This window comes from Dermochelys coriacea, chromosome 3 (genome assembly GCF_009764565.3).
Source record: "Dermochelys coriacea isolate rDerCor1 chromosome 3, rDerCor1.pri.v4, whole genome shotgun sequence".
NCBI classification, from domain to species: Eukaryota; Metazoa; Chordata; order Testudines; family Dermochelyidae; genus Dermochelys; species Dermochelys coriacea.
Window position 1 is genome coordinate 150643001 of NC_050070.1, and position 59224 is coordinate 150702224.

General features: G+C 54.4%; 1 protein-coding gene across 7 annotated transcripts; it reads left to right on the forward strand.

Annotated features, from left to right (window-relative positions):
- The first annotated feature begins 7580 nt into the window (after positions 1-7580).
- LOC119853909 (spectrin beta chain, non-erythrocytic 5-like) lies at positions 7581-58311 on the forward strand. Of its 7 annotated transcripts, XM_038397554.2 has the most exons (35): positions 7590-7737; positions 8329-8397; positions 9869-11262; positions 15373-15480; positions 21025-21186; positions 22229-22360; positions 22606-22797; positions 23420-23503; positions 24667-24785; positions 24955-25069; positions 25979-26065; positions 26565-26680; positions 27661-27808; positions 28525-28634; positions 29034-29124; positions 29272-29421; positions 29792-29929; positions 30593-30849; positions 31269-31392; positions 31749-31943; positions 32877-33032; positions 34232-34452; positions 36504-36681; positions 37198-37356; positions 38074-38466; positions 38985-39104; positions 41263-43125; positions 47561-47641; positions 48632-48718; positions 49926-50017; positions 50387-50472; positions 53860-53926; positions 54405-54577; positions 55741-55884; positions 57621-58311. In XM_038397554.2, the coding sequence occupies exons 3-35, from the start codon at positions 10843-10845 to the stop codon at positions 57836-57838; spliced, it is 6786 nt and encodes a 2261-aa protein (XP_038253482.1). In that variant the 5' UTR covers positions 7590-7737; positions 8329-8397; positions 9869-10842; the 3' UTR covers positions 57839-58311. The 7 variants fall into 7 exon arrangements, with proteins under 7 accessions (XP_043367514.1, XP_038253482.1, XP_038253484.1 ...); XM_043511579.1 differs by lacking the exon at positions 38985-39104 and having other exon boundaries at positions 7581-7737; XM_038397556.2 differs by lacking the exon at positions 15373-15480.
- Positions 58312-59224: the final 913 nt, after the last annotated feature.

Consider the following 59224-nt stretch of genomic DNA (forward strand, 5'->3'; position numbering starts at 1 on the left):
GTTCTCTTAGGGTTTGGGATTCTTTCCTGTAGTTGGGGTTACAGCTGTCTTGCCCCAGCCACCCTGACTCCCAAAGGAAGCTGCTCCCAGCAGCGGACATAGGAACGGGCACTTTTCTCTGAGGACAGCCATCTGCTCTGATGGACAAAGGGACGTTCTCTCCAGACCTGTTGATGTGTCACTGCACAGGCATTCCCATCAGATCAGCCACAACATGTGCTGTTATATGGAGTGAGAGGCTCAGACTTCCATCTCTCGCTGGAGCGCTGCAGATTCACACCAGGGCCCTCCCTGCCCTGTCCTAGCACCTTCCATCTGAGGCTCTCAAGGCACTTTGAAAACTTTGAAAAGTGAATTCTGCCTCCCACTCTCCGGGAGGCAGAGAAGTATCGTTCTCCCTATGGTACAGATGGGGAAACCGAGGCACAGAGTTTCAGTGACTTGCTCAAGGTCACACAGAGAGTCAGTGACAAAGCTGGGAACAGAACCCAGGACAGGAGTCCTAACCTGTAGCCCCTCTGCTCTAACCAGTAGATACCACTCCTCTACCAAAACGGGAACCCTGGAGTCCTGATTCCTACTCTTCTGCTCCATCCTCTAGCTCACGGGTAGGCAACCTATGGCACGCATGCCGAAAGCAGCACACGAGCTGATTTTCAGTGGCACGCACACTGCCCGGGTCCTGGCCACCGGTCCAGGGGGCTCTGCATTTTAATTTAATTTTAAATGAAGCGTCTTAAACATTTTCAAAACCTTATTGACTTTACATACAACAATAGTTTAGTTATATATTACAGACTTATAGAAAGAGACCTTCTAAAAACATTAAAATGTATTACTGGCACGCGAAACCTTAAATTAGAGTGAATCAATGAAGGCTCAGCACACCACTTCTGAAAAGTTGCCGACCCCTGCTCTAGCTCATGCTCCCTTCTTCATCACATTCGTATGCACTTGGGTGAATTTACCGCTCTGAATCGGAAAGGTCTGAACACCAGCCATGCCAAACCCTGAGAAACAGCAAGAGCCCCAGGCCCTAAATACACCCCAAAGTGCATGTGTAGGGAGATGCGGGACACCTGACACCTACACTCCTGCTACTCAGAATCCTCCACACATGACACTCAGACTGGCTGCAGTGGGGACAACTGTGCTGGGACCCATGGAGGATCCTGAGCTCAGGAAGGGAATTAACTGCAGGGGCAGCTGGTGGAACTCCAGCCTGTTTTCATGCCAAAGCCCCTAGTTCTAAAGAAGGAGGGGGAAGAAATACAGGCAGTGGCTGGTGCAGAAAGAGCATTGTACCTCTGATAAGGATCCCTGCCTTTCACGCAGCCTATGGCCCCTGCACTCCAGCATAGGTAGGGTCAATGTAACCCTGGGCAGGGATAGATCCACGGAGTGGCAGTGAGCACAGCACATCCCAGTAGGAGGCACTCACAACACCTAAGGCAGTGCCAAACCCTCCCCCAGCAGGGACAACCTGGGGCAGCCTGTGCTTTTTGGTCTGTGCACGGAGAAGGGGTCATTCTTAGGCTGCACAGCCCTATTCTCCGGAGGTGAGGAAGGGGAGATGTCATCAAGCCGTGCAACTGGTTGGACACAGAGAGAAGGTGAGGGAGCAATATAGATGTACGGAGTCAAATGCCAGGCCCATTAGGGTGGGGGTGTAGTCTAAGGGTTAGAGCAGGACCCTGGGAGTCAGGGCTCCATTCCCAGCATGGCTGAGGCAGGAGGCAAGGGAGTTGTGTTCTGGTCCCAGCTCTGTCAATGGCTCACTGTGTGACCTTGAGCAATGCCCTTCCTCGTTGTTTTCCCCCTTGTAAAAGGAGGGTAATGATCCTGACCTCCCTGATAGGGGAAGGGGGCTTGGAGGGTGGCTTGGCAAATGTTTGACTGCTCCGGATCCTTGGAGCAAAGCAGCTATAATCAGGCAACGCATTATTGGCATTATTACTAGTCCCAGCAGCTCGGCAAACAAACCCTGCCCCACTTCATCTGATCTCTGGTATTTGGCAAGCCCCTTTCACAGGGGTCTCTGAGCAACCTGGGCCTTCCACTGGAGCAAGGTACAAGCAAGTTATTTCTGCTGGTCCCTGCCCTTGTTACCTTTCGGGCTTGACACTCATAGCCTGACAATAAACAGGTTTCTACAAATTGTATTTGTGAAAGACCCTTTGTTCCACAGGGCCTCTCCCGCTCTGTGTATATCTCTATAGGTTGGGTAACCTGCATACACAATACAACTAGGAATGTACTGAAATATTTTTGCTCTTGGCTGGAGTCTCTCATTCTCCCATCATGACGTGGAAACCCTCAGCACAGCCATGCAGGGTATTAGTTCACTCCCGCTCAGGCAGGACTTGCAGTGTGCTTTGGCACAGGGAGGTGCAGGCTCTCTGGCAATCTGGCTGCTTCCATCCACGCAACACCTTGCATGGATTGGCATTGACAATCTTTTGCTCCTTCTGTAAGCAGTCCACCTTGGTCTGACACTAATCGATGAAGCTGCAAAAGTCCTCTGTGTGATAGGGGAATATTCTTACCCACATTGTACGGATGGGGAAACTGAGGCACAGAGGGGAAAGTGACTTGTTCAAGGTCAGCACTTTAAGTCAGTAATAGAACCCAGGAGTCCTGACTCCCAGGCAAGTGCTGTAATCACTGCCTCTCCCATACAAGGTGAAAATCTCCCAGCTGGGAGAGTATAAACCCTAAATGGCTTCATCTGCTGCATGTTCTGGGCTGAAGGTTGCTCCCACTACACTCACGCAACCCTGCTGACACCTGTGGGGAGGAGCGGTGGCGGTGGGAAAACACTAGCATTAGGGTGTACCACATGGCATGCCGGAGGGCAGCTGTGCGCCTTTGTATGTCAGCGCATGCGCTCTGTGTGTGTGTGAGAGAGAGAGTGAGCGAGTTCATTCCGGGCCTAGGACACAGGAAGCCTGGCAGGCCCAGGACGTCTAGTGGGCAAGTTCCAGGAGGGTTACATCACTGCTGACCCTTGCAGCTCTCATGCCTATGACAGAGCTGTTGAGTGACTGTTTCTGCTTTAGGAGCAGAATGTCTCCATGCTAGGGCTGGGCCAGCCCCTTCATCCCAGTGTTCATCTCTAGCTCCCCGTGAGAAAGCTGCAGGGCTGGGAAAGGTCATGGCAGCTGAGCTCACTGCAGTGGCTTTCCGCTGGGATGGTCTGGGCAATGGATGGGCCGTGTCAGGATGGGGCCGGAAAGAAAGGCGAGGCATGCTTCCGGTCTCAGTGCCCCCCCCCGGCAGCGTTGTGAAATGAGCTGACAAGCTCCAATCTTTACACTGCCCATTCGCACCTACTTCGTGACCCCCCAGTCCAGTGCCTTCCCAGGCTCTGAGTATGTTAGCCCCACCCTGAGCACCTGGGCAGGCACCATGTGGCTCAGGACAGAGAGGAAGAGGGAGCCAGGGCATTCTTTCAGTGGAGACAAGTGGGGTGGGCTTGTCTGGGAGAGGGAGGCAATCTCGGTACTCTTGGCTAAATGGGGCTGTCCCCCAGGAGGAGTTGGGGAGATGGCAGGGCTCAGCTGAGGGGATGAAGGTAAACACGATCCTAGGCACAATGGGCGGAGGGACAGAGAAACAAGTGCTGGGAGTAAATAAGGCCCTAGTGAGACTCCACCTGGAATGCTGTGGGAGGACTGGGTCCACCCCACCAAGGAGGATTACTCTGGAGAAGGGGCAGAGGAGGGCACCAAAGCTGATGCTGGCTCTGAAGGGTTTGGAGGAAAGGTTGGGGGGCAGCAGTTTGGGATTCTGCCTGGAGAGGAGATGATTCTTCAGGGAGATTTGAGGTTTGCACAGTTCTCAAAGGGATCAAGTGAGTCGATTGAGAGAAACCATCCCCCAGGGGAGGGGATGTGATCTGAATCTGTCCAGTCACTGCCTCAAAGGGGAATGAGCAGACTGGGCAAGTTAGCAGGGTAAGCAGTTGGAACAGGGTGTATGAAAGAGTGTGAGGCAGCTTGATCTGCATCTTGGACAGGAAGGACTGAATGGGGCAATGGAAGGTGGGATTCTGGTAAATGTGAAGAGTGGGAATGAACAGGCGCTAGTTAGGGGCTAGAAAGGGGGGATCTAGTGCCAGAGAGAATGCCACTGGGACACAGGGCTCTTTTCACCAGGCTCTATGGCTCCTGCTTTATTGTTCTCATCACCCCATGTGCAAATCTGTATGTATGTGTCAGTACGAAAGCTCAGCAACTATGGGGCTAGGACTTCTCAGAGCTTCTCCCTCAATCCCTATATAGGTGTTTAGCTAGAACCTGGCCCTTAGATTAATAGATTCCAAGCAGGGGTGCTGGAGCAATTTTTATAGTGGGGGTGCTGAGAGCCATTGAACCAAACTGCAAATCCTGTATATGATGGAAACTACTGTATATGAAGGAAGCCAGGGGGTGCAGCAGCACCCCTAGTTCCAGCACCAATGATTCCAAGGCCAGAAGGGACCATTGTGATCATCTGGCCTGACCTCCGCTATAACACATAGAACTACCCCCAAAATCATTCCCAGAGCTGATCTTTAAGAGAAACATCCAATCTTGATTTAAAAATTGCCAGTGATGGGGAATCCATCCAATGGCTAATTACTCTCAGTGTCAAAAAATTTACATCTTACTTCCAGTCTGAATTTGTCTAGCTTCAGGGTCCAGCCGTTGGATTGTGTTATAGCTTTCTCTGCTAGATTGAAGAGCCCAGTATTAACTATTTATTCCACATGTAGATGCTTATAGATTGTGATCGAGTCACTCCCTAACCTTCTCTTTGCTAAACTAAATGGAGTAAGCTTGTGGAGGCTATCACTATATGGCATGTTTTGTAATTCTTTCATCATTCTCATGACTCTTCTCTGAACCCTCTCCAATTTATCAACATCCTTCTTGAACTGTAGGCATGAGAACAGGATGCAGTATTCAAGCAGTGGTTGCACAAGTGCCAAATACAGAGGTAAAATAACCTCTCTACACCTATTCAAGATTCCTGTTTATGCATCCCAGGATTGCATTAGCTCTTTGGCACCAGCATCCCATTGGGAGCGCCTGTTTACCTAATTATCCACCATGATCCCCCAATCTTTTTCAGAGTCACTGGATAGAGCAGAGAGTCCTCCATCCTGTATGACCTACATTCTTTGTTCCCAGATGTATACATTTACATTTAACCATATTAAAATGCATATTGTTTGTTTGCGCTCAGTTTACCAAGTGATCTTGATCACTTTGTATCAGTGACCTGTCCTCTGCACTAATTACCACTGCCCCAATTTTTGTGTCATCTGCAAACATTATCAGTGATGATTTTATGTTTTCTTCCAGGTTATCGATAAAGACGTTAAATAGCATAGGACCAAGAACTGATCCCTGCAGGACTTGACTGGAAACAGACTTGCTTGATGATGATTCCCTGTTTACAGTTACATTTGATGACCTGCCAGTTTTTAATCCATTTAATATGTGCCATGCTAATTTTATATCATGATAGTTTTTTAATTAACATGCTATGCGGCACCAAGTCAAACACTTTACACAAGTCTATGTCTATTATGTCAGCACTATTACCTTTATCAACCAAACTTTTAATCTCAGCAAAAAAAGATATCAACTTAGTGTGACAGGATCCATTTTTCATAAACCCATTTTGATTTGCTTTAATTACATTACCCTCATTAAGGTTGTTATTAATAGAGCCCCATATCAGCCACTCCATTATCTTGCTTGGGGTCAATGTAAGGCTGACAGATCTGTAATTACTCAGGTCATCCCTGTGTACCATTTTAAAAAATTGGCACATTAGCTTTCTTTCAGTCTTCTAGAACTTCCCCAGTGCTCCAAGACTTATTGAAAATCAACGTTAACAGTCCAGCAAGCTCCTTGGTCAGTTCTTTGAAAATCTCGGACGCAAGTTATCCAGCTGATTTAAAAATGTACAACTTTAATAGCTTCTGTTTAACATCCTCCAGAGATACAAGTGGAATGGAAAGAGTGTTGTCATCACCATATGATGAAACTGCATTACCTGTTTTTCCTCAATCATTGAACAGAAATATTTATTGAATACCTGTGCCTTTTCTGCATTATTTTTGATATATCTACCATTTCCATCTAGCAATGGACCCATACCATTGCCAAGATTCTTTTTGCTCCTAATATATTTAAAAACCGTCTTCTTGTTGTCCTTAAGTCTGCCGGCCATAGAGTTCTCCTTGTATCCCTTGGCTTCCCTTATCAATTTTATACAGTTCCTAACTTCTGATTTATATTCATTATATTGTGGCTTTTGGGGCATCTAGTAAGGTGTTCTTAAATGATTCCCAATTATTATTCATGTTTTGGAAACAGCAAGAAAGAAAACATCTCATGTTTCCACATAGCAATTTGCATGAGTGCAATAGTGTTCCTAACTGACACTAGAATGTAAGTGGCATCAGTACCCAAAAGTACAATCTACATGGCACCAATACCCATTGCTAGCATCCAAGTGGATGGAAATTGCTCAGGATCGCAGGTCCTGTGGCACATTTTGCATGAATGGGCAGGTCTGCAGAGGAACTACATTTGGAACATAGGTTCTGATCCTCAGCTTGGTCCTTCACTCCCCTGATTGATGGCAGCATGGAGACTGAGGACCTTGAATGCTTAAAAAGGACCCAATCTGGTCAGTGCTTAGAACAGGGTTGTTGGGCTGTAGCTCTCTTGGGCCAGAGTGAAAGGTTGGATTTTTGAGGGGTAGGGTAATAAAAAAGGGAGAATGGGAGAGCACAGAGCAAGGCCCCTTTCCTCCCAAAGTATAAATATCTCCACTAATGGACAGCCAGCGGGAACCAAAATAAAGTAGGTAGCACTGGCTAAGGTTCCCAGAGTCTTCATGCAGGACACCCTTAGGGTACAGCAGCACTCACAAACAGCTGCCAGGTGGCCTTAGAAACTATAGTTACTGCATCCTGAAAGGCCAGCCTCATAGCCTCTGGAGCCCCCAATGACACTAGATTACAGCGCCTCTTATAGGCTGTGGTCAACTTGCTCCTAACATCTCTAAAGATTACTTCTGCTGCTGAGTCCTCCATTCACTCTGAGAGCTCCCTATGGAGCAGTCCTGAATGCCACTGGCTATGTCCCCCCATTCCCCATGCCCACTTTCTCCTAGGCTGAAGCACAAGTGCCTGTGTTGTTTGAATGTATTTCTCTCCGCAGGGAAAGCAGCAGCCAGTGAGGAGTAGGGTGTGGGTGACAAGGCAGCAGTTGCTGTGGGGGATTGGCTGTATTTTTAACTCATCCGCCTGTTTGAGGTTTCAATGGGGCCTTGTATTGAAACAGAACCCGGCGCTGCTGCTGCTGCTGCCAAATTGTGTTATTGTGCAGGACAGATGTTGTTATTGCAATCCCCTCCTTCAGCCCCCAGCACTAACCGCTTTGCATGTGCCGGGAGCCAGCACAACCATCCCGACAGATGGGGTCACGGGGTCGAGCACTATCACTTACACCAAGCATGTGCCTTCCCCCCCCCCCACCCCGAAGGGAGAGTTTAAAGGGGCAGCTGGTGAGGAGGGGAATTTTTGTTGTTTCTCATTGCTGGGGACATTATTTCTGTTTGTGCTAGAGACAGGTCAGGTTGTCAGGGGGAGCTGAGGCGGTGAAGACTCTTCTTTGGGGAAAGATCCAGGGCCGTTCCCTGAGCAATCCCGGAGAAGGAAGGATCCCAACAACTGTAAGAGCCACATGGGTTATATGGGTCCTCTCTTAGGGCTGATTTCCATTTGGAATCTCAATGCTTGGGCCCCAGAGCTCAGGGGTGCATCCCAAGCCAGGGCTGATTTATAGGGGCACCTTTCTCCCTCAGGAGAGCATTTGGCACCCTTGTTCCAAGGGACACTGAGAAGCTGCAGGCTAGGACTGTTTGCTTGGGGGGTGGGGTCACGTTTCTCTGCTACAATAACCTCGCCCTGGTCTAACCATGAAGAGGTGCTGTTTGGAGCTGGACATTTTCATTGCTCTGAGAAGAGGGATGTGTGCAAGCAGACTGAGAGTGCCAGAGAGGAGAAGGACAAAGAGGGGACAGGAGACAGTCAAGATCAAGAGTGCTGGCAATGAGCTATTAAAGAAGCCATTGCTCTGTATAAAATTCAACCCTTGGACTGAATCCTTCTCTGGGTTACTCCACAGGCTGCGATAGGGCTACTCAAGAAGCAAAGTGTTTGCTGGAGCAGGCCCCAAATCTGCCCATGGGGCACAGACCATGCCTCCTTGTCTGCATAAAAGGAGGATTATTTTACCATGAGTATTTTTCTTGTCTTCCTAGATTTTTCCCAGGTACAGGCCATCTCGAGAGTGAGAGCTGCTTAAGGGGAAAACTGTTGCTGAGCTTGCGGTAAGAAGGCTGAGTGTAATATACACAGTACAAAGAAGAGCTAGGGTTAGCTGAGCTCCTCTTGCTGGTGGTGTAGGGTTGGATCCTTCAGCTTCTCTTGGGCAGGCACTACCATGTATCCCGATTCATAAATATAGAGGGTGCTTTACTAAGCTGGCATGTTCCCTGCTATGCATAACAGATAGCGAGACTTGCTCTAGGCTGTGCACCTCCAATATGCAGCGTTCAGTCACAGGTGACCACTTTTAAAGGCAGCCTCAGGAAGGGTGGTCCAGAGGCTGGGATACTGGCCAAGGACTAAGGAGACATAGGTTCAGTTCCCACAGACTTCCTGTGTGATCTTCAACCTTAGTCTCTCTGTCCCCCATTTATAATGTGGGGATGATAGCTCTGCCTCACAGGGTGTTGTGAGGATCAATACACTAAAGGTTGTGAAGCGCTCAAATGCTATGGTGCTGGAGGCCATAGAAATATATCAGATGGCTGGACAAAGATCCATTCCTACTAGGTAGCTTTTCCTAGTCCCCTGGGACAGATTTCCCTTGTGCGTTGTATTAGAAAATCTATTGTCACCTCCGCCACTATGCTGCATGCTGTGGCCACGGGGGATGTCACCGGGGCAGCAGGAACAGCACTCCCCTTCCTCTTGCTGTCAGAGCCCAGGCACCTACCACTGGACCTAGAGATGTCCCATGAGCGGCTGGCAGTATGGGGCCTATGACTCACAGCAGAACAGTTCCCAGTCCACCCCCTAGATCCGGCTCACGCTGGCACTCAGGGGTTCGCTACCCTGTTGTATAGCACAGGCCCCTGACCAGCGCATCCCCTCTGATCCTCGCGGACACCTGCGCCCCTGCAGGGGTGAGGCTGAGAGCCCCGCTGGCGTGCTGCCGCCAAGGAGCCAGGCCCAGACGGCGGGGGAAGGCGCCCGGCCGGGCCTGGGCCTGCAGAGCGGACGGGAGCCCGAGGGCTGGCCCGGCAGCGCCGTGTTCCCCGTTGCCATGGCGCCGGAGAAGTTTCCTTGCCGAGGGCCGCTCCGCCGCCCATCCCGGTGGAATTCCATTGCATCATCGCCTCCGGCGCGCGGTTGCCTGGGCAACGCCGGGCACAGGCGGAGGTGATGTGTGGCCCCCGCCCCGGGCCGCGCGCTGCGCCAGGGGGCAGCAGAGAGCAGCGGGGCAGGGCGGCGCGCGGGCCGCAGCTGGGATCCCGGCCCCTGCCGCGCGGCGGGCTGCTGGGCTGGGCAGCGCCCCGGGGAGCGGGGCTGGAAGTGAGCGCGGGAGCCGCATGACCTCATGCTCAGGAACTGCCTGCCGGACCGGCTGGGCCCGCGCGGGGGAGAGGGAGCCGGGCCGACGGATGCCGCGGGCAGGGCTGGAGAGGCGTGAGCCCCGCGGGCCTGGACCCCCGCAGCGGGCGGGATGCACCGCCCGCCCGGGCTGCTGAGCCCACCGTGCGTCTGCCCCCGCAGAGCCCGGCCCGGCGCCCTGAGCGCAGCATGCCCGCCCCGCTGCTCCTGCTGCCGCTGCTGCGCACCCTCCTCGCCCGCCTGCTGCTCCTGGCTCGCAAGCGCCTCCTGCCGCTGCTCCGGCGCCTGGCGGCCCGCCTGGGCTCTCGGGAGTCCCGCGAGGCGGTGCTCACCTGCCTGCTCTGCATCCTCAACCTGCGCAAGAAGGCGGACGACTGAGACTTCGAGCCTCCCCTGGCGCTGGGGGGACAGCGCCGTGCACCCAGCCAGGGAGGGGGAGCGCAGCCTGCCAGCAGAGGAGAGCACTCTGCGTCTGCTCTGTCCAGTCCAGGGGAGGACACGGAGCCCACGGAGGGGGGAGGAGAGACCCCAGCAGCCAACCTGGGAGTGGGGGAAGGTCTCTCAACACCCTGTGGGAGCCAGGCCAGTCCCCTGGGAGCAGACTCATCACTCCCCATCTCAGCTGTGCAGAGCTGCCCTGTTTCCAGCCTTTTCCTGGGAGGATCATTTTCGTCATCTTGGTCTGAAGATGGGATCGATTCCCCCCCTCACCTCCCTTCTACTCTCCTGCTCTCCTGCTCCTGTTTTCTGACAGCCCCTCTGGAAGGGGATCCCTCCCCTTGGCCCCCCCCAAGGGGTGTGCTATGGTTATTTTGTGACTTTTGCCCTTTGGAACGGTTGGAAGCCCCACATTCTGGGCCATTTCAAAGGAGGCTGGACAGAGGCCTGGGGAGTGATCTGGCCCAGGGCCCTGGGGGGACGGACTAGACGGCACCAACTGGGGCTTCTCCATCTCTGTTTCTGGAGGCGGAGTTCAGCTGAAATCCTGTGTCGTTTCCTTGCCTCGAGGTTTGCAGGCTGCTGGCTAGATCCTTCTCTGCCTCGCCTCTCCTTTGGCAGCCGTGGGTGGGGAGTTCAGGGTTGTGATATTCCCCACAATCTCCTGGGGGCTCCACAAGGCCGATGTTTGGGGGAGCATGTCCGGCAGCACGGCGAGGAAGATCCAGCCCTTCACCATCAGCACCAAGCTCTCCCTGCCCAAGTGCACAGTGGACTTCCCTGGGGACTCCTGCCCTGACACCATGGCTGGCCTGGATAACCATGCCCTGCACCAGAATCTCAATGAGTGTGTCCCCCTGTACTTGGCTCGGGCCCAGTCCAGCCCTGTGCCCACTGGAGGCGGGTTCCAGAGCACCAGCCCAACTGAGGAGGGCATTACCGACGAGGACCAGCTCAACCGCAACTCTCTAGCCCGCTCCATTAAGAAGATCACACTATCTAACTGGCATGGGGAGCGTGGCCCAGGCAAGGAAGGGGTGCCTGGGGTCCCGGTCCAGACCAGCTGTGAGAGGAATCACAACAACAACAACAGCAGACCAGGGAAGGCTCAGTTCAAGGTAAGGACTCTTTGTACCCTGGCCCCAGGACCCTGCATAGACACAGTCCTTTGCTGTTTTCTGTTGTTCTACATTCTGCCTCTCTGTTACAGCAGGGCTAGATCTGCCCCCCCCCACCCCCAATCCTCAACTATGGGAATCTCCATGTCTGCTGCTCTCTTTCCTTCCCAGTGAGAGGAGATAGCACAGGCAATGTATGGAGGGAGACAAACATGGGAAGGACGTCCCTTCTTGTAAAGGGCCGCTGGGAGCTCGGTTGCTTCTCTGTTTGTTTGAAGACCAGCAGGAGAACCAACCACATGGCAATATTGAGGCAATATTACCCCCACCCGCAGGGAAAAGAAACCCGTACTGAGGGTGAGGGGGAGTTTGGAGACAAGAAGCTGAGCATGCCTTTGGGAATACATCTGAATTCAAGAGCTCTTGAGGGCTCCTCTCTGATTCACAGCGGTAGCCCCCACACCTCTCCTTTGGGGACCTCACAGCAATTTTAGGGTGGGGGGGGAGTATCATTATCCCCCTTTTACAGATGGGGAAGCTGAGGCTCAGAGGGGAAGGTCTCTTCCAGGGACCACACATTATGTCAGAGTCAGGAACAGAACCTAGGAGTCCTGACAGCCAGTCACCTGTGCTCTAGCCACTCTAACACACGCCTCTTCTAATCGCTTGATGCTTGAGCTCAGAAGACCCCCTTGGTGGCCTAAGGCTGGTATTGGGAGAAAGCAGCAGAGATCTCAAACAGAAACTCCCCATGATTTAACCCCAAAACGGCTGCTTTCACCGTGGGGCAAGACTGGGAAGAGAGCAGAGAACGTGATTGCCAAACCTCTGAGCTTCAGTGCCGGTAAAGGCCAGACAGCTTCACGCAAGCCTCTGGTGTGCTCAGCACACAGGCAGATCATTGCTAGGCAGCTTGACTGAGGAGACCCCAGCTTGGGCAATGAAAGGGGGATTCTCATAGATCCTTTGCCTTAGCTTTTTTTGGGTGGGGAGGGGACATGTAATAATTGCTTTTTCCCCCATGTTATTTGGGACTCGGGAGATTGAGTGAGTGGGTCAGCCCCAACAGAAGGGGGCTGGAAGGGAGGGGAGGCCTGCAAAATAGGGCCTTGTAAGAGAGGGAAGGACAGAGGGCTGACAGGGAGTCAGGACATGCTAGAAGGAGTACAGTGTGCTGGAGTGGAAGCTGGGTTAGAAGAGAAGGAACTATGATATTCAGACAGGGTGAGAGTGGGGCTGGAAGAGAGAGAGAACAACATGTTAGTACACATTCATTCTTGTCCTGCAGTCCCCCCTGCTATCCCAGCCCTGGGCTCCCCATACACAGCTCTGTCCATGCCCCTTACTACAGTCCTGACCTGTAGCCCCTCCTCCCTGCTATTCCAGTCCTGGGCTCCCCACACACAGCTCTGCTGATGCGCCTCACTCCTGTCCTGCAGCCCCCCTGCTATTCCCCCTCCTGGACTTCCGACACACAACGCCCTTTGATCCTGAATTGTAGCCCCCCCCCCTTCCTCTCCCCGCTATTCCAGCCCTCATGAGTGCAAACTGGTATGCCAAATTAACATTGTGGTTTGTGATGCAGAGAAGCATCTTCTGGACAGTAAACTGAGGCCACTAAGCTCATTTTACTTGTGAGTGAAATCAGGATTGATGTCCAGGTTCTCAGTGGTGACCCACTAACACATTACCTCACTGCACTATCTCATTAGACCCCAAGGAAGAGTCCTCTAAGATGACCCTGAATCCTCAGCCAAGAACATGTGTGTGCATGCACACGCATGTCTCCCTGGCATTGAGCCCTATGGGGGTCTGTGCTGATTCATCCTCTGAGTGGCTCTGGGCAGTGAAAGTCCCAGCCAGCCAGGAGCACCAGCCTGTCATTTGCAGCCTCCAATCTCCAAAGCAAGGCGAGGCCTAGCTTAGTTCTTCATTTCACGTGCACTCTGGAGCTGTCTGCTGTAGGGGCTGGGGCTGGGAAAGGGCGCAGCAGTTTGGCAGGAAGGATGAGGTCATCTCATGCTGAGAGCCCTGTTTTCCTGAAGCTGCTGGATTGTGAGGCACAGTGTGTATAAAGTGCCTGTGTCACCTGCAGGCTTACTTCCCATTGCTGAGCGCTGGGTGGGGAAGGGCCGAACAGGCCACAATGGGCATGGTGACAGGACGGCCCATGAGTTGTTCCCAGGATACTGTGCCTGGCACAGGTTTCAGAGTAGCAGCCGTGTTAGTCTGTATTCGCAAAAAGAAAAGGAGTACTTGTGGCACCTTAGAGACTAACAAATTTATTAGAGCATAAGCTTTCGTGAGCTACAAAGCTTATGCTCTAATAGATTTGTTAGTCTCTAAGGTGTCACAAGTACTCCTTTTCTTTTTGTGCCTGGCACAGCAGCAGCCGCTCAGTATCTCTAACCACCTGCCATTCCCCAAACAGGATAGACGATAATGTACATATGTGTCCGTCACCTCTGGCGGGGTTCAGACCTGTGGGTGCTGGCTGGGCAGGGAGAGTCCTGTTCCCTGTGAGATCCCACAGCTGCCAGGATGGTTCTGTCTGGGAGCGTTCAGCTCAGACTCTTCTGCTGTGTCTGATCATTCATTGCCGCCTTATGTCCCCTTTCCTGCTCAGGGTGCGCTGCCTCCTCCAGTGCAGATGAGGCAGATAGTGCTGTCGCAGGGATGCGTGAGCCTGCCAGAAGCAGTACAAGGTGTGCATGTAGCGTAGGTGCCAGGGAAATGGTAGTGCGAGGACTTCCCAGGGTGTGTCAGCTACAGAGATTCCTGGGACGTCTGCAAATCTGCGGGTAGCTGCGTGATATCTGCAGATATCTGAATCTGCGCACGCAGATTTCTGTGGACCATGTTTGCGGATCAGATGCAGATACAGATTTTGTGTCTGCACAGGTCTCTATATATAGCCATCTCGAGAGGGCCAAGCCAGTGCGACTGCAGCAGAGGCTCTAAAGGCTGGGGAGGGGGTGGGTTCAGAGCCCGAGTGGGAATGTCTACACAGCTGTTTTTAGCTCTGTGAGCCTGAGTCTCTAGACTCGCTGCTACGGGGTTTGTTTTGAAGAATAGACATACCCATGGGGTCCAGACCTGCATGCTTCACTCCCATGAGGAGCCTCACTGAAGCCTATTCCTGTGAGGGAAGGTGGTGAGCAAGACTTGGCCTAGAATGGCTTTCGCAGGGAAAGGTATTGTCTATTGGTTAGAGCAGGTGTGACCAGGAATCCTGGGTTCTATTCCCAGCTCTGGCACAGATTTATTGTGTACCCTTGGGCAAGTCTTTTATCTTCCCTGTTTGTAAAACGGGACTAACGATATTGACCCACCTCTGAGGAGGCTGTGTGCAGCGGAGCTAATGTTTGCAGAGTGCTTTGAGCCCTTCAGATGGCAGGAGCTCAGGATGTGGGTAGTGTTATGGTGCTGAGATTCCCGAAGGGACGATATGAAAGATAGGGAGTGATTAGCACATATCCCAAGGACTCTCTGTGCACAGTATGCGAGCCCCTGTTACTGGCTTCTCTTCCAGCTGTTGTCCCCTGTACTATAAAAGCAGAAGTGACTCCGGATGTTAAAGATGACCTGCCTCTCTGCCAGCACAGATGGGAGCTTTGCAAGCATCCAGTATCCTAGCAGTCCTGGGTATAATTCCCAGCCTGCTCTGAAACACAGTCCACACACTGTGCAGAGTCCAACCAACCCCACACCCCTCTTTCTGGCTCTATTAGCAGTAACAAAGTAACAACATACAGATCAGATCAGACCTTCTCCCCAAGCCTGACTGCTCCTAAGGTTTCTTCTCTGGGCCAGCTCAGCCCACAACCCAGATTGTCTCTCCGCAAACAGGTGGGGTGCTGAGCCACCTGCCTCAGAGAGGCAACCAAACCCACTTAACCCTTTCCTAGCAGGATCAACAGCCGCTAACAGGAGGGTGGAGGGGGTTCAGGCAAACACAGGCAGTATGTCACTATGACCTTCAGGGATCTACACCTGAAAGCCCCTATCCAAGGAGCCAAGGCTTTGGCTGCTCGGTGAAGGGGTCTCCAGACCTCTCTTGGTGAGTGGGTGAGACTCAGCCCTTACAGACTGCTTCTTCTCCACCTCTAGGTCTTTCTCAGAAAGGAAGTGGATGTGGAGGAAGAAAAGCAGGAGGCCAGGAGCCCCCATGCTGGTGATTTCTGCTCTCCGGTGGACAAAGGTCCACCCTTCCATATGGTACGTCCCCGGTTCTCTTGATTTATAAGGGTCTCTGTGAGTCTTGTACTGGGGTGGGATATTCTGGGTTGGTTGGGTGCTGTGTGAATGTGGTCTGCAGGGGACATTTCCTGAGCACAAGGGTAACAGGGAAAAGTGAGATCCCTCCTCCCAGGCCTGCAGTTGTGATGAAAAGCCAGTGGAGCAGGGGCTAACGGAGACTCTCATTTAGGGGCCTCATGGCAAACCTGGCCCAGTGGGGCAACATGCTACTTGCCAGCTCAATAGTTTGAGGCTGAATTTTGTGCATGGACCAATCCCTATAACTGAGTGAGCTTGGTCATGTCTGTAAAGCAGGCCCAGCGGGCTCAGCTGTGAGCTGCCTCCATCCAGGGCAGGGCAGGGGGGTGCATCAGATCCTGCTCTGAAAAGTGCGTGACTGGTGCAGACACATCCTGGGCTTCCAGCCATTTGAATGGCCTAGTGTGGGGAAGGCTGTAGCAACAAAGGGAACAGGCTGAGCGTTTTACACAGGAAGGTGAGAGGAGCTGGAGAGTCCAGGGATGGATACCTGAAGGGAAGCAGCATCCCACCCCTCCCTCCTCAGGCCTTCATTTCTCATCGGCCTCCCTGTGCCCTGCTTTTGATCTCCTGGGGAAGCAGTTAGAGTGTTAGCAGAGTCTGTGCTGCCTGTAGCCCTGTCGCTGAGCGTCCGTGCGCACAAGTGTTGCTGCTGCTTATTTAAGCAAGGCTGCATGAAGGTACCATGGGCCTGTGCCCAGGGCCCCGGCTCTTGGAGTCACATGACAGCATCAGAATCTCTCTTTCCAAGGTTTTTTAAAAACTATTTCTCTAGCCCTTGGGGTTGTGCAGAAAAGCTGGAAAAATGTGGCCCACATGTAACGAGTGCAGTGCTATCTGCAAAGAGCCTGAAGCGAGTGCTCTGAGGGGGGTACACTGCCCCACCTGTATCCGGTAACTCCGCTGCTCCAGGTGGTCCCCACTGTCTGATACCATCCCAGCAGAGGACTCTGTGTGTTGGGGAGACCCTCACTCATTGCTAGGGTGGTGTTGCAAATCCCCCCTCCCTCGAGTCCTCTGCTACAGAACCTTAAAAGCTAATAACAACAGCAAAAAATTAAAAGCTAACAACAGCATGTTTTCTCAATACTGAACATTTGTTCCTTGTCCTTGTGCCTCCTATGCCCTGAAGACAAGGAGCAGTGATCCCACCAGCCCAGCCTATGGCTCTGGTACAAGTGACCCAAGTGGGGTTGGGGCAAGGTGCAGAGCTGTGCATGCTCATGGCATGGTGACCCCCATAGGGGGCGTGTCTAGGGCCCTGGATTGCCTTAGTCCAACCCTGATGTAAGGGCAGGTTTGGTAAGAGGGCTGGGTGAGGGTCGCAGGTTTGTTGAAGGAGTCAGTGAGCAGAGTGCCTGCTGGCTTGGTTTGGGGTTGTACGCGGGAGGGGTTTGTCCATGCAATTCGGATCAAGCCTCGTTGTCCAGCTGTTTTATTCTTTCCCCTGGGTCCTGTTGCTGGAGCTCTGAGCTTGAGTCTCCTGTGCACAGTGCAGCTGTCATACCACCCCTGCCTTCTCTTGCCAAAGTGCTGGGGTGGTGGCCAGGATGTCTGGTCCCCCATTCAAACAGAATTCAAGCCCCCAGAGGCTGTTGGAGACTTCCTGGGAGCAGATTGGGGCACCCCACAATCAGGCACAGAGAGGTACAGGAAAGCCCCTTGGCGCTAGCCATATAGCAATAAAGTCCTGGGCCCAATAAGGACCTGGGAAATGGAAGTGTGGCCAGAGTTCTTCAGCCAGCATGTCCCACAGGCTGCGTGGCTGTTGCTGTGCTCTAGGGAGAGGCTGCTGCTGTAACCTGGCTGCGTCCTGGTTTGGCCTTGACCCCTTGGCAGCGGGAGTATGTCCTTCACATGAACCAGTCTCCAGATTTTTCTTACCTTCTGCAGCAGGGCTGTTCCGGGGACCTGGCTCAGCAAGCAGTCACGCTGGGGGTGGGGGAAATCATCCTGTAAGAATACAGCTCTATTGACAAGCCACCCAGCTCACCACCCACAGTGCGGCCTTTTTCCACCTCTCCCCATTCCATGCCAGGTGCTGCACCTTGATCTGCCCCCTCCCAACCTGATCCACCAGGCCCTACATTCCCTCCTCAGGGTGTGCACAGAATCCTCACTATTAAAACCATGGCACATCACACTCTACTGACCAGCCACTGCCTGATCCCTGTCCTTGGGCCTCCTGTGCCTGGACTGTAAGCTCTGTGGGGCATGCCCATAGCTAGTGCAATGCCAGCCTTCTCTGGCTGCTCTGTCTCCCAGGAGAGGCTGGCACTGAGCTCCCTCCATGCAGCAGGACATGAGATCCTCACAACCCCGGCCCTCCGCAGGGGTTTGTGCAGCTGGACCTCGGGCTGAGCTTGGAGAAAGGCCAGTTCCATCGCTGGCTGACCTTAGCTGTCGCCCCCATCGGAGCTGGATCCCGGACAGAACATTCCATCAGTGCAGACCACGAAAGCAAAACCCCAGAGGAAATGCAGAGCTTCTCCCCCTTGATGAGTTACTTCGAATAAGAGTCTCCAGATGCCCCTGGAGTTGCTGTGGGCTGAACTTCTGGGGAACGAAGAATTGCTATGTGGGGAAGGAGGGAGACAGGCGGGAGAATCGCCCTTCTGTTTCAGTTGCTCTCTTGCTTCAGAGCTCTGCTCTTCGCTAAAGGACACTGGATGTTCGGGCGAGGAAAACCCTGTCCCCAGGGCCCTCAGAGTCTGGTGGGGGCAGGCATGGGTGTGGGATCAGGGCACTGTAGCTCCTTCCCCAAGAGGACAGAGCTCCAGAACCATTTCTCTATTGGGTGAATTTTATTCCTTTTAGCAGGAGGCAGCTGAAAGTGAGTGAATCAGGAAATACTCAGAGAGATGGCACTAATCAAACTTCCTCCTGATGCAGGTCTGCTAATGCCTTTCATTGCTGGTCCTCTCCTCCACTATTCCTGTCCTGGACTTCCCTCACACAGCTCTGCCAATGCCCCTCACTCCTGACCCGCAGACCCCTGCTATTTCCAGTCCTTGATCAGAAAGCACAAAATCTGTCACATTGCAAAGTAGTTTAAATATGTGGAGAGAGATCCTTTGGGGGCAGGGGTGATCCCCACTCCTGTCATGCCCATGCTAGAGGGCAGTGGGCTCCCAGGCTGCTCCACTCCATTTTCTGGCTGAGTGCAATTGACACAATGCTGATGGCTCCCTGTGCTCTGTGGGAGGAGTAGAGGGAAACTTCCAAGATAACTCAGTGTGCTTTGATGTTGTGCTTGAGGGCTAGGGGTTGGGGCCAGGATTGAGAAGGAGGAGGAGGAGGCAGCTGGGGGTGGGGGGAGGGCGAGATGCAGAGAAAGTGCAACAAATGTCTGAGCTCCTCACAAAAATATGCAGTTTCACTAAAATCAGCTACTTACTAGAGGACTGAAGAGCAGCACACGTTGTCTCTGTCTCTAAATAGGAAGGAGGGTGATGCTGGGCATTACAGCCCGCCTTATTGCCATCGCATGCGATAAACAATTGAAATGATGATTAAAAGTAGGAATTATAAACCACATATCTAATCATGGGGACTAACCAGCGTGGCTGCTGCCGAGGAGAATCCGATCTATCAGAACTCTTTGAACATGTCAATAAAACAGTGGATAAAGGCAAAGTGATTGACATAATTTATTTGGACTTCCAAAAAGCCTTGGATTAAGTCCCCCACAAGAGGATATTAAGAAAACTATGGAGCCATGGGGTGAGAGGCAAAATATCATCATAGATCGCAGATTGGTGGAGACAGAAAACAGAGAGTCAGAATAACTGGTTGATTTTCAACATGGCGAAGGTTAGCAGTGAGGTGAGCCAAGGCTCCAGACTGAGACCAGTGCTGTTTGACAGATGTATTCATCTGGAAAAGGGAGTGAGTCCTGAAGTGGGAACATTTGCAGCTAGTACAAAAGTATTTAAGTTAGTCAAGTCCAGAGAAGACTGTGAGGAACTTCAGAGGGATCTAACCAAGCTAGGTAAATGGGCAACATGATGGTGGGTGAGAGTGAGTGGTGACAAATACAAAGTAATGCACGTTGGAGGGAATAGTTTGAACTACTCAAACACCTTACAGGGCATAGGTGCTGGAAGTAGGAGTGCGGGAGGTGCTGCTGCACCCCCTGGCTTGAAATAGTTTCCATCATATACAGGGTTTACAGTTTGGTTTGATAGCTGTCAGCCCCCCCCCACTATAAAAATTGTTCTAGAACCCCTGTTACGGGGTTCTAAATTAACTGTGTCAGATCAGGAAAAAGACCTGAGCATCACTGAGGACAGCTCAATAAAGACCTCTGCTCAGTAGGGAGCTGTTGTCCAAAAAGGGAACCAATGTTCAGATGCATGAAGAATGGGATGGAGAATGATACAGAAAATATAAAAATGTCATTGTACAAATATGTATTATGCCCATTCTGCTCATCCATCTCACAAAGAAACTAGCTGAAATAAAGAGGACTCAGAGATGGGCCATAAGATTGATTAGAGACCTGGAAACACTTCAGAGTGAAGAGAGATTGAAAAGATTGGCATTGTTTATTTTAGAGAGGAGATAAATAAGATGGGATGTGATCAAAGGATACACTCTAATGAAATATAGAGAAAGTAGATCAGGCCATTCTGTTCATAACACTAGAATAGGGAGCATCCAGTGAATTTGAAAGGTGGTATGTTTGAAACTAACCAAAGTAAACACTTCTTCATACAGTGAACAATTGGGCTGTGGAACCCATTGCCACCAGATGCCATTGAAGTCCAAAGCCAAGAACTTAGCAGGATTCAACAAAGATTGGAGATTTATCTGGAGAATGAGAATGTCCAGAGATACAACAATAAGGATTTTTAAGAGAGAGAAATTTCTGGAAGGGTTGTGAACGCTTCTGCTTCTAGACATAAGCCAACCTCTAACTAATAGGTCTTTTTACGGGAGCAGGTTCTCTTACAAGTCCCTATTGTAGGGTTTCTTTCACTTTCCTCTGAAGCGTGGGCTACTGGCAACTGTCAGAGACCCTATCTGGATGAAGTTCTGGGCTGATCCAGTAAAGCAATTCGTGTGTAACATAAGGGAGAGGAAATGTATTGAACCAAGAGGAAGCAAATGGAGATGGTTGCATTTTACATTGTCTGTCTATTTAGATTGCAAACTTTTTGCAGCATGGATTGTCCCGAGGACTAGCTGAGTGCAGAGACCCATGTGTGTTATTGATGCCACGACAAATTCTGTTAATGACAAGTGATTTCCGTCTCAGAAAAACACAGGACTAGAAACTCAGCTGGTGTAACTCATTGAAGTCAGTGAGCCAGATCCTCAGCTGGAGTGTCTTGGCACAGTGCTGTTGAAGCCAATGGATAGTATTTAATGTTTGTGGGAACAAACCAGGTTGTCATCCCCTTTCATGCGTGTGTTTGGGTTGGCTCAGGTGTCCACCCCCTGGTGAGTGTACTAAGTCTTTCCTCTCGTTGACTCCCTTAGGTTTCAGGATGCCATGCAGCAGCCCCCTGGAAGGAAAGTGTCAAGAACAAGGAGCCAAGTGGAGTGGCTGGGCTGAAAACTGGCATCCGAAGCAGTGCAGGGAAGGCAAACCTCCCTAACCAGAGCCCTCTCATAGTCCAGTTCAACCGAGAGATTATGCAGGTAGAGTCTGGGGTACCTTGTTCTGGGGATCCCTGGAGGAAGGTCTGGGAGCAGGGAGCTCAGTGGATGTCTGGTTAATGGAGCAATTGCCCAGGATGCTGACCACCACGCTGTGCCTCTCTACTGGGGGTTGTGTGGTGGTCCCTGGGAGGGAGCAGTGACGGTAGGAGAGAGCTCCTTCCTTCCAGCTCCAGTGGAGGAATGAAGCGGGGATGTGTCCATGGCCGGAAGCCTTTCATCTGAGCAGCAGGAGTGTGTGGGGGAGTGAACGCTCAGCTCGGAGCGAAGCCGTTGTTGTGGCATAACGTCATATTTGGCTGCCTTTCTCCAGGCCGCCTGCCCCAGGGAGCGTGGGTCAGCCTGCACAGGGGCCCAGTTTCCTCCCCCCTCAGCAGCAGAGACGGCACAGGAAAAGGGGTCACGAAGAAGGGGTGTCGCTGTCTGCTCTGCAGGGGGATGGGGGGCAGCAGGGGAGAGAGAATGAAAGGAGAACAGACTCCTCGCATGGCGGGTGGAGAGATTGCCTGTGAGGCCTGCCCGCCCGGCTCTGTCCTTTCCACTCAGCCTGCAAAGGGCCTTGGCTGCCAGGCCTGGGGGACGCGGCTCAGCCAGACTGCAGGGCTCTCCAGAGGCAGCCAGAAATTCTGGGCTTTAGCATTTCATTCTCCTTCTCCCAGGGGCTGTGCCCAGAGCCCCATTCCAGGGGACTCACAAGTGCAGTTAGACTGTTCTCGTTCTGACAAATCAGGAGCTCCTGCGCCAGGTCACCCCAGTGGATCCATCTCCCCGGTATCCCCACCTGCACCATCTCAGATCAATGGGACATCTAGCCCAGTATCCCTTGCTGCCTGCTACCCCAGCTCACACCAATGGGCCCATCTCCCTGCCATGCTGGATCGTCAGACCAATGGCCCCATGTATCCCTGTCTGGGATGGGCCCATTTACCAGCTGTCATGCCAGCTCCTGGAAGAAGTTGCTCAGTGCTGTCCCCAGGCCTGTTTCAGTGGCACGCCCAGATCAGAGCTCCTCCCTGTGTTCCAGGCCGAGAGCTGGGTGCGAGGGAAGCTGCGGGACCTGAAGGATGGCTGCAATATTCAGGACTGGGAACGGGTGGCACAGACCCTGCAAAGAGACATGAAGGATTTTGAGAACACGCTGATCAAATTGAACCAGGTATGGTGGGAGCTCCAGGACAGACCCACTCCCATTCTAGCCTCCTCCCCAGCAACCCCCTGGCATCCAGCCTGAATCCTGCTAGGACTGACCCGATTGGGTCTGTGCTGTCCTCTCCAGCACCCAGGCAGTGCCTAGCTATCCCTGTGTCTTTGTCCACCTCCATGCCCAGTCAGCACCACAGCAGGCCAGTGGATTCAAGGCTTAGGTTCTCTGAGCTGCTTCCCTTCCTCTCCTCTCCCCAGATGGGTGAGCAGCTCATGGGCCGGCCCAGTCCCAGTGGGGAGACTGTCAGGAGGCAGCTGCTGGCCCTGAAGGAGCAGTGGCAGCTGCTGAAGCAGACAGCCGGGAATCAGAGCAAAGCGCTGGGTGGGCTGCGGAACCTGCAGGAGTTCAACAGAAGAGCGGAGCGGCTGGAGGCTTGGATCAGGCAGAAGGTATGGGGAGTGGGAGAGCAGGCTGGATGGGACCTCATCAGCCTTCTCCCGGCTACCTGGTGATGCATTAGGAACATGCCCCACCCCCTGCAATGTCCAAGGTGCCCTGCCCCTACAGAGGGGTCTCTGAGCCTTGCCACTGACTCCGCCAAAGGTTTGGCCCTTGAGCAGAGACCTGCCACTTGGAAAGGGCAGGGCAGCAGCCTGGGGCCCAGGATGGGACTGTAGGACGGGGGGAGGTGGGGTCAGGGCCCTAACAGTGAAATGCCACTGGATTAAAAGTGGTATCTCCATATTCTCAGCCTATAGGCAAATTGCATTTGCCATGGAAACCAGGATCTAGCTGCCTCTGTAACGTAGAGGGGAGCTGAGATCACCCATGGACAGGGTGGTGGTGCTCCAGGGCATTTCTCCCAGTTACAGAAGGGGAAACTGAGGCAGGGAGGGGAAGGGACTTGCCCAAGTTCACACAGTGAGCTCGGAGTGGAACCCAGGAATGCTGACTCCCAGTTGCCCTGCCCTCACCCTAGACCTCCTGCTTCAGGTACAATCTTGGGCAGTTTCTCTGTAGATCTCTTGACTTCCTCTGCCCCCTCTATGTTCTAACCCCCATCTGTCCCAGGAAGAGAAGCCTGTGCTGACTGCCCTCCTGCAAGAGAGCATGGACAAGATCCAGCTCACCCGCCACATCCTTGACTTAAAACAGGTGAGTGTCTCTCCCCTTTCCTGACTCGGGCTTGGTCCCTGTCACCCCATTCCCAGGGGATGTCTTGCGTTTCTCAGCTGTAGCTCGGCCCTCAGGGGACGCCTCAGACTTCCCAGCCAGCGGTCCATCTCAGCTCCTCACTGGCTTGGGGTTATAGCCAGAACAATGACTGATTGATCCAGGGTGAGCCAGGAACATCTCAGTAACACCCAGCTATCCTTTGGGGAGGCCTCTCCATGTTCACACTGTTGAGCCTAGCGCCCCCTGGTGCCACAAGCATCAGAATGCTCTTCGAAGCCATGCCCGTCAGCCACAGAGTCCATTGTGCTGGGGGCCCCAGACACAGCTGGGCAGTGACTCCTGCCCAAGTCTCTCAGCAGCCAGTGCTGGAGCATCTGAAATGGAGCTCATAGACTTTAAGGCCTGAAGGGACCATCATGATCACCTAGTCTGAGCTCCTGCACCCTGCAGGCCACAGAACCACTCCCACCCACTCCTGTAACAGACTCATAACCTCTGGGTGAGTTACTAAAGCCCTCAAATCATGGTTTAAAGACTTCAAGTTACAGAGAACCCACCACTTACACTAGTTTAAACCTGGAAGTGACCCATGCCCCCTCCTGCAGAGGAAGGCAAAAAAAATACCATGGTCTCTGCCAATCTGACCCGGAGGAAAATTCCTTCCTGACCCCAAAATGGTGATCAGTTAAACCCTGAGCATGTGGGTAAGACCCCCAACCAGACACCTGGGAAAGAATTCTCTGCAGTAACTCAGAGCCCTCCCCAGCTAGTGTCCCATCACCAGCAATTGAAGATATTTGCTGCTAGCAGTTGCAGATCAGCTACATGCCATTGTAGGCAGTCCCATCATACCATCCCCTCCATAAACTTATCAAGCTCAGCCTTGAAACCAGTTAGGTTTTTTACTCCCATTGCTCCCCTCGGAAGGCGGTTCCAGAACTTTACTCCTCTGATGGGTAGAAAACTTTGCCGAATTTCAACCCTAAACTTGTTGATGGCCAGTTTATATCTATTTGTTCTTGTGTCCAAATTGGCGCTTAACTGGAGCTGGAGCCAGGAGCTGATCTCTCCCGTGGGGACTGGCTCATTGTGCTGGGCCAGGGGAGTTGGTGGGATTTCTCTCTTTCTCTGTCTGAGTGCAGGAGGAGCAGCAATTCCAGGGCCTGCATGAAGAGATGAACAGCCTGGCCCAGAAACTGGAGAAGCACGGCAAGAGTGAGAGCAGGAGCATCTCCGCCCGGCGCAAGCACCTCAATAAAATGTGAGTGGGGAAGAGTCACAGCCGCCTGGGGGCTGCAGAGCCAGGCAGGCTGGACACAGGGAGGTCTTGGCCTCTGAGTCGTGTGACTGTGGGAATGGCTGAGGAGGCCGGGGGAGGCTGCACTGGGTAGCACGATCTGCAATAACCTCCTCCGGCTTTCTCCGCCCAGGTGGCTGCGGCTCCAGGGGACCCTGAAGGAACAGCATGAGACCTTGCAGCTGGCCCTGGAGGTAGCTGCCTTCCTCCAGCAAGCGGACACGCTCCTCAGAGCCATCCACGCCAAGGTACCGCTGAGGGCTCAGAGCGGGATCAGCTCCGGCCCCATCGATGGTTTGAGGGGCGCAGGGTGCCAGGATGGGAAGTTCTCATGCCGGGCTGTAGGGACCTCCCAAGCAAGGGCAGTTTGGAGAAGAGCCCACTCCTCTCTCAGCCCCTGACACCTGGGTTAGCACAGGGCTGGGGAGCGTGTGGAAGGAGTATTCTCCCCACCAGGGGGCCAGGGAGAAAACCCTTGCTTTGCTCTACAGCCGCGCCCCACCTGGTTGGCTTGATGAGCTGTTTTTGCTCCTCCATGGCCAGCAGCTTGGCGGCAGCAGCACAGAATATCAAGGGAGCTAAGTAGGGAGAGGGGGACCCCCCATGCTGCGTGGAGGAAAAGAGCTTGGCTCTCCTGGCCTGTCAGAGTGTGAGCTACCCCACTGCCTGTGCCCCATCCCTATCAGGCACTTGGAACTGAGCTGAAGTGAGGACTCTCCCCAGCACCAGGTTGTGAGCGGAGCCCAACGTGAGAAGGAGGCTATGGGAGGGCCTGATGGGGGAGTATCACACTCTGCCTCTTCTTCCCTGGGCCCTGTCTTTACTCCCAGGAAATGATGGACATTCCCTACCATCTCTGGGAAGGTGACATTCTGGGGACTCCCTGCTCTAGGGCTGAGTTACCAGCTCCCCTGCCTGCTCTGGAGTGCCCGCCCCCCTCAGCCAGACCCTGAGTTACATCATTGCTGGTGCTGCAAGGGGTGATGGCCCCTGTCACCTGGGGAGCAGGACTGGAGGAGGGGATTCCTGTGTGACATGGGGTGGGCGATAGGATCACTCAGAGGGGATCCAAATGGCACAGAGGCGCTGCAGAGAGCAGGGCCCTGTCCCCACCTTCCCCTAAGGAGTACAATGGGTGCTGCTGCTGCTTCTTGCAGTGGAGGAATCTCTGTGGCGTGGGGAAGCAGGGGGACTCTGAGCCCGGCCGGGACCGAGACGTCAGGGATATTGCCAGCCAGGTCATGGTAAGTGTTGGCATTGTGCTGTCCCACACTCATTTGAAATGTCTCACCTGAGAGGCAAGGCATACTGCATGTGCCCTGACAGGACATCTACCCCCACCACCCGGCTTGGACAAGGACGTTACAGCCCCCACAGGGTGTGGCAGGGGCAGAATGGCCTGGAGTCAAACCTTCATCTGGCTGAACTGCCAGCATTAAGAGGTTTGGCATATGTCATGGCCTGAATCCTTTGTAACAGGGGTGGCTGCATCCAGAGCTGCCTTCAACTATCCAGACTGGCATCGCAGAGGGGCTGGATCTTGGGCAGGGTTTGGTGTGTGGAGAGGAGGGATCAGTGGGAGGGCTTGTTAGAAGGGAGCTGGGGCCCTGTGTCCTGCTGCTCACCTGCCCCTGGAGAGCTAACTCAGCATTTCCCAGGTAGCCTCTGTGCTCAGCTCTGGTCTCTGCAGGGTCACCCTCAGCCAGCCCCATTAGCTCACTTCGTGCTCTCTCATTCCTCCAGATGTTGGATGTGACTGTGTCCCAGCTCATCAGCCTCCATCCCAGCCTGGCAGCACGAGTCCTGCACAAACACCGAGACGTCAAGGAGAGCTGGGCCCAGCTTCAGCTGGTGCTGAGGTACAGCAGAGCCTCGTAGCAACCCACCCACCAGCATCCCCCCTAAACACAGAGAAGCCCAGGGCTGAATTTAGCAAAGAGTGCGTTCACAGGGGTCACTTGTTGCCCACTCCTGCCTCAAGACCTGGTGAGCAGAAGGGTGTGTGACTTAAAGCATGAGGGAGCCAGGACTCCTGGGTTCTATTCTCAGATCTGCACTTTACTCATTGTGTGGCCCTGGAAGGCAGGTCCCTGCCCTGCTCTGTGCCTCAGTGTTCTCTTCTGTACACTGGGGAGAATGCTCCAGAAGAGGCTCTGAGGGCAGATGGAGTGACCTATGAGATGCACCAGAGTAACCTTTGCCCTTTGAGCTATTATTTGATTGACTTAGAGAGTGGGCTGCTTGAGTATCTCAGCTAATCACAAGAGAGCATAGCCAGAAATAGGCAGGTGGCTTTGAGTTTACACACATGCTGGTTCCTGAGTGGCTGAAGTTGCTCTTCCCCGAGTTACAGAATCTGAATCCATGGTCATGGCTGATCCCCACAAGCTTGGTGGCGTGGGAAAAGCATTGGCTTGGCCCATTCTATGGATATGTTCAAATCTGAGCTGCCTGCCATTGGCAGCTGGGGTTTCAGCTCTGGGAAACAAGAGCTGGACTTTCCAAAGAGCTCAGCTCCCATTACGCAGGTAGGGTCAGGCCGTTGGGAGCTGCTGGGTGTACAGTGCTTTTGAAAATCTGGCCCCACTTCTCCATCATCTGCTGGATTCCCCTGTATTGGGGCTCCCCACACCTGCCTGGAGCGGGGTCCCTGGGGCAGAACCCACATCAGCTATTGGCTGCCATGAGCCAGACTCTGCTCCTGAGTGAACCCCAGAGGACTCACGGGGCCAGAACAGCTTAGGGCTCTCTTCCCCATTCTCTCTCCTCTTGCCTCTCACTCCCCTCCCCTCCCCTCTCCTCACCACCCCTCACCCTATGTGTGCTCCCCATCTCCCAGGAATGAGAAGTCGCCGTTGCTGGCCCTGGTGAGCAGTTTGCCGATGAGAGAGACCGATGCCCTGAGCCCCAAGCAGACAGAAGCTGGCAACGGAGGAATTGCAGGGAGGGAAGCTGGAGATAAGCGGAGGAGGGTCCCCTTACGTATGGTGAGTATAGTAGCTGGGGCCCTGCCCCTCTCCCCAGCCCTCCCCTTCCCTGCAACAAGAGCAGCCAAACCAGAGCCACTTCCCTTAGACACCCAGCAAAGGCACATGGGGAAAGAGCTTGAGCCCGTGAACCCTAAGTGACAACTGTGTGACCCCTCCTGTGACACCCTCGCTAACCCTGGGGCCCCCCCCCATGAACCCTGAATGATAAGCATGTGATCACGTAAACCCTGGAACCCTGTGCAGTGCCCCAGGTGACCTTTGTGTGGCTCTGAACACTGGCCTGTGGGATGGTCTGGGAGTGCTGTAGGTGCCCCATCTCTGCACATATCTGCCCCTTCATGCATCCCGCACACACCGGCTCAGATCCTAATACACCTTTGCCCAGGCCAACCTAGCACATGTTCCTGTGTGTCCCTCTGGGCTCTGACCTGCGTCTGTCTGTGATGTCGCCCTGGCACCTGGAATTCTGGAGGGGCAGCACCGCAGCACCCGCCCCACCCACAGCCCCAGGGATCTGTCACCAGGCTTTGCTTTGGATCCTGAGCTGCTGCCAGGATGGCCCTGCTCCCAGGAGTGCCCTGTGTGTGGAGCAGAGGAGTAGGTGTTGGGCCTGGTGTGGGGGGAGGCTGAGCTGGCTCTGTTGGTCCCCATTCCTCCACCTGGTGCTAGTTGAGGGAGGAATCGGACCCTGGGAGGCTCCTGTTGTGTCCTAGGTGCAGAAGGACTTTGCAGGGAATGTGATGGAGCGTGTGAGAGGCGAGGAGGGAAGCCCGAGCTCGCCAGGAGAGCAGGCCACTCCTGGCTGCCACAGCAACAGTAATAGGTACTGACTCGGCAGGCTGCTCCCAAGAATGGGGCCCAGAGTTGGGGTATAGGCCAGCTATTCCTTGGGGGGGGAGAGGAGAGGGGAGGAGAGGGGACCTAGAGCATTTGCTGGGCTAGGCCTGTTCCTTAGCTGTAAGAATCCATCCCCAGCTCCAGAACCTAGTCCCCAGGAGGGGCATAGCAGGCAGGGAAGGACATGGGCACCTGGGGTTTCCCTGGCACAGGCAGCTGCCCCCATGCCCTGAACCTGTGGGGCCCCCATGGCATGGATACCAGCCCCTGCCCTGCAGCTGTATCTCATATCTGTGATATGAGGTTGCCCTAGTCCTTTGGTGGAGCCTGCAGGGGTCCCTGTGGTAGGAGAAAAACTGTCCATGACTCTGCCTCTCTCCCGCAGGAGGAGGAAACCCCCAGGACAGTCCGATGCTGTGCGGGGCCCACCCCAGCAGGAGGCCAAGCTGCAGGACTTCTGTCAGGCTGCTAATGCGGTAACGTCCTCAATGAGCCAAGGCGCGTCCCAGCCCCTGTCCTTGGGTCCCAGTGTCGGGTGTTCCCCCATGTGTCTCCCCCTCTGCTCGCAGCCCCCCACCCCTCGGTTGGCAGTAATGCGCTGTCTCTCCCCCGGTGTGCGGCAGGCTGTGTCTTGGCTGAGGGAGAACGTGGGGCTCAGCGTCCGGCTGAGCCAGGTGGAGGACGCAGAGAGCCTGGAGGCCGCACAGAGCCAGCAGGCCGCGCTGCAGCAGGAGATCATGGGCAACAGCTCCAGCATCGAGGCCCTGCGTCTGGTGAGCATCAGCTGTGGGGCGCATGCTGTGTGGGTCGGGGAGTCCCCCTCTACAACTCGCTGCTGGGGAGGTAGAGGGGGCACCATGCTGATGCATCCCTGGCGGCAGGTGTTTCATGCAACTGGGAAATAACACTGGGTTCCCCTGCCAGGCACCTGGGGCACCAGGAGGAGTTTCCTCTCCGCTGCCTTCTGGGGAGGGATGGGAGTGGGCAGTGAGATCCATGCCCCCTTGGTGGCCAGGGTCAGGGGGGCTGGGAAGGGCAGATCCCCATCCTCGGCATGTGCCTCATTCTCGGGCCCCTCTAAGGGATTGCGGAGCGGGATGCCCAGGTGGGCGTCACCTGACAGTGCGTGTCTGTGTCCCACAGGAAGGGCAGACGCTGCTGTGTGGCAGCCATGGAAGGAGACCTCAGGTGGAAGGTGTCCTCCAGGAGCTGGAGGGGCTGTGGGAGGAGCTGCAGAGGAGGCACCGGGAGAACGGTGCGGCGCTGAGGGAGATTGATAAGGTGCATGGTGCCATCTGTCTCTGCCAGGCATGAGCCAGTAGCAGACAGAGAGGTGTGAGCAGGGTGGGAAGGGGGTGCACACGGGACACAGGGGCAGCCCCAGTGCAGGCACTGGTGGGACAAGGCATCCCCACAAGGGTCGCTGTGCCCGTTCTCTGGGCTGTGCTGGTGCAGGGGCCATCTTGAGCCTAGGCTGCAGCCCCCTGCAAGGGAGTCTCCTGGGGAGTGGGGTGGGGGGTGATGGCCCAGGCTGCCTGGCCTCCCCCAAAGATCAGCTAGCTCAGTGCCACGCGCACCACCTGGGAGGGACAGGTGCCCTCTGTGGAGCCAGCTCAGGAAGCCTCTGCTCCTCCAGCTGGATCTGGCACTGCAGTCGCCTGAGCGCTGGCACAGCCAGGACTGCCCCTGCTGTGTCTGAGATGCCTCTAGGTGGGCAACCGGGTGCTGTTTGTGCTGCGGGATGGAGAGCCCTGCGATGGTCCATGGAAACGTGCCGCCCGAGGTGGGATTGCATGGTGCTGGGTCACGCCGAACTGGTCTTACCTGCGACACGATGCCACGGCGCCCACAGGGGCTTTCATTCCTGCCCACCCTGAGGCTGGGACAGAGGGGAATCTGGCCTGGGAGATCCTGTCTGTCCCACTCTCCAATCTCTTCCTGCAGGTTCTGCGGTTGGTGGGAGAGCTGGATGGGGCTGAGCACTGGCTGCAGGGGGTGGCGGGCTCGCTGTCGGAGCCTGCCACCATGAGGAGCCCAGAGGAGCTCCGCAGGGATCTCCAGGAGATCAGCTGCTTGGAGAACCAGGTCCTGTTGTGGGGCATCAAGCTCCAAGCCCTGCGAGAGGAGATGGGGAGAGAGCCCTCTACAGAGCACGTGATGACTGGGAAGATTCAGAGCAAGGCGGAGATGGTGGAGGAGAAGTGAGTCCTGGGGAAACAGGACTGGGAACCGGACTAGGGGGAGCGCAGGCTGCTGGAATGGGAGGTAGTGTCAGGGGATGTGAGGAAGAGATGGGGTTGAAGGGGTGTGAGGGGATTCCCCCCTCTGGGGAGGATGTGGCATCAGAGAGGTGAGAGGGGATCCCCTGAGGGCAGCCTTGGGTAATGGGAGGGGACAGTGGTGTCAGAAGGGTTGGAGACCTCCAATGGGACAACCTTGGGGGATGGAAGAGGGTGGCTGTGTCAGTAGGTGGGAGCCCCCTGGGGGGCAGCATTGGGGAATGGCAGCACTGAAGGGTCGGGAGGGGATTTCCCTGCAGTGGTTGGCATCAGGAGTAGGAGTCCCCTGTGGCGCTGCCTCTCCGTGTGCTCCTGCCCCACTGCTGCGTTTGCTGTGCCAGGTTGGGGTGCGTGCAGGCAGCCCTGCAGCGGCGGGCGGAGGACCTGCGCGATTCCCTGGTCCTGTCTGAGTTCCTGCAGAACGTGCAACAGGAGGAGGTGCTGAGCCAGAGGAACAGCACGCTGGTGAGGAGTGAGTGGGGATGGGCCTGGACTCGAGCCCCCATTGGAAATCCCATCCCTGCTGGGTTGATCTGGGTGGGGGGCCCTGCTGCTGACTGAGTGAGGTCAGGGGTTGGATGGGGGAATAACTGGAACCCCTCGCTTTCCAGCATCACCCCCAGCAGCTGCCAGTGATTGTTCTGAGGTGGGGGAGACACAATGGCCACTGACATCAATCCTGGGGAATGGCTGAGATCAGCAACCCTGAGTGCATGGCGAGGAGGCTACATGGGACCCCTCGCAGGCCAGGTGGTGCCAGAATCACCCCACGTCTCCCGGTCTCTCTCTAAAGTTCCAGTGTCCCTGTGTGTTTGCTTTAGCCAGGGACCAGCAGGCTGGGCTCCCAGAAGCCTGTGCACCTCCCCTTGGCCCAGGCTGGGCAGCAGCTGAGCCGTGAGGACATGAGCAGTCCCCTGGGTGAGTTGCAGGAGGCTGTGGAGATGCTGAACGACGTGGTGAAGGAGCGGGAGCGAGTCATGGAGGCAGCGGCTGAAACTGAGAGTCTGGAGCGCCTGGTAAGGGACCTGGCTTGGGGAGCCTTTGATGGAGAAGGAGGGAGGTAACACACCACTAGTGGCCATGCAGAGCATAACTGGCTCAGTCGAAGATGAGGGCAGAACAGTAGAGTCTGACTGAAGGGGGGCTCCTATGCATAGTGCCAGCCTGAGAGAGTAGGGTCTAGTACTGGGGTAGCCAACCTGCGGCTCCGGAGCTGCATGTGGCTCTTCAGAAGTTAATATGCAGCTCCTTGCATAGGTACCGACTCCAGGGCTAGAGCTACAGGCGCCAACTTTCCAGTGTGCCGGGGGGTGCTCACTGCTCAACCCTCTGCTCCGCCCCAAGCCCTGCCCCCACTCCACCCCTTCTCCTGAGCCTGCCATGTCCTTGCTCTCCCCCCCCCCACCAGAGCCTCCTGCACACCACGTAACAGCTGATTGCGGTGGGTGGGAGGTGTGGGGAGGAAGCGGGAGGCACTGATTGGTGGGGCTGACGGTGGGCAGGAGGCGCTGCAGGTTGGAGTGGGGGGAGCTGATGGGGGGCTGCTGAGGTATTACTGTGGCTCTTTGGCAATGTACATTGGTAAATTCTGGCTCCTTCTCAGCCTCAGGCTGGCCGCCCCTGATCTAGTGATTAGAGCAGGGGGCTGGGAGCCAGGACTCCTGGGTTCTATTCCTGACCCTGGAAGGGGAGTGTGTCCTAGAGGTTAGAGCAGGGGACTGGGAGACAGGACTCCTGAGTCCTATACCTGTCCCTAGGAGTGGAGTCTGTCCTAGTGGTTAGAGCAGGGGGTTGGGAGCCAAGGCTGAGGCAGGTGATGCTCGTGCTGCACAGTTATCCCTATTCTTCTTTTGTGCCCCGCAGCTAGCTAGCACGCGTATAAGGCCTAGGAGCATCTCTGAAGGGAGCTCAGCTCACACTGGGGTTCACCTCACTTTTCTCTCTCCCAGCTCGCCAGAGTCTTTCCACGCATGGAGGCTGTTCGATGCAGAGCGGAGGCTCTGGCCCGTGATATTGCCCAGGTGGAGAGTGGCTTTGCCACAGTGAAGAGTGAGCTGGACCTGCAGGGGTTGCAGGGGCTGCTGAGCCAGCAGCAGGAGATGGAGGTGAGTCCCACAGGCTGCACCGCTCTGACTTGCCATGGTAAGTGGAGTCACCAATGGCCTCTACTGGCTTCCTGAGAGCCTTGCAGTTCCCTGGCATGTTGGAGCTAGGGGTTACCAAGGGTGTCAGGAGTAGAGACAAGGTCACCTCAGGGAGACTCTAGCCCTCAGGCCCAAGAGCCATAAACCCTGGCCTTTTATGGAGGGCTCACTGGAATATTCCAGCTGACTCTAGGCCTCTCCTCTCAACTCCCCCTGTGGCTAGGCAGGGAAAGGGGAAGGGATTGCGTCAGCCCCTGTGTGCCAAGGTCTGGCTGCCAACAACTCACACATCTTTCCATTCTGCATCCCCATGGAGGGAACAGCTCCATGCAGAGCTGAGCAGAACTGTCTGCTGGGAAACCTGGATCCCTCTTCACCCTGCTGCTCCCCCACCCCTTGCTCCCTCATCTCCTGCTCCCCCACAGAGCACAACTCCTCTTGTGCCCCGACAGCCTGCACCCCCATCCCCTGCACCCCACAGAGCACAGCTCCTCCTGCTCCCTCATCCTCTGTCCCCCCCCCCGCTCCTCACAGAGCACAGCTCCTCCTGTGCCACCACAGCCTGCTCCCCCACCCCCTGCTCCCCACAAAGCACAGTTCCCCTGGTCCCCCACAACCTGCTCCCCAACCCCCTGCACCCCACAGAGCACAGCTCCCCCATGCCCTGCAGAGCACAGCTCCCCACAGAGCATCTCTCCCCCTGCACTCCCATCCCCTGTCACACAGGAGAGATGATAAAGCAGAGGCTGCTCCCACGGTCAGGGGCTCAGTGCTCTGAGCTGTATGCAGAAGGACCAGGTGGGGTCCTAACTCTCTACAATGCATTTCCTGCGATGCTGAAGGGATTCAGCCTGGTGGCCTAGTGGCTAATGTCTGCCCCTGCCATGCAGGGGGCCTGGGTTTGGGTCCCATCTCCAAGTGCCAATGCCTGAGGGAGTCAGCCCAGTGCTTTGCCCTGCCCCTCCCAGCCCTGATCTTTTTCCCCAAGTGGGAGGGAAGGAAACACCTTGGCAAGCCAAGTAGGCAGGGCTGCATTGGTCCCCTCCTGTCTTCAGGCAGAGAGGCAGAAACACACTCCCCCATGGGGAAGGGAGCTGGGAGCCCCCTGCCGAGAGGGTCTCTTTTAAGTGTCCAGAGTCCTTTTGTCTTGTGTCCCCTAGTTCAACATGTCCGAGGTGCTGGAGGGGGACGTGGAGGAGCTGGAGAAGGCAGTCATCCACCTGGAAAAGCTCTGCCCAGCTCGGATGCATGATATGGGCCCAGAGATCCAGGGGACGCTGCAGGCCTGGGAGGAGCTGCAGAAGCTGGTGCTGGAGAACAAGAGCCATGTGCAGCAGGCCGGTCGGCTGCAGCAGTTCTTTGGAGATTACTTAGCCATGATGTAAGTTGCTGTAGCCTGCAGGGCGTCTTCCCTTCCAGCTGCCTTTGTGATCCAGCGAGCCCTGCCTGAAAAGTTGGGATCCAGGAAGGACAGCCTGAGGGCTGGTGCTCAGCTTGGGACACAAGTGTCCGGCCAGGTGTTGCTCTGTGGGGAGCAGACTGGGGAGGTGCAAGGGGAGCTGAAATACCTCCCTGGGGAAAGTCAGGTGTCCAGAGAAACCCAGGAAGTTTGCCACTCTTCTGTCGCTCCCCAGGCTTCCCCACTGTCTCCTGACCCTTGCCTTGCCCTTCCTCCCATATTTTCCCTCAGCCTCCAGCCCTCACATTCTCCCTCTCTCTGCCCCCATGCCTTCCTGGCTCGCTGCAGAGCCTGATGGTGGCCATCGTCCCCGAAGGCAGCCTGGCTGTAGTCCCAGGGAGAACTATGGGTGACTTCTGTGCTTGGGCAGCCGGAGCGCCACTAGCACAGCTGTAGGGAAATGGCAGCAGGCAGCCTGCGGTTTCAGTCGCACTGAGAGCAATGGGAGGCGGTGGCAGAAATTCGCAGGAAAGCTGCAGGAGTTCATGGGAAGCGTTAACAACACACCAAGCGCCACAACAATCGCAGTCGCATCCTGTCAGGTGGCAGCTCTGTTCATGCCTCAGCTGGGGGGGGGGGGGGGAACTCCCTGCTGCGGAGACTGAGTTAGAGCACGGCCATTTCCTCTGCCTTCCTTGCTGGCCAAACCCATGGAACAGGGGGCCAGTCACTGAAGGGACGTTCTCTGAATAGAATCATAGAATCATAGAATATCAGGGTTGGAAGGGACCTCAAGAGGTCATCTAGTCCAACCCCCTGCTCAAAGCAGGACCAATCCCCACTAAATCATCCCAGCCAGGGCTTTGTCAAGCCTGATCTTAAAAACTTCTAAGGAAGGAGATTCCACCACCTCCCTAAGTAATGCATTCCAGTGTTTCACCACACTCCTTGTGAAAAAGTTTTTCCTAATATCCAACTTAAACCTCCCCCACTGCAACTTGAGACCATTACTCCTCGTTCTGTCATCTGCTACCACTGAGAACAGTTTAGATCCATCCTCTTTGGAACCCCCTTTCAGGTAGTTGAAAGCAGCTATCAAATCCCCCTCATTCTTCTCTTCTGCAGACTAAAAAATCCCAGTTCCCTCTGCCTCTCCTCATAAGTCATGTATTCCAGTCCCCTAATCATTTTTGTTGCCCTCCGCTGGACATTTTCCAATTTTTCCACATCCTTCTTGTAGTGTGGGGCCCAAAACTGGACACAGTACTCCAGATGAGGCCTCACCAATGTCGAATAGAGGGGAACGATCACGTCCCTCGATCTGCTGACAATGCCCCTACTTGTACATCCCAAAATGCCATTGGCCTTCTTGGCAAGAAGGGCACACTGTTGACTTGTATCCAGCTTCTCGTCCACTGTAACCCCTAGGTCCTTTTCTGCAGAACTGCTGCCTAGCCATTCGGTCTCTAGTCTGTAGCGGTGCATGGGATTCTTCCGTCCTAAGTGCAGGACTCTGCACTTGTCCTTGTTGAACCTCATCAGATTTCTTTTGGCCCAATCCTCTAATTTGTCTAGGGCCCTCTGTATCCTATCCCTACCATCCAGCTTATCTACCTCTCCTCCCACTTTAGTGTCATCGGCAAACTTGCTGAGAGTGCAATCCACACCATCCTCCAGATCATTTATGAAGATATTGAACAAAACCGGCCCCAGGACCGACCCTTGGGGCACTCCTCTTGATACTGGCTGCCAACTAGACATGGAGCCATTGATCGCTACCCTTTGAGCCCGACAATCTAGCCAACTTTCTATCCACTGTGACAAAGCTCTAGTTTGACCTAGCGGAGAATCAAAGCCTGGCATGGAAGATCCGGCTCAGCCTGCAGCCTGGAGGGAGTTCCTCACCTGTGCCCTCCTAGGAAGGGGTGGGGAGAGGGGAGGAGAGCGAGCACTGGCTACGGTTCGGTTCAGCAGCTGTATTCCCTCCAGTTGTCCCAGTGACTCCTTATGGCCCTGTCCCCTTGTCTCTGCAGCTCCTGGACAGAGGACACAAGGGCTCTGATCTTTTCGGAGAGCGTGAGTGCTCATGGGCTCCCAGAGACTCAGTGGGAGGAGCTAGAGAGGAAAATTGAGGGCAAGTTCAAGGAGTTTGAGGAGCTGGCATCCGCTGGGCAGACGCTGGTGTCCGAGGAGCACTATCTGAGTGAGACGGTAAGCAGGAGGTGGACTGAGGGATGCTTCATGAGCTCCCCATTGAAACCCTTGGGGCTCAGCCTCTGGCCTGGTACAGGGCAGATGGAACCGGCTGGGTCATCAGAGAGGTGAGTCCTTGGCACAGTGCCCAGCCAAACCATTCGCTTATGGGAGCCCAGTGAGACAGACCTACCAAGAAGCCATTCAGTGCTCAGGGGGAGCCAGCCTCAACCACCCACCCTGCAAGGGGCAGCCAGACCACCCCGCTGGCTGGGGTGGTTACCCATGTGATGGATACTGAGCACAGACCTGCTGGGGCTCAGCTTCCTTTCCAGACCTGACCCCAAAGGGCCCATTATGAAGTTGCTCCTGAAGAAAGCACCACTCCCCAGTCCCCAACAAAGGTTTTCTCAGTGTCCTACGCTCCCCATTGGCTTCTCTGTCCCTGATCCCAGGCTGAACTTGTGTCTGGGCAGTAGAGGAGGGGAGTTGAAGTTCTCACAGGAGCCCTTGGCATCTTTGTTCTCCCCTTAGATAAAGGAACGCCTGGAGGAGCTGCAGAGCATGCTGGGATGGGTGCTGGTGCGCTGGCGAGGACAGAAACACCACTGGGATTCTGGGAACAAGAGTGCTGGCAAAAAGGGCCAAGACGGTCCCGTGGACTCTGTGCTGAGTGCATCCCCCAGCTGTCAGGTGAGTCCGTAGTTGCTGTGGGACAGTCTGCGAGCAGGGATGGGTCAGACTGCTGTTTGCTCAGCCCAGCTGAGGTGCCTCTCTTGGCACAATGAAAGGCCTCTGCACAAGACCAGCATGGGACAGGAGCAGATACACAGGCATTGTGTCCACCAGGGCAAAAATCAGGGAGACTCACGTAAACCATGGTGGCTGTTTCAGTCTGGAGAATCTCAGGGAAGCCGTATACCACAGGCCGGCTAGCGGTTAAAGCAGAGGACCAGCAGCCAGGGCTCTTGGGTTCTAGCCTGGAGCTGCTACTCTGCAGCCTTGAGTGACTCCCAGCCCCGCTCTGTGCCTCAGTTTCCCCACCTGCAACACAGAGGTAATGCTCCTGATCCACCTCCCAGAGTGGGGGTGGGGGCTGTGAAGCTGAATTAATTCATGTCTGTAAAGCACTTGGAGATCCTTACGTCCAGACTGCCTTTGGCATCCAGTTCTGTCATGTACAGAGCGTGAGAGTCCCAGGGCTCCTGCGGGGGAGTCCACCAAATCCCACTGCACACCCATAGTACAGACAGGTGCAGGAGGGAGCACAGCAGAGGAGAATGGGGGGCAGAGGAACCAGGTATAGGGCAGGGGGGTATGGTGCCACCGGGGAGAGAAAGGAGGTGCACAGGACAGGGGGCAGGCCATCCCCACAACCCCACCTCTTCATTGTCTTCTATTACTTCCCAGGACCCATACGCCCAAGCAGCTGTGCCCGGAGCAGATGGCATCCTGGGCCCTAACACTTCTAAAGGGCCTCAGCCCACATTGTGCTCCCTCACCCCACCACAGCTTCAGAGGCAAGAGAGGGAAGTGGCCTCTCCTTCCACCCCATCTATCCCAGATGCCCTCCGAGGACTGGAGCAAAGCTGGGAAGATCCTGGTGACTCCACCCCATTGGAGGTAGAAACCCCCAAGGAGACTTTAGTTCTGGATCCCTCAGAGACCCCAGTGCTGCTGGTGCCGCAGCCTGGGCCCAGCAGCCTGGGCGGGACAGTCAACTTGATCCTGAGTATTGGCAAGAAGGGGGAGAAGAAGCTGCAGCTGGCTGGAGCGATGCCGGGGGAAGAGTCCCTGCACAGGGTAGGTGATGTCTCGCTGGGGGGACACACGGCTTTGTCAGGGCTGCTAGCTTGTGCTGTGCACAGGAGGCTTGGTGCGAGGGGAGATGGGAGAGACCATGTTTCTCGATAGAGCTGCCTAGGGGAGCTGTGCCCCAGACCAGAGCTTGTCCAGCTGCAGGTGAATTCAGGGCTGTGGCTTTGTAGGGCTTGGAAACTGCCAGGTGCACTTGGAAGGGCATGGCAGAGTGGGGGTGTTTCCAGGTGAACCCAGACCCCCGGGGCTGAGGCTGAGCAGCGGAGAGCTCAGGAGATTCTCGGATGAATCAAGAGCGAAGCAGGTGGACCCTCTGGACTAGGGAGCCCCAGCCCCGGCGTCCACTCAGGTTGGCAGATACAGCACAAGCTCCCTTGGATTTCAAGCAGGGGGCTAGCCTTTAGCACCGTGGCCCCCCTTCTCCCCTCCTCCTCCTCGCTGTAACAGGCCACCCGCTCTCCTCCCTCAATTTTCTTTTTGTGTCTCTCTTTCCCCACACTCAGCTCCCTGGCACTAAACCCTCAGGCTGTAAAACCTTTTGGAAGCGTTGCCAGGGGCTTTTAGGAAACACTTTGGGTAGTTTAAAGCGAAAGAAAAAGCCGTCTCGCCAGCCCGTGGAAGAGGTAACGTCCTAGGGGCTGCATGCCGGGCACAGTGGCTGCATGGCGTGAGCTTGCCCTATACTAACACACCATCCTGTCCCCACGAATCCCTCTGTGTCCTCTCTCTGACACTGCTCCTGGTCCCCGCTGGCTCCCGGCCGAGAGGCCTGGCTAAGGCTTATCCCCCTGCTAGAAGGGCTGCAGCAGTGGAGGGTGTGAACAGGGAGGGCACCATGCCATCCTGATAATCCCGCCATGAGAAGTGGCCTCCCAAGGGCTGCCTGGTGTCACAGTACTCCACAGAATGAGGTCAGTGCACCAGCTGGCCCAGGGGGGCTAGAGAATGGGCTACTGGGCCTCTCACCTCTCGGACACTGATTGCTGTCTGGCCCCTATTGGTAAGTGGTTTCCATCTGCTGGCTGTTGGGAGGTGAAAAGAGTCAGAAGGTCTCAGTCCAGTCACCAGGGGGCAGCTCTCCAAACCCACAATCCAGCTGGTGGTGACAAGTCCTGTTGCCAGCCTGAGCAGAGAGGCCAAGGCCTGAATGTGCCAGGGAGTCCTGGGGCAGACTGGTGGCAGGAGGGTGTGTTGCATGAGCCAGGCCTGTCCTGGGGATACTTAGAGGGTTTCAGGGCTGTGAGGCGGGCACTTTTACCGGTGCTGCTTTCACACAGCATTGTGTTTGTTTAATTTTCCCTATCTTGTGTATTTCTATCCTGAGGGGGTTTGCCAGGAACTCTTGAAATCAGCAAAAACCCAGCACAGAGAAGCTGAGCAGATCCCCGTGTGCAGCATCGCTGGACAGTCACAGGCTTAGGGCAGGTGCTTAGGTGTGAGGCAGGCTTAGTAGTCAGTGCTACGTGAGCTGGGCCGGACCTTGGAAGCGGAGCTGTGACCTGACCAGGGCCCCTACAGGAATAGTTCATTCACTTGAACAGGACAGAGGAATAGGGAGCCAGCCAGAAAACTCGGGGATAGCAGGCAGCACCCAGACTTGAATTCAGGGAAGTGCTGATCCATTCCCCACACCACAGCAGGGAGGAGGTCTTTGCCAGCATCCTCGCCCAGCCTCAGGCTGCGCAGACCTGTTAAAGAATCTGCCTGTTCCAGTGGGAAAGGCCAGGAAGCTCTGTGAGCATGGAAGAGGGGGAGGTGTCTTAGAGCAGGGCTGCCCAATTTACGGCCCGTGGGCTGTACACTGCCCACCCGAACATTTCATAAGGCCCATGGCCGGTTTGAACACAATATATTAATGGCCGATTCATTAGCGTTTTGTCGTCATGTGTACATCATTTAGTTTACATGGGTGTGTAAATAGACGATACTGTACATAGAAACACATACGAAACAAGCTGAACTTAAAATATAAATCAATACAGGTGACTTTAAATTTTATTAAAATACGTAGAATGTGTTTGGCCCACAGCAGGTTGTGCGTAGGTTTCTGTGGCCCTCCTCTGTAATAAGTTTGAGCAGCACTGGCTTGGAGAAAGAAACAGGCACCTTTCTGAGTGGTGGGGAACGCAGGGACAGATCCCAACATCAGGGCACCAGCAGTGACCGAGTCTCCTTTGCTAGATGGGTTCCAGCCAGCAAAGGGTACAGGGAGGGGAACGGTGCTGTTTGAAAGATTTAGCCAGCCTCTGCTATATTGGGGCAGCCAGAGGGCCTGTGGGTTTTGCAACTGCTAGCCTCTGTAATATGAAGGGGCAGCCTACTGCACTACATCTCCCAGCATGCCAAGCCACTGAGTACCCTGGGAGCATTACATGCTGGGATCTGTAGTCCCAGGCACATCACGGGTAATGGGGGCACAATTAGGAGCAGCCCAACTGGTGAGCTGGCCAGTGCAGCCCCCATTCAGGCAGCACTGGGTTAGCCCCGCACTAGAAAATGACTGTGGGAGCTGGTCCCCAACAATGAAGGCAAGTGACCGTAACATCCTGGAATGTATCTTGGGTTGCCTGACCCTGCTGGCCACTGTGTGAGGAGAATGAGGCTTACTGTGATGTGTGACTGACAGCTGGGCAGGAGGAGCCATGTGCCAGTGCATGCCATTAAGGACCCAGCCCATGAGCGGGTCCAGGGCCATGCCCACCCAGGCAGGTTTGGGCACTAGTGACTTGGAGCAGTTGGACGGGTGAGTCTCACGTCTCTCCCCACCCTTGTGTTTCCCAGGTGAGCACCTACCTGCATGTGAAGGAGAAAGAGGGGGATCGAGACGCCACCTGCAGGAGCTCGACCATGCCACGGCTAGCCAAGCGAGTGCCCACCATAGCACGTGTTTCCCTGGTCCCAAGCCCCGGGCCTGAGGCCATCTTCCACACCCTGCCTAAGATCAGCTCCAGTTCCCTCCTCAGCAGCCTGAAGAGAAAGGGTCAGGCAAAGGCAGAGGATGCTCAGCTGCTCACACCACAGGGCATCGTGGGAGCAGGTCCCAGCAGGCTACAGCCTTTGCTTGAGGAGAAGCACAATTCCAGCAACACTTGGCCTCCCAAGTACAGCAGCAGGAAGAAGTTGGCAGGGGGACCTCTGAACCCCAGGCTTGGGCAGCTGCTGGACCTTGTGAAGAACCCACTGGGGAGGGCCATTGAGGCAGAATGTGGCATTGTCAGCGCAGCATCTAGTGGCCCCAAAGCTGAATTCCTGAGCCAAGCCTGGGGGCCCAGCAGTTCCCAGCTGGCGGTGGCAAAGAGTGCTTGCCGGCACCTTTCCCTGGGGTCCGTATTGAGCTTGGAGCTGCCCAAGGACCTTGGTCTCCTTGGTAACGTCCAGGATGCCATTAAAGTAGCACAGAAGGAGATGCCAGGAAGGGAGGAGGTGAGGCAGGACGGTGGGGCGATTCCATGGAACACGGGTGAGGCAGAGAGGGAGGCGAATGGGGCCAGCCTGTGGAAGGAGACACTGAACCAGCCACTGGCCACATGCCAAAGGCCCAGAGGGCCAAGGGATGCTTTCAGGAAGGCTCCTAAGAGCGAGGGAGGCACCTGGTTCGAAGAGGTGAGCTTCAACCCGAGCTACCGCAGGCCAAAGGCACAGGGCATTGGTGGCATCCCCTGTGGGGAGGAGCAATGGACTCCCAGGAGCCAGGGCAGTGGCAGTGATGATTTCCTGGACTTCAGATTGAACCGGCTCTCCCGCATCAGCGTGCTGCATGAGCAGATTGGGCGCGAGTGGGATAAGCTGGCGGCCACGCTGGGCACATCCGGCAGCACGAAGGCCGAGAAGCCAGCAGGCTGCAAACCCAGACTCAAAGAAGCATCTAAAGTGGATCTCAGGCCTTCTCCCACTAAGCACACGAGTGGTGCCGGAGGGGCCCCCAGCACAGCCAAACCAGAGCATACCGTAGTGAATGGCAAGCTAGAGGAAGATCCCCCAGAGCATCGGCTAGAGCCTGCCCCCCTCCAGGACGCCTTGGAGGAAAGCCTGATGGCACGCTCTGGAAGGTGTGCAAACCTACCGACCCTGCTGTCTGTGTCTGAGTGCCAGCTCGGTGCCCAGCCGCGTGGCCTGGTGTCAGCAGGGTTAGACCGTCAGGGCCTGGCTCCAGATGGAAGGGCGGCCAGATCAGGGCTGTCCAAAGGGGCAAAGCTCCCAGGCTCAGCCGAGGTTTGCCACCCGGACCACGAGCTCTTTGAAGAGGAGGAGGAGGAGCTGCAGGCCATCTGGAGGAACATGGAGGGACGCAACAAGCAGAGCCCTTGTGCGGACACTGATGCCCACCCCACGTCGGGGAACAAGGCAGACAAGGCACAGAGCCCAGAGGTTTCCAGTGGGAGACTGATCTTAACATCAGCGAATAATGTGCTGGTGGCCAAGTTCACCCTTCCCACCTCCACCCAGCTCCTTCAGAGCCCAGACGGGGAAAGAGACACCAGTGATAGGCACAGTAGTGAGGGCAGCCCACGCGGGTTCTGGCCATCCTTCCCCTGTCAAGACGAGCCCTGTGGGGCAAAGGAGGCTGCATCCGTGGGATCAGTGGAGGGCAGCTGCCCACAGAACCAGCAGAAGCATCAGGAAGAGGACAGAGACGATGGCAAGGTTAGTAGGCTCTGTGTACTGTTCCTTAGGGGCTGGGGAAGACCTACCAGAAGCTGTACTGTCCCCTTTGCACACTCTCAGGTACTGCAGTGATCGGTCCAGATAACTAGATATTCCCTGCTTTATACCAGGCCTCTGAGCCACGGTTCCCCTGGCTAACCTGCTCCTGCACTGGCCACAAAGGATCACTCATGAGCAGCACATGGGGCTTAGCTGTCTGTCTGAACACCATCTCCAACCTGTGCCAAGGCTCAAACCCAAACCTCACCCACAGCAATCAGCAGGGTCAAACCCAAGCGTTTCATCAAAATCACCTCCTCCTGCCACTTGAGTTGAAGCAGTAATTCTGCTAGGTGGGAGTCAGGAGCAGGCTAAACTAGGTGCAGAGACTGGCCACTAGAGGGAGACGTGATCCCATGCTCTAACCCAATGGCTCTCAACCTTTCCAGACTACTGGACCCCTTTTCAGGAGTCTGATTTGTCTTGCGTACCCCCAAGTTTCATCTCACTTAAAAACTACTTGCTTACAGAATCAGACATAAAAATACAAAAGTGTCCTGGCACACGATTGCTGAAACATGGCTTACTTTCTCATTGTTTACCGTATCATTATAAAATAAACACATTTGGAATATAAATATTGTACTTACATTTCAGTGTATAGTATATGGAGCAGTATAAACAAGTCATTGTATGAAATTTTAGTTTGTACTGACTTCACTGGTGCTTTTTATGTAGCCTGTTGTAAAACTAGGCAAATATCTAGATGAGAACCCCTGCTCTAAACAGGTTTCAGAGTAGCAGCCGTGTTAGTCTGTATTCGCAAAAAGAAAAGGAGTACTTGTGGCACCTTAGAGACTAACAAATTTATTAGAGCATAAGCTTTCGTGAGCTACAGCTCACTTCATCGGATGCATTTGGTGGAAAAAACAGAGGAGAGATTTATATACACACACACAGAGAACATGAAACAATGGGTTTATCATACACACTGTAAGGAGAGTGATCACTTAAGATAAGCCATCACCAACAGCGGGGGGGGGGAGGAGGAAAACCTTTCATGGTGACAAGCAGGTAGGCTAATTCCAGCAGTTAACAAGAATATCAGAGGAACAGTGGGGGGTGGGGTGGGAGGGAGAAATACCATGGGGAAATAGTTTTACTTTGTGTAATGACTCATCCATTCCCAGTCTCTATTCAAGCCTAAGTTAATTGTATCCAGTTTGCAAATTAATTCCAATTCAGCAGTCTCTCGTTGGAGTCTGTTTTTGAAGCTTTTTTGTTGAAGTATAGCCACTCTTAGGTCTGTGATCGAGTGACCAGAGAGATTGAAGTGTTCTCCAACTGGTTTTTGAATGTTATAATTCTTGACGTCTGATTTGTGTCCATTCATTCTTTTACGTAGAGACTGTCCAGTTTGGCCAATGTACATGGCACAGGGGTATTGCTGGCACATGATGGCATATATCACATTGGTAGATGCGCAGGTGAACGAGCCTCTGATAGTGTGGCTGATGTGATTAGGCCCTATGATGGTATCCCCTGAATAGATATGTGGACAGAGTTGGCAACGGGCTTTGTTGCAAGGATAGGTTCCTGGGTTAGTGGTTCTGTTGTGTGGTGTGTGGTTGCTGGTGATCCCACTGAGAGTTACCAAAAGAAACTACAGCATTTGCTCAAGAAACTCCCTGAAAAAGCACAAGAACAAATCCGCACAGACACACCCCTGGAGCCACGACCTGGGGTATTCTATCTGCTACCCAAGATCCATAAACCTGGAAATCCTGGACGCCCCATCATCTCAGGCATTGGCACCCTGACAGCAGGATTGTCTGGCTATGTAGACTCCCTCCTCAGGCCCTTCGTTACCAGCACTCCCAGCTATCTTCGAGACACCACCGATTTCCTGAGGAAACTACAGTCCATTGGTGATCTTCCTAAAAACACCATCCTAGCCATTATGGATGTAGAAGCCCTCTACACCAACATTCCACACAAAGATGGACTACAAGCCGTCAGGAACAGTATCCCCGATACTGTCACGGCTAACCTGGTGGCAGAACTTTGTGACTTTGTCCTGACCCATAACTATTTCACATTTGGTGACAATGTATACCTTCAAATCAGCGGCACTGCGATGGGTACCCGCATGGCCCCACAGTATGCCAACATTTTTATGGCTGACTTAGAACAACGCTTCCTCAGCTCTCGTCCCCTAATGCCCCTACTCTACTTGCGCTACATTGATGACATCTTCATCATCTGGACCCATGGAAAAGAAGCTCTTGAGGAATTCCACCATGATTTCAACAATTTCCATCCCACCATCAACCTCAGCCTGGACCAGTCCACACAAGAGATCCACTTCCTGGACACTACGGTGCTAATAAGCGATGGTCACATAAACACCACCCTATATCGGAAACCTACTGACCGCTATTCCTACCTACATGCCTCTAGCTTTCATCCAGATCATACCACTCGATCCATTGTCTACAGCCAAGCGCTACGATATAACCGCATTTGCTCCAACCCCTCAGACAGAGACAAACACCTACAAGATCTCTATCATGCATTCCTACAACTACAGTACCCACCTGCTGAAGTGAAGAAACAGATTGACAGAGCCAGAAGAGTACCCAGAAGTCACCTACTACAGGACAGGCCCAACAAAGAAAACAACAGAACGCCACTAGCCATCACCTTCAGCCCCCAACTAAAACCTCTCCAACGCATCATCAAGGATCTACAACCTATCCTGAAGGACGAGCCATCGCTCTCTCAGATCTTGGGAGATAGACCAGTCCTTGCTTACAGACAGCCCCCCAATCTGAAGCAAATACTCACCAGCAACCACACACCACACGACAGAACCACTAACCCAGGAACCTATCCTTGCAACAAAGCCCGTTGCCAACTCTGTCCACATATCTATTCAGGGGATACCATCATAGGGCCTAATCACATCAGCCACACTATCAGAGGCTCGTTCACCTGCGCATCTACCAATGTGATATATGCCATCATGTGCCAGCAATGCCCCTCTGCCATGTACATTGGCCAAACTGGACAGTCTCTACGTAAAAGAATGAATGGACACAAATCAGACGTCAAGAATTATAACATTCAAAAACCAGTTGGAGAACACTTCAATCTCTCTGGTCACTCGATCACAGACCTAAGAGTGGCTATACTTCAACAAAAAAGCTTCAAAAACAGACTCCAACGAGAGACTGCTGAATTGGAATTAATTTGCAAACTAGATACAATTAACTTAGGCTTGAATAGAGACTGGGAATGGATGAGTCATTACACAAAGTAAAACTATTTCCCCATGGTATTTCTCCCTCCCACCCCACCCCCCACTGTTCCTCTGATATTCTTGTTAACTGCTGGAATTAGCCTACCTGCTTGTCACCATGAAAGGTTTTCCTCCTTCCCCCCCCTGCTGTTGGTGATGGCTTATCTTAAGTGATCACTCTCCTTACAGTGTGTATGATAAACCCATTGTTTCATGTTCTCTGTGTGTGTGTGTATATAAATCTCTCCTCTGTTTTTTCCACCAAATGCATCCGATGAAGTGAGCTATAGCTCACGAAAGCTTATGCTCTAATAAATTTGTTAGTCTCTAAGGTGCCACAAGTACTCCTTTTCTTCCTGCTCTAAACAGTAGATCACAGATGGATTGGGCATGTGCAATGCACGTCTGCTCTGCACATGTGCTTACCGCAGGCGTGTGCACAGTGTGAGGATATGGCGAGGCAGATACTTGCTGGAACCTACTTCCTTTGAGCCTGTATGCAAGGGCGCAATCTTGCTGTGTAATGACTCGATGCACCAGAAGGATGAAAGGTCTGTGAGTGCCAGCCATGGTAGTTCTCCTGTAGCTCAAGTGAACGAGGACTGTGTTTTGGAACTGAAGGGCTGGGTTCTAGTCTTGGTGATTTCTGCAGCAAGGTGGATTTATAACCCTGTCAGGACAGATTATGTATGCACAGGGCTTACTGCAAATCCAGGCCAATGTGAGGAAGATGGTCTCTGTGCTGTGGTTCCCTGCTCTGCAATTCACTGCTGTCTTCTGGTCCCAGAGGCCATGGATGGGGCTGGGAAAAACCATGTAGCTAATGGGTTAAGGATACAGGATCCCAAGAAGGTCCCATTGCACAGTACTGCACTGTCACCCCTGAATCTGCGCAGCATTGAGCCTTCCCCCTAGGTCCGGAAGGGAAGCATATGTCCCCATCAGGACACACATGGCCCCATTATAATCCCTCTGACAGAGACTTTGACCCCAAATGACCCATTTACCATTGCAGGCTTCAAGTTTTGGTCCTGGCTGGCTGTGGGACACCCTGGATTACTGGCTGCTGGGAACTGCACTCCCAACACTCCAGTGGTGTTGGGACTCCTTTGCTCATTGCCTGTCTCCTTGCAGACGCCCACCAATAAAATGGAGTTTCAGATGATGGAAGGGACTCTGGAAAGGAAACACGTGTTGCAGACAGGAGGCAGAAAGGTACAGTACAAGCTGCCCAGCCTTCTCTGTGGGTCCTGGGCTGCATTTTCCTTCTTTAGCTTTATAAGTCTCTAATCACACACACAGTATGTTAGATACACTGCCAGAAACGGGGCCTGTTAGGCTCCTAAGTGCATAGCTATACACGCAAGTCAGTGGCCTGATTCTCAAAGGTGCTGTCACCCAGTAACATCCGTTGTCTTCACTGTGAGGAGTGGGGTGCACAGCCCTCCTGGCAAAGCAGTCTGGCTGTGCACGTAGGTACCTGATGGGAGGCCCCCATTGTTGAAAATCTTGGCTCCTGTTTTGAAGGTAAAATGGATAAAACCCCCAAAAGGGAAATTCTGCCCATCTAAACAGCTCCTTGAGCGTTTCTCCAGTTGTTCCCAAGCCGTGGAGCTGGTGATTTGATCTCCCAAGCTGTCCAGAGCACTTCTTGCCAGTCATATTTACCTTCTTTCTAAGCAGGGGAAGCCGGTGCTTAATAAGGACTGCAGTTCTGTAACGCTTCGGTGCATGGCTTTGATTGTAGGATCTAAGCAGTTACTGAGCTGTTATTAAACTCTCCCTAAACGCTGGAAGTTGACCCTGTTCAGCATCCGCAGCATGGCGCTAGTGATACTCCTCAGGGTACCAGTCATTTATAGCAGCTTCTAAGATTGTATGACCCCGTCAGGCCCTGCCAAGCGATGGTATCACGTTGGAGTCAATCTGCAACATGCACGGTAACATGCCACAAACAGGGAGGAATTAGTGCTTGGACATCGAGGGCCAGATCTTCAGTTCCTGTAAATGGATGCAGCTCCGTTGAAGTCAATGGACCGGATCCTCAGCTGGTGTAAATCAGCGCAGTTCCATTGAAGTCAGCTAAGCTCAACGTTGATTTACGCCAGCTGCCTGGCACTCTCCCCGGAGCAAGGGTGGAGATGCAGCGCTGAATGGGCTAGGCCTTGCCTGCTTTATCTTTGGTCTCTGCTTCTGATCTGTTAGGCAACCTGTCGCACCTGGAATCTGTTCCATGCGGTGTTGATGAGGCAGACACTGTGCTTCTACCAGGACAAGAAGGATACTCTCAAGGTACGGTGTGCAGTTGGGCCTCTCCCAGGGAGAGGCGGGGTGGGGATGTGGGACTGACAGTGAGGATAGAGCAGTGTCCACTGATGAGAGCAGGAAGAATGGCGGCCAGGACTCCTGGGTTCTGTTCTTGGCACTAGGCAGGGGAAGAGAAATGCCAGTGGGAGCGGCAGTGGTTGAAGAAGGTGTTCGCCACTTATTTACTGCGTGACCTTGGGCAAGTCCATTCTTTATGCCTCAGTTTCCCCCTCAGATTGCAGACCAGCACTGGAATAGCTGACAGTGGTTGTACAGCTTCATTAATGAATGCATGCAAGTGCTTTGAGGAGCAAATCATTATCAGTGGCAGGGGGCTGCAGATCGCAGGGTTGGGCCAGCTGGAGGAATGAACCCCTCACCTCCCAGACAGCACATGCGGCTGAGGTTTAGGTTGGTGGGGCTGGCAAGGTGAGGAGGGGGAGCAAGGATCTCTAGGAAGATGACTGGAGCTGAAAGGAGAGCCATGGTCTCTTGCTCTCCTGCCTGTCTCTCTGTGTCTAGGCCTTTGGCTAGGGGGAGCCCTGTTGTGTTTGAAGGGGCAGGACAAGTCCCCCACCCATGCAGGCATCCCCGCTACCTCAGGATCCTCTGCTGCTGTCAGCCTCTTTCAGGCCATTAGGGGGTTGGTGCTTGGGGTGCTCCTCCTGAGTGCTGGGTCTCTGTGAGTCAGGGAGGTGGTCTTGGTTTCCCAGTCTCTGGGTGATACTGGCACTGCATCCAAGGGGAGGGGATACAAGCACAAAGCATTCCCTTAGCTGATTATGCTGGAGACCCACTGAATGGCACACACAGGGGTTCACTCACCTTTCACACCTACTTGATGCTGCCAGCTGCCCCCATCCCCTGTCTCCAGCTCTCTGCCCTCACAGTGTCGTGCACCTACAGGGCACAGCTGCCCCCTTTGATGCCCACAGTCTCTTGACCATAGAACGTTGCTGCTCACCAGCCTTGCCTTTCATGAACACACCCCCATAGAGCCTGCTGGCCGGGAACAGCTTTGTCCTGGCTGTTACCCCTTGTGGCAGATCCTAGGTGTGGTGGGGACCATGGAGCAAAATGAACACTAGTTAGTTGTGAGTCACAGGCACGAGGGAATCCTGCTAGGCACAGGGAAAAGACGCTCCAAGCCTCAGAGGCCTCACTGTCTTCTTTTCTGTCCCTTGTGCTGCAGAGCTCCGTGGTGGCCCTGCCCCTGAACCTCTCGGGAGCACAGTGCACCCAGGAAACAGAGTACACCAAAAAGACCAACTGCTTCAGGCTACAGTGAGTAACCCCAACCATTCAATTCCATAGAGCTTCAGGAAGGGTGAGCGGTCCCATAAGTACAGTGCCTCCTGCTGGCCGCCTCATAGTGCTGTGATGAATGCTCTTAATTGACCACATGCATAGCCAGATAATGGTAAGCAGTCAGCTCCGATGAAATGCCAGCCCCTGAGCATTGGGGACCAGGCCCTAATCACTGAGGCGTGGTTCCTTTGCCCTGGCGCCGTAGCCCAGGGAGAGTGAATATGAGGTTCTAGTGTAATTCCAACCTCTATCGCTTTGGCTCCTAGGCTGGTGGGCTTGGGGAGGGGTGGGGTAGGAATTTGCACCTCATGTCATCGTTTTGCTGACTTGCTCTTTTTCTCCCAGGTTGCGGGACGGCTCTGAGTACCTCTTGAAAGCTCCATCCCAGCCACTCATGAACCAATGGGTCTCCAAACTGCAGCAGAATTCAGGTGAGGAACATTCCAGCCACTGGCAGAGCAGGATGCAATGCAGGGATGGAGCAGTGAGGGGCACTGGCAGAGCTGTGTGAGGGGAGCCCAGGGCTGGGTTAGCAGGGGGGCTGCAGGTTGGGAGTGAGGGGCACTGGCAGAGCTGTGTGTGGGGAGCCCAGGGCTGGGATAGTGCGTTGGATGAACTGTGCAGGAAGCTTCATTCTGTGCTTTCATTGCTTTGCTCTCACCACAAGCGATAGTCCTTCCTGAACTTTCTGGTGCAGGAGGAATCAAAGGTCTACATTTCTCCCCTTCCCCTAAGTTTCAGGGCAAGGCTTGATTTGTGACCTCACATGCTCCAGTGTAAATCAGGAGTGAGTCCACTGATGGCAGCTGAGTTCCCCTGCCATAAAACTGGTGAGATCCCATGAGGTTGAGGCGCTCCTATGGGCATGACCATTAAACAAGGTCTGTGCCCGGGCAGGCGGCTCAGGCACTGTGACAAAATCCCAGCCAGGTGTGAGAGAGAATCATTGAGACCCCAGGGCATGAGGCTAAGAAGAACCAGCCCCTGCTGTGGGCCAACATGAGTACCTGGGCCTGTCCCATATTGCTCTGCTCCACAGGGCCCCTGGGGATTTGAAGCACATTTCCTCCTGCTATTGCTGGAGGTTTCTAAGTGAGAGCGTGATCCCTCCCCACAGCCCAAACTCACCTTAGACTAAATCTCGGTGGGTAGCTGAGGGTGAGAGCAGAAGGGGATGTCACAGAGTCCCCGGGCGATGCTCTGGAACTGCTCCCTACGAAGCGTAGCAGCACTCTGGTGAAGTCTCCTTTCTGTGAGCAGACTGTCTTCAGGGCAAGAAGCTCACACGGCTTCCACCTCCCTGGGTCTGACCTCGGAGCATTCAGCATCCTCTGCCCCTCTGTGCGCTTCCCACACTGAGTCCACACAGGCGGGGCTCCTGAGGAAGCCAGAGGGTCCTGCACCCCAACTTTGCAGTCAGACGTGACTCTCAGCCAGCCAGTAAAACAGAAGGTTTATTAGACGACAGGAACGTGGTCTAAAACAGAGTTTATAGGTACAGAGAACAGGACCCCTCAGCCAGGTCGATTTTGGGGGGCAGTGAGCCAGACAACCACGGCTGCACTTCACTCCACATCCCCAGCCAGCCCCCAACTGACTCATCCTCCAGCCCCTCCTCCTCTGGGCTTTGTCCCTTTCCTGGGCCAGGAGGTCACCTGATTCCTTTGTTCTCTAACCCTTTAGCTCTCACCTTGTAGGGGGGAAGGGCCAGGCCATCAGTTGCCAGGAAACAGGGTGTTGGTCATTCTCTGTGTCCAGACCCCTGCACACACCTGCCCTCTAGGGCTCTGCAACGATCATACACCCTTATCCCACCACCTAGGTACTTAAGAACTGCATAGGGGAAACTGAGGCACCCCCACACTATTCAGAGAAAACATTAACAGTCCCACTTCATAACAGGGGAACTTCCCAGATTCCTTGGAGCCATAGGCTCCAACTTCAGGTGCTGCTCTCTATGCAGTGAGAGTCACATGCAGGTTACTGTATCTGAATATCTCAGAGCTGGCCTTAGAGCCTACACTTCCTTCTTCTCTGCAGGGACACTCAGAATTCCTGGGCACACTGGATTTTGCCCATGTGCTCGCCAAATTTTCTCTTTGCTGCCTCTCCCTTTGGTGGAGTGGTTTGTGTGCCTGGTTCTGCCCTTCACCCGAGAGGTGGCTGCATTTCCACGGTGCTGAGTGTCTGGAGTTTGGGGATCTTGCTGGGCTCCTGGGGAGGAGAGGAGTTATGTAAACAGCCAAACATTATTGTCCTAGTGCCTGAGCTGTGGAGAAGGGTTTGGGCTGGTGAGTTTGCGGACACTGAGCTAGGACCCGCTTCCCTAGTTCATTTTCATTCTACTCCCCCTTCATGTTGTGAACATGGACAGAAAAATAGCATCAAAATGCCCCCATGTGCAGCAGGGAAGGGCTCTGTGTGGGAATGTGCTGTAAGGGTGTGTGATTTCTAAAGCACACCAAAGTGTTGTGCATGAATTGCTCTGTGTAGACTCTGCTGGTGTACAGCAAAGGTTCCCGTGTGGGCTTTAATGTAGTACTGTTTCAAACACTGTGTTAAAGCACACCAGCAGGGTCTACGTGAACCAATTAATGTGCAAGATGTTAGCGTGCTTTCAAAATCAAAACCCCATAGAGAGGATTACTCCCCTTGTAGACAAGCCCTTTGTACATGCAGCTGGGTTGCTCCTCACGCCCAGACCTGTCAGACCCACCCCACACGGATTACTGTTCCTCCGTGAGAAAACATGCTTGGGGTCTGTAGCCTATGTTATGTACAAATTAGACTTTTTGGCTTAAAGTTAGTCGAAGTGTAGAGGAGTCTGGGAAATGGAGGTTGCTAGTGTGAGAAAGTTAGAGATAAGTTGGAGACAGTAAGAATATTGCAGTTAGCAAGGACATAAGCCAGGGTTATGGTGCCGTTATGTTTTGGTTATAACTGCTTCAAGCACGGTTTTTAATGAATAATTGAGAATTGTGAATTTTTTTTTCCCCAATTCTGTCTGTATTGATCATTTGGCAAGGATATTGGGTCAGATGTTCATTTAAATAATGTGTAATGTAAAGAGCCAATAAGGGGGAGGAGGAAATATAATTATTGTAAGGGGCAGTTTAATGTTAGGTAGTATGATAATAGATAATAAAAGGAGTCGTTTTGTTAGTTTGGGAGGAGCTCCAATTAACATCCAAAGGGTCCTGTTAGGTTCCAGGATTATCAGGTTGGACGTCACTCTGTCGTCAGTGGTCCATTCACTCGTTGATACACTATTTCATCTTTGTGTGCAAGTAGAATAGTGGTACTGCGTAAGTAGTAATCTCATCCCTGTTTGCTTAGTGATGCATTTTGCTTTTGAATAAAGTTTAGTTTCATCATTCTAAGTGTCTCCTAGTGGTCCTCTACTAAATAAGTTTTCTGTAACTGACCTAAAGGCCTAAAGGCTCAAAAACTAAATTGGATTTTATTGCACCCTTGTCTTTAATAACTCCATATTAACGGGAAACATTTCAATATAAGGTGACAGCTCGCAGACAGGCACTGCCCTCACCCATCCCAGGTGCCAGGCCATCTGGGGCTGCCCAAGGCAGCCTCCGTAACCCATTCCCCTAGACAGGAACCTCTGCTGTTGACCTGACACTGAGCATAGAAGGGCAAACCCTGAGCCATGCCGGCACCCGTGACTCTCAGCACCTCTCTGGCCTTGGCCCCAGGTGGTTCAGCCCAGCATGGTGTGAGACAGGCCCTACCATCTGTGGATTTCAGGACTCTCATTGCTGGCTCTTTTCCACATTATCAATAGATATTTGCTTTGCCCACAGGTTTCCCTGAAGTGGATTATTTCCAGGCAGTCACGCAGCCTGCTGAAGGGACTAGTTCTGCTATGGGGTGAGTGCTGGGAAGCCCCATCCAATCAGTGAGCAGATGGTGGTTAACGCTTGGCATTCAGAGCCACTCATTCCAGGGCTCTGCAGCGTAGCAGAAGGGGACTGTGCTGACCCAATGAATTAGCTGTGCTGACCAGGCCAAATCTCCTTCCATTACCTACCCATTTCTCTAACCTCTCCATGTCTCTTTGGATATTGCCCCATCTTCACTGGGGTTTGCAGCTCTTCCCAGTTTAGTATCACCTCTCAACCCCATTAGCATGCTGTGTTACCCAGCTTCCTGGGCCTTAAAAAAGCTTCAGGTGAGCCAGGCTGAGGCCTGCATTAGATGCCTCCCCTACTCAGAGCTCCCGGGTAGGAGTCCTGCCCACGCTGGTTTGAATTGTCTGTGGGTCAGATTGCCTGAGGTGAGCAGGCCCTCTCTGCAGGTGAGACCAGCTCTGTAAATCTGTCTCTCTGCCACTCCCTTTCGTACACAGACCCAGCAAGATCTCTGGGCCTGGAAGCTCCAGCTCTTCCCACCTCCTGGGACATCATCAGCCTGTTACAGCCAAGAACCAAGAGATCACATTGCTGCCCAGGTCGAGTGCCAGGCTGCAGCTGCCTTATGGGACTCAGGAGGACCCACTGTATTCAGCAGCCTCACAAGCAGGTGTGTGGGTGTGGTGACTTTCCAGTGCCCCAGCCTGTTGGGGCCTCTCCTGAGGTGCCCAGCTCAGTGTCCCTTGCTCCCTGTAGCAGAGCAGTGCTCCTCACGCTACTCCACTCATGCCTGGGTAGGTGGTTCCATAATAACTCCCGCCCGAGCTGCAGGTTCCAGCATCGTGTCCTGAGTCCTTCTGCCAGCAGGGCCCTCCTGCATGGTCTCAGGGCTGGTACGAAGCGCATACGAGTGACATCAGCCCTTGTGTGGTGGGCAGGAACCAAGCTGAGTGGGAGACACTAATGACCCTGGAATCCTCCCTCCAGCTGGAGAGGCACCATGGACTCACCCACGCTGGAGTTTGGGCAGGACACCCGGGTTAACCTCCCCACACCTCACCCCCGTCCCACCTCCTGTGCAGAGTGCCCTGACCAAGCCACCTCATCTGGAAGATGATCCGGCTTTGAGTACGGCTGCTCCTAGCACTGTGATGGGGCACTGAGGACAGAGGAGAGAGCGCCCCCTGCTGAGTTGCACACAACACCTCCCTGCAGCACAGCCCCCTTCAGAGCATTGGGCTCAGTACTGATCCTCTGCTAAGACACCCCCACCACTCCCTACAGCACAGCACCCCCTATCTTTGTGCTGGGTCACTGCTACTCAAGAGGAGAGCGTGCCCCCTACTGAGTCCCCTCCCTCCCTCCTTGCAACACCCTGACTTTAACGCGGGTCTCTCTGCCAAGTGCCAGGCCTCACCCTGTCTGTTGAGCTGGTGATTTTGTGATGAGGACGCTTGTCCCACCAGTGGCTGGACCGAAACCCACCAGCTCCCCTTGCGCAATCCAGCCATGGAATGAGGCTGGGTCATTGCTAACCGGGGCTGGATTGGTACCGATTTCCAGAGGTGAAAGGTCCCATCTTCTACTCCCATCACCATCCTGGGTTTGATGGGCTAATCCTCCCCTACAGGCTGTAAAAGTGTCCCAAGGCTCTTTGGGGCTGGCGCAGTGGCATCCTGTTGTCACCTTGCATTTTACCAGGCTGCACCAGTGTAACAACAGCACCATTGTAACATGCTGAGTTTCTGCTAGAACAATCTGCGCTTAGAAGCCCTTCTCTGTTTGTCTGACATATATAAGCTCCTTGCCTTGTGTTTCCCCTTTCTGCATTAGGAGATAATCACAGAGCTGTCAGTCGCACGACAGGGCACAGGCAGTGGTTGCCTGCTGGGTCTCCAAAGTCCCAGGATAACAGCTACCAGGAGGAGGAGGATGCGCTGGTGACACATAAGAGGAGGTCCCACTCATTCACCTCAGGTATGCAGCACAGGGAGACTGGGTTAGTGGCAGGAGCAGGGGACTGGGAGCCCATGGGTTGAAGCTCTGTTCCTGGCTCTGGCCCTTTGTCCAGAGAGGAATCTGCACCTCAGTCTCCCCGTCTGTAACCCTGACCCCTGCTTCCAGTGGAGCCGTGCTTGTAAAGAACTTGGAGATCCTGGCATGAATGATGGTAGAGAATCCTGATTGACGGGCCTTAGCAGGCTTCTGGCTTCTTCTTGGCTGGCTGTGGCAGGCTGCTACACATAAGTGGTTCACGAGTCAGAGGTGGTGGGAAGGGGGCTGAGATCCAGGTCTCTTTGTGTTCCCATGACAGAGCCGATCTGCAAGGGTTCAGGTTATGAGTCATGCTTGGTTGAACCCACTTGGGGATGAGGATGGGGATGGAGAGTGTATCAGTTATATGCAGGTTTTAGAAGAGCCATTCAAGCTGTAAAGAGGATTGAGTTTCCCAGGCTGGCCTCTGCCTGGGCTTGTGGGACTAAGCCAGGGGCGGGCAAACTTTTTGGCTTGAGGGCCACATCTGGTTTCCTAAACTGTACGGAGGGCCGGTTAGGGGAGGCTGTGCCTTTTTCAAACAGCCAGGCATGGCCCAGCCCCTGCCCCATCTGACCCCCTCCCCGCTTCTCACCCCCTGACAGTCCCCCTGGGACTCCTGCCCCATCCACCCCTCCCTGTCCCCTGACCGCCACCGGAACTCCTGACCCTGACTGCCTCCCACTGCCCCATCCAACCCCCCACCCTCCTTCCTGACCGCCCCCCCCAGGACCCTTGCCCTCATTCAACCCCCCTGTTCCCCGCCCTTTGTCCGCCCCACCCCCTATCCACACCCCTGCCCCCTGACCACCACCCCGAACTCCCCTGCCCTCTATCCAACCCCCCCTGCTCCCTGCCCCCTTACCGCGCTGCCTGGAGCACCAGAGGCTGGCAGTGCTACAGCTGTGCTGCCCAGAGCACCAGGACAGACAGCCGCCCCACCGCACAGCAGAGAGCACTGGGTCAGGCCGTGGCTCTGCAGCTGCGCTGCCCAGCAAGAGCTCGCAGATCTGCTGCCCAGGGGCAGCGCAGTGAGCTGAGGCTGCAGGGGAGGGGGAACAGCAGGGGAGGGGCTGGGGACTAGCCTCCCAGGCCAGGAGCTCAGGGGCCAGGCAGGAGGGTGATGTGGCCCGCGGGCCATAGTTTGCCCACCTCTGGACTAAGCATAGCTTCACTGGCTTTCAGCTGAACCGTAGACTTTCCCACCCATCCCTAAAGTGTTCTTTCCCCAGGAAGTTCAGGCTTTCCTTTTCAAGGTCTGAATTTCATTGCCAAAGGCCACCATGGGATGGCAACAACACCCTTCCCCTCACAGCGACACATCTGCAATAGAGATGAGTCTCTGCTCTGGGCACCTGGGGAGGTTACCCCCAAAATAAAGTGGATAGGAAGTCCCTGTATTTATATCCCATTCCCCAATGCCCCTTATCCAGACAGTCCCCTATATGTGGGACCAGATTGGAGCTGGGGCCCTGCTAGTCAAAGTTCTCATACTTCCTGAGAGGGAATTGGGTTATGACACCTCCCGCCCAGCAAGCCAGACCATCCCTCTGACCCGGGGCCACACGGGAGCTGGGGCCTGGCGGGGAAAGGCCCCATATCCCAGGCCCCCTGATAGTTCAGTGGTGGTGGTGTTTCCATGGGAAGCTGCAGCCTGCCTAATGCTCCATCTCTTTCAGCCACTTACCAGAAGATCACACCAGTGTCGGTGCCCAAGGAGCCCCTGGAGGCTGGGAACAGCTACTCCATCACGCTGTACATCGGGGAGCAGGCGGTGGCCATGCCCAGGGCTCGCTGTCACTCCTTTGTGGCCAGGCCAGGGAGCCCACGGGAAGGCGCCCTCTCTCGCCACAAGAACAAATCCGTCTTTAAGAAGTTCTTTGGGAAGAAAGAATGAGCCGATTGGGTGGGGGGGATGCAGGTTGCAAGAGGGCTTGAGACTGCCGTTGCTTCCTCCACGCAAGCCTGTTAGCTCCCACTCGTGTGCCATCCTAGCAGGACCTCTCCGCCCAGCACCTGTCCACAGGGCTCCCTCTCTCCCCAGGGCCGATGGGAGTACTGCGGGGGAGAGAGACTGCTGCACTGGCCCATACCAGCCCAGGGGCTGCCCCTCACCTACCCACCCCTAAAGGGAGCAGTTGCCAGGGGCCAGGCTGCTCTGGCAGACACGGAGCAGGAGGGGAGTGCATTGCTGTATCTATCAGAGCCATCTCGCTGAGCTTGCAGGGCCTGGTCTCTGTGTGCCAGTGGAGCTGATGGAGCCCTGTGGCGGGGAGGGGTGTTGAGCAGCTGGTTCCCCAGACAACCCAGGGCACATGCTGTCCAGGGAAGGAAAAAGAGATTATTGTTATTAAAATGAAACAAACCAAACTATCTTGCTGTTTCTTCCTCCCCTTTCTAGCAGGGCCAGCGTTAGGAGGAGGCTCCCTTGGGCTGCAGTTCCCCTGAGTCCCATGCCAGGGGGCCTTCCTCAGATCCTCCAGGTGTGCTCTAGGAACCAGTGCTTGCTAGAGGGAGCTGTGCTGGGTTCAAAGGAGAAGGGGGCTAATCTGTGCTGCTCTGGGTTGGCGAGGGGCTCCTTGGAATGCCAAAATGACAGGGGGAGCTGGGCCATCTCTCTGGGAAGCCTTGCTCCGGAGTGTTCCTTGTCCGTGGTAGATCATAGCCCAGCCCCGAGCTGCCCAGCTGACCCCAACTAGAGCAAGGTCTACAGGGAACCTCACTTCCCTCTCCAGGGACACAGTCTGGAGGTGATTCCGCACCACTGAGTGCTAAGCTGGTGAGCTTTCCTCTGCCTGCCCCTGCCACCCCCTCCCCAAGGAGACCTGCCTGGGAAAGGAGCTGTGGGTCAGGCCAGACCCGGACATCCCTCCCAGGGGAGCTCAGTCCAGAAGTAGCGCCTGTTCTTCACCCACTGCTCAGGTGGGATTTTCACAGGGCCATGCCCCAGTTCACATGGTTGGTGTAGGGAGCAGGTTCATTACTCTGTCCACTGAGACCCCAGATGCTTTGCAGCGACTGCACTGGGCTGCACTTGCCTCTGGTTGCTCCTAACCAACCACAAAGGCTGGGCACAAGGGGAGCCAGTGGGCTTCCTGGGCTGCCATTCAGAGTGGGAGAGTATCAGGCACTGGATGGAATAGGAGGCTGTGCTCAGCCCCAGGGGAAAGGTGAGCCATATCACACCAGCGGGGCTGTCTCCCCACCCACCCCCACACACATGTGCCTCTCTTCTCTGCTGGATTCGAGGTGCTAGGATTGGGTTTAAAAGGCAGGGATGCTC

Coding starts and splice junctions, on each gene's coding strand:
- LOC119853909 (XM_038397554.2), top strand. CDS start 10,843: ATGTCCGGCAGCACGGCGAGGAAGATCCAGCCCTTCACCATCAGCACC. Junction 28,635..29,033: donor TGCCACAGCAACAGTAATAG/GTACTGACTCGG, acceptor TCTCTCCCGCAG/GAGGAGGAAACCCCCAGGAC. Junction 33,033..34,231: donor GCCAGCAGCAGGAGATGGAG/GTGAGTCCCACA, acceptor TGTGTCCCCTAG/TTCAACATGTCCGAGGTGCT.